The 61,773-nt window shown below is 46.2% G+C and overlaps 3 protein-coding genes and 1 long non-coding RNA gene across 5 annotated transcripts; 2 read left to right on the top strand and 2 right to left on the bottom strand.

Moving 5' to 3' along the window:
* Window positions 1-8,001: 8,001 nt before the first annotated feature.
* On the bottom strand, window positions 8,002-9,629 carry LOC147003813 (uncharacterized). The gene is made up of 2 exons (XR_015047564.1): window positions 9,516-9,629; window positions 8,002-8,269 (listed from the first exon to the last, which is right to left on the bottom strand). It is a non-coding gene; the product is annotated as an uncharacterized LOC147003813 (long non-coding RNA).
* On the top strand, window positions 8,832-26,255 carry C1rl (complement C1r subcomponent like). Its single transcript, XM_085839938.1, has 6 exons — window positions 8,832-8,964; window positions 9,540-9,768; window positions 20,900-21,089; window positions 22,453-22,554; window positions 22,647-22,721; window positions 23,973-26,255. The coding sequence occupies exons 1-6, from the start codon at window positions 8,885-8,887 to the stop codon at window positions 24,743-24,745; spliced, it is 1,449 nt and encodes a 482-aa protein (XP_085696064.1). The 5' UTR covers window positions 8,832-8,884; the 3' UTR covers window positions 24,746-26,255.
* A 1,895-nt stretch (window positions 26,256-28,150) lies between these two features.
* On the top strand, window positions 28,151-37,964 carry LOC147003812 (complement C1r-A subcomponent). The gene is made up of 11 exons (XM_085839937.1): window positions 28,151-28,335; window positions 29,114-29,339; window positions 30,562-30,754; window positions 31,608-31,754; window positions 31,852-32,048; window positions 32,266-32,413; window positions 32,597-32,718; window positions 34,282-34,360; window positions 34,648-34,803; window positions 36,476-36,550; window positions 37,043-37,964. Coding segments are annotated over exons 1-11 (2,124 nt in total). The 5' UTR covers window positions 28,151-28,333; the 3' UTR covers window positions 37,822-37,964.
* Window positions 37,965-44,676: 6,712 nt separating this feature from the next.
* On the bottom strand, window positions 44,677-56,747 carry LOC147003811 (complement C1s-1 subcomponent). 2 transcript variants are annotated; one of them, XM_085839935.1, is made up of 12 exons: window positions 56,652-56,747; window positions 55,723-55,870; window positions 55,179-55,386; window positions 54,713-54,890; window positions 52,777-52,902; window positions 51,735-51,934; window positions 49,708-49,861; window positions 48,856-48,971; window positions 48,217-48,295; window positions 47,595-47,723; window positions 46,870-46,944; window positions 44,677-46,068 (listed from the first exon to the last, which is right to left on the bottom strand). In XM_085839935.1, the coding sequence occupies exons 2-12, from the start codon at window positions 55,743-55,745 to the stop codon at window positions 45,272-45,274; spliced, it is 2,085 nt and encodes a 694-aa protein (XP_085696061.1). In that variant the 5' UTR covers window positions 55,746-55,870; window positions 56,652-56,747; the 3' UTR covers window positions 44,677-45,271. The 2 variants fall into 2 exon arrangements, with proteins under 2 accessions (XP_085696061.1, XP_085696062.1); XM_085839936.1 differs by having other exon boundaries at window positions 56,576-56,658.
* Window positions 56,748-61,773: the final 5,026 nt, after the last annotated feature.

The raw sequence follows: 61,773 nt of genomic DNA, 5'->3' as shown, positions 1-61,773 counted from the left end.
TAGTTCCGCCATGGGCTTGAAGTCCCTGGTCAGGGTCTCAATCTAATCTCAGGTGCTAGTGAGGACCTTGTATTGGGTGGAAGAGGACTGCCCCTTGCAGGCATCCTTAGACACTGGAACAAGATAATAATCCCTTACAGAAATGCCCATGTTTCTTAGGTGACTCTCATGGAGATGTGACTGTGTAATGAAGAGGGAAGACCCACCCTGGACCTGGAAGGCACTTTCCTGAGGACAGGGGTGGGGGTGGGGTCGGGTGGCTGGACAGAGTGAAAGGCATAAAGGTAAAAACCACTGAGTCCTCAAGTTCCCCTGCCATCTTTCTGGTCGCACTACAGACCAGGTCACCCTTGCCTCCCTGCCTGCTCTGCTCTTTCTATAAACCAAACCTTCCTACCTCAAGTTCATTTGTGCCAGGTATTGCTCACCGAGCAAGAGGAATCATATATTCCCTCTGTCAGAAACAAGTCCCTCAGACTCAAACAAGGTTTGGGGTTCAGAAGTCCTCTTTGACCTGTGTATCATCCTTTTAACTTTTTCTTTCCCTCCCCACCCCTCTCCCCGTCCCCTGATGGTATTAGGCAGCTAATTGCACACTTCACACACCTTAAAAATTATTGAGAACCCTAAAGAGCTTTTGCTTATGTAAGTCCTATGCATTCATAGCTACTGGGCTGGAATTTCCAATGTTAGATTTTAATATAAAAAATATGCAACGTGCATTCCTTTGGTTAGCAGGGGTGAGTCAGCACACATCCCGTGGCCTTGGATGCGCTCCACTGCATACTTAGGAGATCAAGAGAGGAAAGCAAATACCGTCTTGAGGTTTTTGTGGAAGTGATTTTGACCCAGAGAAAGATGCTGAAGGACTCCTAAGGCTTCCCCAACTACTCACAGAAAGACATGGCTCTTTGGAGAACTACTGAGTAAGGATTTCAGTACACTCCCTAACTCCCCACATCCAAAGGTTATGTCCACTTAATCATAAACCACACAACATAGTGGCATCACTTTGCTCCGTGTGGTCATATGCATTTTAAAGACATTAAAAAGAAAAGGTTGGGCCTGGAGAGATAGTTAAGAATGCTTGCTGCATTCAGAGGATCCTGTTCGTGTCTAAGCACCAACATCAGGTGGGCCACAACCACCTGGAACTGCCACACAGGGGATCGGATTTTAACTACAAACCCACAACATCTCTCTGCTCTTGGGCAGATCTCTTTGCCCTTCCATCCCGGTGGACATCTCTTGGGCGCTTCTGTGTCACAGGATTTTCCCTGTCCAATTTACATTAGTGCAGAGGAGGTCTGTGATTGGACAGGGAAAAGGGAGGCGGAGCTAAGAGACAGAGAGGGAGCATCTCAGGGTAGGGGGGAGAAGGAAGATGACTGTGGACACAGACACGGACCTGCTTAGCATTTACCAGCCACAAGTAGTTGTGCTATCGTAAGGTTAGATTATTTGGGATAAAGCTTTTATCATTATCAATTGGCTCTGAAATTATTGTATTGGCATCTTGTAAATTGTAATATTATTGATACATAAATCTGATTGGTTAATTAAACTTTAAGAGTCTTGATTTTACCGGGTTACTGGATATTGTAATATGTAACCGCGAGGTTCCATTTAGTTATTGGAATGTGGGATCACTGACTTCATGGGTTTACGCTGAGGAAGTACTAGCGGCTAACGCAGAGAGATGGCAGGCTCTTTTTTTTTTTTTTTTTTTTTTTGTTTTTTTTTTTTTTGTTTTTTTTTTTTTTGTTTATCGAGACAGGGTTTCTCTGTGTAGCCCTGGCTGTCCTGGAATTCACTTTGTAGACCAGGCTGGCCTCGAACTCAGAAATCCACCTGCCTCTGCTTCCCAAGTGCTGGGATTAAAGGCCTGCACCACCACTGCCCGGCGGCGAGCTCATGAGCAACACTTCTGTCTCACGGTGCAGGTCTGCTAATGACAACATTGTCCTAGTTCATCTGAATCCTGGGAGGTTTTTTTTTTTGTTTTTTTTTTTTTTTTTTTCTTTTTTAGATGAGGTCTCAGGATCGACCCAGGCTGGCCTCACACTCAGTGCTACCACAGTCTCCCAAGGGCTTAGGTCATAGGTGCCTTTTACATCACTGGCTCTTCCTATAGCATCGAAAAGACGATGTTCCAGCTCTAGAAGAAAGCATTGACATCGAAAATGCCCTGTGTTTGCAGTGTGCCATTTTTCTCTGGCTGCTTTTTGTTCATTCACTCATCCACTTGTTCATTCATTCATTCGTTCATTTTTGCTCCCAGCATTTAGGGAACTGAGGCAGGAGGATCATGAAGTACATAGTGAGACACTGTCTCAAAAACCAAAATCAAGAAAAATCGTCTTGGTGGCAGAACCCCATGACTATAATTCCAACACTTGGACTCTGAATGCCAGAAGATTAAGAATTCAAGCCTCAAACCAGAACTATATAAGACCCTATCTTTAAAAATAAATAAATAAAAAATAAACCATCAACAACAATCAGGCGAGCTGACTGATGGCACACACTTTAGCTCTAAGTCTTGGGAGGCAGAATCAGGCAGAGCTCTGAGTTTCAGGTTAGCCTGATCTACATACTGGGTTCTAGACAAGTCAGAGCTAAATCTTGAGGCCACGTATGGTGTTTTGAATAGGTATGGCTCCCATAGACACAAGTGTTTGAATGCTTGGCTATAGGGAGTGGCATTATTAGGAAATATGGCCTTGTTGGAAAAAGTGTGTCACTGTGTGGGTAGGCTTTGAGCTCTCCTATGCTCAAGCTACATCCACTGATAGTCTCCTTCGGCTGTCTACTGACCAAAATGTCTGACCTCCTTCTCCAGCGCCATGTCTGCCTGGATGCTACCATGCTTCCCACCATGATGATAATGGACTAGACCTCTGAACCTATAAGCCAGCCCCAACTAAAAGTTTTCCTTTCTAAGATTTGCCTAGAACATACGTGCAGAGGAAAGGGTAGAGAGCTTACTCAGTATGTGGCACTTGTCCGACTCTTATTCTTCCTGTATTTCATTTTTTAGTACTAGAATTTAAATGGGGTTTTCTTTTTCAGAGTGTAAACCTTTATTTCACAGCGCAGCTTTACACAGAACACTAACAGTATGTTTCTTCATATTTTATGGGGTGTGGGGTGGGGGTGAAACACACAGACGTTCTATTAATATTCATCCCATATGTCAACCAACTCCCAAATAGACGCACTGTAGTTTGTTTAGAATTTGAAGGTTTAATAGAAAAATCAGAGGAGGAAAAGGAGTAAGCTTATGTGATATAACTGATGGAAAAAATAAACTCAAGAGACCATTTAATATAGTCTCATGTGACCTGAAGGATATGATTTATTGACTGTGTGCCCCACCCCCCAAAATGATCTCCTTGGAATGTTTATAGCAGCCAGGTCTTCAGTCCTTTCTGACAGGGAGCAGCCAATCTCCTTATCTTGATAGGCAGGTCTTTTAGAAAAAAAAACAACAAAACAAAACAAAACGATGCCTTGGCATTGTGGTCTATGCCTGTAACTGCAGCATTTGGTGAGTGGAGGCAGGAGGATCGTCCTCTTGGGCTACTGTGATAGTTACTCTCAATTGTCAACTTGACCTCTGAAGTCACCCAGGAGACAAGCCTCTAGGCATACCTGTGGTAGATATTTAGCCTCTGGCCATGCCTGTGAGGAATTATGTTATTTAGGTTTATTAAGGTGGGGAGACCTTGCGGGAGTTTGAATGAGAATGATCTGTGTTGACAGATATTTGAATCCTCGGTCCCCAGTTGGTGGAACTGTTTCGGAAGGCCTGGGAGGTGGTCTTGTTGGAAAAGATGTGTCACTGGGGACCAGCTTTGGGATTTTGAAAGCTCATGCTATTCCCAGCTATCTCTCTCTCTGCCTTGAAGTTGCATCTCAGGACAGGAGCTCTCAGCTACTGCTCCAACACCATGCTTGCCTGTCTGCCTGCCTGCCTGCTGCTGTGTTCCCCACCATGGTGGTCATGGACCCAGACCCTCTGAAACTGCAAGCCCCAACTTTCTTCTATAAATTGCCTTGGCCAGTGGTGTCTTATCATAGTAGAAAATTAACTAAGACAGACCCACCCTAAAAATGGACTCTGGTCCTAGACTGTATGAAAAGGAGAAAGTTAGCTGAACACTAGCATTTGATGTTGTCTGCTTCCCAATTGTTTATATGATGTGAACCACTATCTCAGGCATTTGCTGCCTTGACTTTCTTATCATGAGGGTCTGTTTCCTTAAGCCAAAGTAAACCCTTCTCTCCTAAAATGCTTTTGTTGGGGGTATTTTAAAACAGGACAATTAATTAAGGCAGCTATATAGTCAGTTCAAAGCCAGCCTGGGTTATATGAGACCCTGTCTCAAAAACAAACCAAATAAACAAACAACTGCAAAATTGAACTGTGTGCCATTCTTTATAGTATCTGTGGAAACTTGACTTACCAGACAAGTCAATTCTTCTGAGTTAGGTGCATCTAAGTGTCACTGGTTGGTGTGTGTACGCTGGAGAAACTATCCATTTGGTCATGGTGATAGTTATTGGTGGTGAAGACCCCACAGTAGCAGTGGACATGTCTTCTGATCTACTTTTGGTTACTGTTAAAGTTTTAATACTATTCCCACCTTTCCTCCTTATTGTAAATGTATTTTTTCTTGCATCTTTATATGCCATGTTTCCAACATCTGTGTCATTTTGAAAGACTGTCTCTGCGTCTTAGTCAGGTTTCTATCGCTGTGATGAAATACTATGACTGTAAACAACTTAGAGGATAAAGGTTTTATTTTGCTTAGGTTTCCACACCACAGTCCATCATCAAAGGAAGTGAGGGCAGGGAGTCTGAGGCAGAATCTGATGTAGAGGCCATGGAGCCGTGCTGCTTATTGGCTAGCTCAGTCTGACTTTTTTTCTTTTTTTTTTTTTAACAGCACCTAGGACCACCCACTCATTGGTGGCACGGTTAACTGGGCCTGCCCACATCAATCAAGAAAATGTATGAAAATGCCCTGGTGGGGATATTTTCCCAATTGAAGTTCCCTCTTCCGAACCAACTCTAGCTGGTGTCAAGTTGACATAAAACTAGCTCTGCTCTGTAAATTAAGTTTTCTCATAAGCATGGTTTGTGTTTTTCATTCCTTACATTTGAGTAACTTGGGATTATATATTAGTTATTTCCTCTTTGTTCTGCTAGGAGAGCTAGTAAAAGCAACTTAAAGAAGTGTTTGTTTCATCTTGCAATGCAATCAATTGCATTCCATCATGGTGGCATGGTGAGGGGAAAGCCTCAGGTGAGCCAGAGATGTAGCTCAGTGGGTAACGTACCTAAAGCGTACAGAAGGCCATGAGTTCAGTCCCCAGCACAGCATAAACTGAGCATGGGGGTGCACACCAGTTACTACTAGGACTTAGAAAGTAGAGGCCATCCTCAGCTACATACTGGGTTTGGGGCTAACCTGGGCTATGAGAGACAAAAGAAAGTTAAAAGGCTCTAGTGGTGAAGGATAGTAAATTCAGGATGTAACAGGCTACCTCACCTCAGATATGCTCCCACAGCTCCGGAGTCCACACTGACATTCCCTGCTCCCACCCATGGACAGATGTGACCACCCCACAGTGTCAGCTCTGAAGCAGTGATGAAAACAGGCCAGGAACTTGGTCGCCCATCCTCAGACCACAGGGCCTGTGGTCACCAGCTACACACAGCCGTCACGCTCCCTCTCCAGTCCCAAGTCCCTGGAGGCTTCTCCCCTTTACCCAAATGCAAACTTCGGCCTTCACACCAGAGTGGGAGTAAAGTGGACCCTCCTACTCAAGTTTGATTCCCACCATGGGGACCAGCATACGCCAGCCCTGGACTTTCCGTCTCTTTCTCCTCTGTCTCCCCGTGTCTTTTTAACCAGCGGTCCTGAGTTCAATTCCCAGCAACCACATGGTGATTCACAGTTATCTGTAATGGGGATCTGATGCCCTCTTCTGGTGTGTCTGAAGAGAGTGACAGTGTACTCACATGTATAAAATAAATAAATAAACCTTTAAAAGCAAACAAACAAAATCAAAAGCTCTCCTGTCCCAGGACACTCCTCAGTTCAGTTTAAGCCAGAACAGTGTCCTAAATACCTGCTAGTCCCATGCAGGACAGAGCTGTGGTCCTGGCCCCTGCCCAGGGGTCTCCTTTTAAAGCCCTTCTTTTTCTCTTCTCCAGAAGATCTCCAGGGACAGTTTGACAGAGGGTCTAGCCTGGACACTCAGGTTCAGGTTTCTGCCTCTGTTAACGAATGACCAGAGCTCAGAAATAGAGTACAGACTGGCCCCTGCAGACTGTCAAGGATAAAAAGACCAGGCCAGCTACTGCAGGATTCCTCACTTTAGCTGAATCATAGCTGCTTCCTTTCTGACAAGTTGGTCATGGACTAAAATGACTGCTCACCCTGTAGATATGAGTGACCTCTGGCTTCCCAGGAACTCTGGGTGACCCTAGTAGGTAGAGGAGGAAACAGGTTTCAGTGGTCCTTGAGAGCTCAGCCAGAGGGGTCCACTCCTCCCACTCATCCCCAGGGTGTGTAGGGTCAGGACATGCCACAAGCGGTAGGTTGTGTCTCAAAATTGTGATTGTGAAACTGTATATGCTCCTCAGTCTCCACTATTCCCTCAAAGGCGTGGACCAGAGCTGCTCTCATTTTGTTGTTTTGTTATGTTTTGTTGTGTTGTGTTTTGGTTTTGTTTGATTTTTTTTTTTTTTTTTTGAGACGCACTCTGTAGACCAGGCTGGCCTTGGACTCAAAGAGATCCACCTGCTGAAATTAAAGGTGTGCACACCACTGCCTGGCTCTCCTAACCTTTTTAAGTCTGCAGAAACCAAATGCATTTGTCTTAGTTGCTGCTCTATTGCTGTGAGGAGGACGCCATGGCCAAAGGAACGGATAGAAGAGAGTATTGAATTGGGGGCTGGCTTACAGTTTCAGAGGGTTAGTCCGTTATCATCATGGAGGGGAGCATGTTGGCATGCAGACGTGGGGCTGGAGAAGTACCTGAGCTCTCATGTGCACCACAAGTGCCAGGCAGAGAGAAATCTAGACTGGGCCTGATGTGGGCTTTTGAAACCCCACAGCCCACTCCCAGTGACACACCTCCTCCAACAAGGCCACAGTCTCTTCCACTATCGGGAACCATCCTCATTCAAACCATAACACCCTGTGTGTAATGAAACCACACAACCACATGCAACACGGAAGAAGCGACTTGCTCTTCTCAGATCGGTGTGTGAGTCTAGAATGCAAATCCTTCTGCACACCTGCCTCCTAAGAACTGGACAAGCCATGTCTGCGCGTGTTCCCTAACACACTCACCTCGGCATGTGTTCCCTAACCCTCGCATACTCACCTCTGCCTATGCTCCCTAACCCTCCCATGCTCACCTCTGCATCCCTAACCTCCTCATGCTCACCTCTGCAGTGCTCCCTAACCCTCTCACACTCACCTCTGTACGTGCTCCCTAACCCTCCCACACTCACCTCTGCCTGTGCTCCCTAACCACCCCCATGCTCACCTCTGCATCCTTAACCTCCCCATGCTCACCTCTGTATGTGCTCCCTAACCCTCCCCACACTCACCTCTGCCTGTGCTCCTTAACCCTCCCACGCTCACCAAGCCACGGGTGTGTGTCTTCCCTTGGCAGGGGGGTGCAGGGAAAAATCCTCTCACTCACGCTGTGACTCCTGATATGATTAACCTTACAGCTTGGGTTGACAGCTGAGGTGAGTCCCGAGGGATTCAGAGATTCCTGGGGATGGAGCACAGCCTGCTATATGAGGAGCCTCCAGATGTTGTGGTAGGGACTCAAAATGGCAAAATGCATGAACTCACCCATTCTTTTTAAAAAAAAAAAAAAGATTTATTATTTATTTTATGTATATGAGTACACAGATGGTTGTGAGCCATCATGAGGTCGCTGGGAATTGAACTCAAGACCTCTGCTCCCTCCGGCCCAAAGATGTATTTATTATTATATGTAAGTACACTGTAGCTGTCTTTAAACACACCAGAAGAGGGCGTCAGATCTCATTACGGATGGTTGTGAGCCACCATGTGGTTGCTGGGATTTGAACTTAGGACCTCCGGAAGAGCAGTCAGTGCTCTTAACGGCCAAGCCATCTCACTAGCCTGAACTCACTGGTTCTTGTCCAAGGAGAGGAAAGAAAGACTCGGGGGTTCTTGAGTCACAAACTTCAAGTTCTCCAAGAGGCAGACTGCTGGGGTAAGTGAGGGGGGAGGAGAGATTAGCTCATTAAAGGCACCCTAGAGTCATAAGAAGCGTCACACAAGCCATGATACAAACATATAGTTAATAATATTCCAGAAGAACTGGGTATGCAAGTCCTTGTGATCCCAGCCCTCTGGAGGCTAAGGAGGCAGGATTGTCATGATTTGGGGCCCAGTCTGGTCTGCAGAGTGAGTTCCAGGACAGCCTGGGCTACAAAGTGAGACCCTGTTTCAAAAACACAACCAAGATCTAGGTGTGGTGTAATTCTAATGCTAGAGAGGAGGCAGAGCCTCCAGTAATAGCAAGCTGGAGGCCAGTCCAGGTTTTGCAAGACTGTATCTCAGCCCCCATCCCCCTAAAAAAAAGCAAAGAGCCAAAGGTCGTGTGTACATATGTGTACATGTACACATACTCTGCTCTCTCACGTGTTTTAAAGGTCTTTCAATTATGGTGAGAGCTATTCCTGAGTCTGTCAGCAGGTGGCAGACCTGCACCCAGAGTCTCAACTCATTTCCAGTAACTTCTGCCTTCTCCCAAAAGGGCCTCCTCTAGCCCCACCTCCTACTCCCTGGCTTGAGCCAAGCACTCTAGCCAGTTCCAGATGTCAGGGTCCAGAGGCCTGGTCCCAGAGCTGGAGAACAGCCTATGGAGTTCTCCCACCACAAGCTGCATGAGCAAGATGTGAGTTTGCACCATAGAGGGCCCTGGAGAAAGAAAGGGGCTGGGAGAAAGGAAGGGAGGAAGGCAGGACACGGGGTTACATAAGTACACACACACACACACACACACACACACACACACACACACACACACACGGCCGGGGGGGGGGGGGAGCAGGGGAGGGGCGGAGGGTAGACAGATGACCCAGAGGGAACTAACTGAATTTGCCTGTTCAGTGCTCTGAGCCAGGAATTATTTAAATGACCCTAACTTGTACTCCAGGAGGGGGTTAGGAAAGGCTGAGGCAGGAAGCCATCTGGGTTAGACTCACAAAGGAAAAGGAGCCATAGCAATGTCTTCATAGGATAGAAACCCCACAGTCTTGGAGATCGGGCTACAGAGGAATCTAGATAGGAACCTACACAGACTCGGTTCAGGAAAGTGGTATCCAGAAGTGCCCAACACCCCGGGGCCATGGACACAACTGCTAGTCCCTAAGCCTCTGGAGCCTTTATCATCTCTGGCCACAACAGAACATACACACAGCCTCTGGTAGAGCCGTATAACCTCACCTTGTCTTCCCTGCTCACTCACAGGTGCTGGTGGCTCCTTTGGGGAATCCTCCATACTTGCCCCACACAGGCCTCTGTGCTTTTGGCCCAGCAGTCACCACAGCAACTGACATCCCCTGGATACCCAGAGCCATATCTCAAAGGCCAGGAGAGCCACACTGACATCGAGGCTCCGGAGGGGTTTGCTGTGAGGCTGACCTTCCAGGACTTTGATCTGGAGCCGTCCCCAGGCTGTGAAGGCGACTCTGTCACAGTGAGCTGGACACGGGGGGGGGGGGGGGGCGGGGGGGCGGGGGGGGGGGAGAGTTGCAGGGGTTCTGGGGAGGGAGCCTCCCATGGGCAGTGGGCTCTGAACCACCCATCTAGAGAAGAGATAAGGTGTCCAAGTCAGAGGATCTAGGGTCTAGCTACAGCCTGATCACTCAGTATACAGCCTCCCACCCATCCCTGGCAACCCACCAAGGCGTCTGCAGGGACCCACCAAGCTCTGAGAGAAGGCCGCTGCAGGGCAGAGCCTGAGTTTTGAGAGCTTACAAAGAGACACATAAATATTGCTGCTCTACAATCTTGTCAAAGGCCCAGGATCTCACCCTCCCTAGCCAGACCTTGTTGAGTGCTTTCTCTACTGAGTTAGGAAACTGGATGTAATTAATGACAAATGTTCACCCTCAGAAGTATCAAGTGAAGACCGATCAAGTTCACCTGGGATGAGAGGCCACAAAATCACAGCAAGGACATTATTCAAAATAAGAGTTCTTTTAAATCATAGTTTGTTATCTTTTGAGTTAAATTTTATTTATATCAAAGTAAGATGTGCATATAATTTTTAAAAATCAGAATCTTAGCCAGATGTGGTCAGTGAGACATGGTATCCCAAACCTTAAAAGGTTAGGTCAGGAAGAGCAGAAGTTCAAGGGCAGCCTGAACTATATAAAACAAGTTCACAGCCAGCTTGAGCTATATTGTCTCAACAAAAAGTTAAGTTACCCAGGCTACCTTTGAACTCACAATCCTCCTGCCTCAACCGTCTGAGAGCTTAGGTTATAAATCGTATTTAAAGACTTTAAAAAAAAATTCTAAAGGGCTAGGAATACAGCTCATTAGTAAAATATGTGCCAAGACCCTAGATCCAATTCCTTTTATGGAGGAAGGTGGGGAAGGAAGAGAAAAAAAAAAAAAAAAGCCAAGCAGTGGTGGTGCACACCTTTAATCCCAGCACTTGGCAGAGGCAGGCAGACTTCTGAGTTCAAGGCAGAAACTACAGAGTGAGTTCCAGGACAGCCAGGGCCACAAAACACAAACAAACAAGCAAACAAAAAAGAGTCCTCCAAAGATTGTAATGGAAAACAGTAGCTCAACCTACTCCAAGGGCAATCATTTACAGCGGAGCTATCTGCAATGGTATTTAGCTCCATATGTACAAATGATATGCTTATTCTACTATGCAGTTTTGAATATTTGTCTCATTTTCCTCTAAACTTCCAGGATAGAGGATAGGTGCTGGCTCCAGCTATAAGACCTTCACTACCCACACAGTTCCCCTCACTCATTCTCCCATTATCAATTCTTTTACAAACCAATATTTATTATTGACAGTTAGGACTTGGAAGCATTCATGTCTGAGCACATGGTATATGTTAATTACATTTACTTTCTTCAGCTTGTTGGCTTGCCAGGAGTCATTCTCCAGTAATGACTCCTTAGAAAGGATATGTTATATTCTAGGCAGCCTAGGTGGATTAATTCATCACTCATTGCCAGTGGACAGTTTATCTGGGTATAATAATCCAGTTTTGAAGTCATTTGCTTCCAGAATGTTGATGACATTGTCTTCTATCTCTAGTGTTGTTTAAAAGTCTGATGCTACTAGCATTTTCATTCTTCTGTTTTCCTACCTAGGGCTTTGTAAATATTTTCCTTATTCCAGTGTTCTAAACTTTCACAGATGGCGTTTTACTCATTGTGTGTGGTCTTTAAATTAAGATACTTTTAACCTAGTCCTTTAATTCTGGGAATGTGTGTGTGTGTGTGTGTGTGTGTGTGTGTGTGTGTGTGTGTTTACATGTGCTGGCAAGTGTCAGTGGAAGCCAGAAGAGGACACGGGATTCCCTGGAGCTGTAATTACAGGTGGTTTGAGCCACTAATCTCTCTTGTGCATTAGCAATCGTACGTAGTGGACTGGTTCTCTAGTTCTTTGTTCTATTCTGGTTATCAACTCCTTGACCCTTTGCTCCACTTTCTAGAATATTTCTTTGCCTTTCTTTCTTTTTTTTTTTTTTTTTTTTTTTTTTTTTGTGATGCCAGGAATTGACCCAGAGCCTCACACATGCTGACACACATTCTTCACTGAACTACACTTCTACCCCCAATTTCTTCGTATTTATATTCAAACTTTTTGCTTGATGATTTCTTCATAAGAACTCATTCTTTCTAAATATGTGGTTCTTACCGTACATGTACAACATCTACTTGTTCCGCTCTCGTGGGGATTAGTCTTGAATGTTTCTTCTGCTTTCTGCACTATTGCTGTTTTATCCAAGGCTATTTCATGTTTGCCTGTCTCCACCTCTGATTTTTATCTGAGACACTTTCTTGCAACATCTCATAATACTTGCCTGAACATTCGTATTTAAGATTAAAACACAAAGCTTCTTATTTAAAGTTCTATATGAATAGCTACAGTCTGACAAATGATGGGTATGAAAACGGTATCTCAGTTCCTTTTCTGCTGCTGTAACACAATGCCATAGGTCGGATAATTTACAAACAATGGAACTTTATTTTGCTCACAGTCTGGAGACTGGGATATCCCAGAGGATAGTGCTGATGAGGAGAGAACGGACTTTATTGTCATAACATGGTGGCAAGCAAGCACACAAGAGCAAGGGGGGAAAATGGCCTAAGTCATCCTTTCCTTTAGAAACTCACTTCTGCAGTAATTAACCCACTCCCAAATTAAAGGCACAAATAAATCAATTACCTCTCCAGAGACCCAGCTCTAAGCACTATCACATAACTTTTTCTCTTTTCTTTCTATCTTTTTTTGTTTTGTTTTTCTTTTTTGTTTGTTTGTTGATTTTTTTCAAGACAGGGTTTCTCTGTATAGCCCTGGTTGTCCTGGAACTCACTTTGTAGATCAGGATGGCCTCCAACTCAGAAATCCACCTACCTCTGCCTCCCAAGTGCTGGGATTAAAGGCGTGTGCCACCACTATCCCACACTGCAACTGAACTTCACAGAGCTTTTAAATAGCCAGATCATAGCACACAGCATTAACAGGGTGACATAGAGGTGTCTTGGGGGCCTCCCAAATGTGAGCATATAGACATCTTTTGTTTTCCCAGCAAGGTCCCCTCCAGTTTCTCCCTCAGGGCTTCCAGCATTCTGGAAACAAGCTGGGACCAGGGATCAAGAAGCAGGATGCTTCTCACTGTTCAGTTGGTAAATGCTCACTTCTCAGTGTTCAGTTGGAAGATGCTCACGTCTCAGTGTTCGGTTGGTAGATGTTCACTTGATTCCTCTGGTTTGGGTGTTGGGCTTTACTGCCTCTGTCACATGTAGCTAGGGACCTCAATCCAGGGTTTCTGGTTTAAGTTCACATCTTCTACCAAAGTGTGTCAGCAAGAGCTGTCTGCTCGTGGAGGGTGGAGACACAGGATTAAGCATCTTGAGGTCTTCCTACCCAGACTTCCTGTCTGTTGGCCTCTGGTCAGCCTTTTCCCCTGAAAGGGTCTTGGTTCTGCCAAACCCTGAAACTTTGCACTGGTCAGTGGTGAGAACCCCACAGGCTGTGTGCTGGTTTGCACCTTTTCAAATTCAGTTCTCCTTGCCACCTGTGCCCTGGCTTCCTCTTGTTCTAAGTCATCATCTCCTCTCACTCTTTCTGCCCTTGGCTGCTCATCTTAGCGGGGATTTGAAGTAGGAAAAGAGATAAGAGCACACTGATGGATGCAAGCACAGTTCTGATGCTAAATCCTTGGGGTGGGGCAGTACTGGGGCTCTAAACCAGGGCCTCGCCCATGCTGGGCAAGCACTCTACCACTGAGCAAAAGCCTCATCCCCTAAAAGTATGTACTTATGGTTTCCAGTTTAACTGACCTTGGCTATATTCAGTTTGGCCTGTGTCAATTGAACACCTGCTATGAGCCCACTTCCTCTTTAGTCATGGATAATTTTAATCCTAGATTAAATTCTCCTGCTACTCTGTTTTATTTTGTTTTGTTTTGTTTTGATTTGATTTGATTTGATTTGATTTGATTTGATTTTTAAGACAGAATTCCTCTGTTTAGCCCTGGCTGTCCCGGAACTGGCTTTGTAGACCAGACTAGCCTCAAATTCACAGAGACCCACCTACCTCTGCTTCCCCAGTGCTGGGACTAAAGGTGTGTGTCACCATGACCCACAACTCTTCCCTTTTCATTGAAGAATTCAAGTTCAAAAGGATATGATTTCTCCTTCCTTTCTCCTTCTAGAGAAAGACACACATGAAAGAAAGAAGGAAAGAGAGAGAGAGATGGAGAGAGAGAGAAAGGAAGAAAGGAAGAAAGGAAGGAAAGGAAAGAAAGGAAAGAAAGGAAGAAAGGAAGAAAAAAAGAAAGGAAGGAAGGAAGGAAGAAAGAAAGAAAGAAAGAAAGAAAGAAAGAAAGAAAGAAAGAAAGAAAGAAAGAAAGAAAGAAAGAGAAAGAAAGAGAAAGAAAGTCAGTCCCAGGTCCCACAGGGACTTGATTAAGAGTAAAATCTAACTTTAATAAGAGTCTATGGCTCTCAGTTATATGTTGACTCTACATTATTAGTTAGAAGCCCGAGTAATCTCATTTATCAGACAGTTCATGAGAAAACATAAAAAGGAAACTGTAGGTTCCTGATGGTGCATTCCTATAATCCCAGAATTTAGAAAATAGAAACAAGACGATCAGGAATTCAAGGCCAGCCTCCGCTATACACCAAAACTAGCCTGAGCTACATAGACACTGACTCAAAACTAACAAAGAAAAATAAAAATGGCTGGGAGACAGCTCAGAGGGTAAAGTGCTTGCTGCACAAGCAAAATGACCTGAGTTTAAATCCCCACAACCCATGCAAAAGCCAGGCATGCCAGTACACCCTTGCAACCTCAGCGCTCCAGGGGTGTGGCAGGGAAACAGGTAGATCCCAGGAGCTCACTGGCCAGCCAACCTCGCTGAAAGGGCAAGTTCCAGGTTCAGTGAAAGACCCTGCTTAAAAAAATAAGGTGAAGAGAAATAAAGGCCATGCTGAGCTGAAATTGGTCCTCAGTGGGCACCTCACATACACACCTACACAGCACACACATGCACCTCACACACACACACACCTACACAGCACACACACGCCCTCACATACACACCTACACAGCACACACACGCACCTCACACACACACCTACACAGCACACACATGCAGACAGAGAGAACATAACATAAAAAATAGGAAGGAAGGGAAGGGGAAGGGGATAGGAAGAGAAGGAAAGATAAAGGAAGGAGGGAAGGGGAGAGAGAGTTTATACTCAAATCAATTGAGATGTTTCCTACATCAAGTGCTTTCTGCCTTTTAAATGCAAGAATTCCATTTGTTAATGTTGAAAGATCAGTATTGAGCATGTCTGAGCAAGAAATTCTCGGTGATGGAGAGATGTTTTCCTGCCAACTTCTCAGTGAATGTGACCATAGAGAGTCAGACTAGATGATGCCATTGTCGTAAAGAAACTTAAGTTGTGTGTAGAGACTGGGAGGATGGAGAACTGGCAAGATGCCAGAATAAGCCCAGTGTGGAAGCCTGGGCTACATACTGAATTCTAGGCTAACCTGGGCTACATCATGAAACTCTGCCTAAAATAAAACAACCAAGATATAAACCAGATATGGTGGTATACATCTGTAATCCCAGCCCTCAGAAGGCAGAGGCAAGAGGACCACAAATCTGAGGCCAGTCTTACAGTGTCAAAGAAGAAAAAGAGGAGGAGGCCAGAAGGGTGTGACTGAAGCAGAAGCATCATCTAAGAAATGTGGGGTAACACAAAAGTTTGAGGCTACCCAAGGCTGGGTAGGGAGGTCCAAAATCCAAGGGCTGGAGTCTAACACTTGCCTGGAATCCACAAGGTCCTGGATTCTGTCATAAGCCCTTTCTGCACAGGGAAAATTTTATTAAGTTAAGTAGGAATATCTAGTCTCCAGTATAACCACGTCATGTGTATTTTGTCCTTGGATTCCCACACACTGAGGACTTCCTGTAGAGTGGATAGAGCGAGGGGAAGGGTACCCCATGTGGAAGGCCATGAAGCTCAGGCTGTCTTCACAGCCGGTCTTATTGCTGCACATATGTTTGGCTGTAGAAAGTTACTCAGGAAAGTGAAAGGTGACAGTTTGGGACTTACTGTGTGTGTTCTCTGATTCAAACCTGGGGCACTAAAGGCACCGTGCTGAGCACTGTTATGGGGTCTCCACCGACAGGTTTAAGCTAATAGAAACTTAGCCAGCTGGCTATTACACCGGGTGTCCAGGATCCCAGTGTAGCCCTGAGCCTTTCTCGGTCGGGATGAGCACACTATATCTCAGGTTGACATATTTCAATTAGCAAGAACAGTTAGCCAGAAGCACAGCTACAGAAGCCGAAAAGCAAAACTTTCCTAGAGACTTTCCCAGAACTGTGGACTTTGATGGATTAGGCCTTTGTTTTTGTTTGGGGGAGGGGTGCTCTCTACATGCTGACTTTTACAGCCTCAATGATACTTTGATCGTGAGTCAGTTACACTAAGGTCTGGGGACCTGGTTTTTGTGAATGAGTCAAATCATGGTCTCACCCTGCCTTAAAGAGGTATAGTTGCTCCTAAGGACCACTGCACTATTTTTACCAAACTGAAACAAAATTGCCTGTGCTGCTGAAGCTGCTGCTGCCCTCCTTGTAATCTAATCAGAATAAGAATGAAAGGCCCAGCCAGTGCTAGTAGCAATGTAGCCAGAAGGACCAAGAGAACAGAGACCGGTACCAATTATTATTATTATTATTTTGTATCTTCGTCTCTTTTTCTTTTCAAAGTTTTCCCCTTCAACATATGCAACATTTTGTTTTGTTTTGTTTTGTTTTGTTTATCTCCCATGATAAAGGCTGATGTGTGTATGCCGCCGGCTCTAACCAGGAGTGCAATGAAGACAGACACTGCTCGATCTCGCTCTTGCTCTCTCTCACTCCCTGACCACCCCCCCCCCCCAAATAGTACGGAGTCCATATCAAAATGCACTTTTTTTTCTGCTTTCCCATTATATGGATAAACTGGAGACAGAATGTGTGCTAAGATGCTTAAAAGGGTTTGGAACGCATTAGAAGCGGCGCACTTAGTCAAACCATTAGTACACACCCACAAAGTAGTCTCGGGGTCATCGTTAAATTGCTGCTGTACAGATGAGTTCACCCGCAAGGCAGAAAACAGCAGGCATCAGAATAAGGGTCAGTACCCAGGTAAAGGGTTTTGGCTATTAGACAAGTTCCAGAATCTGGTGGGTGCTCTGACATCAATTTGGGCTGCCCCCCAGTCACAGTGAGTTTTGTTAGTCCATGGGTTGACGGCAGTCTGGTTAGCTCCTATCCTTATTGGTGTTCAGGGGCCGGGGGGCCTAAGCATAACCAGCAATCCTGGGCGATTTCCGTCTGGGAATGATTAAGTGGTGGACCTTATCAAGAGTGGCAAATAGAGATGGAGATCCCTCGGCTTCCAGGAGGGGGCGGGGGAGGGGGGTGCACCTCTGGCCTTGGGTGTCTTAAATGCTTTAGAGAAGAAAGTTGGTTAGGACCTTGGCATATGTAGGACCCAAAGGCCTGGGAACCTTGAGGGGAAGTTTGAATCGTTGCCTAGCATCCGTTCCTGTGGCATTAAAGTGTGATTCCCCAGGTTTTCCCTGTTTCCCAAAGATCCAGAATCTTAAGGAATTTTCCGGAAGCCTCTACTTCACAACCCCAGTTTTTGCCGTGGAAACCCCCTTGCTCTTGGCAGCTAAGGGGCCCCCACAGGGCGTGCATAAGATTGCAGACTCTGGATCAGAAGGTAAACGCCCAGGTCTTTTTTTTCAATACAGCCTTTAAAGCGGGCATCCATGAGCAAATGTCAGGATGAAGGTGAGATGCTGGTCTGTAGTCCCATTCTGATGCCTCTCCAGTATCTGTCTTCCTCAATTCCCAAGTCCAGGTCTGAGGGCACTGGGAATTGGACCATGACCCCAATACTCATACCAAACATAAGACTCGGGGAGAGGTAAAACGGGCAGGGGGTGGAAGGGGCCTAGACCTGATGAAAACTTAATTTTAATGACTCCATAATTCGATCTTCCCTCTGGAGTCCTCCATCAACCTGTGGGTTCCAGCTGTCCTTTTTTTTTTTTTTTTTTTTTTTTTTGCATCCTCTATGTCCTCTTGGTTGTACCATGGAGTCACTGGCAGTACTGGGTTGAGGTGTGTGTCATCAGAATATCAAGAGGCCCCAATTGTTTAGAGCCACTTGCCTGTCAGGCAACCAGATCAGCAACCTAGTTTCTTTTGCCTCAGGGAAGTTATCTTTCCGATGTCCTGGGCAGTAGAGGATACCAACTCACAGGGGAAGTCAAAGAACCTCCGGGAGGGTCAGGATTTCCTCGTTGTCTTTAATGTCCTTGATCATGCCATGGACATGCATGATACTACAAGTCGACATCAGGCAAGAACGTAGCAGGATGACTAGCGGTGGGTTTCTCAAACTGGACTCGAAAGAGGCCCAGGAATAGGCCTGGGACTGGGTCACACAGGCACCAGCGTTCTGGTGTTCAAGTGCATGGCGTACTGTGAATATAAGATCCTGACCCAGAGTTAACTTTGATGGCTAGTTGGTTGATTGGTTACTTGGTTGGTTGATTGGTTGGTTGGCATTAACCTAGCAGTAGCTACCACAGCTCTTACACAGGTGGGCCATCCCGTGACTACAGGGTCCATTTGTTTGGACAGGTATGAAACAAAACATTTCCATGGTCTCAGAGTTTGGGTTCAAACTATTTTTTTAAAAGATTTATTTATTATTATATGTAAATACACCGTAGCTGTCTTCAGACACACCAGAAGGAGGCATCAGATTTCATTACGGATGGTTGTGAGCCACCATGTGGTTGCTGGAATTTGAACTCAGGACTTTCAGTCTCCAGCCCCCTAAAACTGTTTTGTAATGTCTTTGTTCATAGACAAACAGATGAAAAGGTTTAGAGGCATCTGGGAGTGCTAGGACAGGAATGAAACTCAGGGATTTTTAAAGCCTCAGATGTCTTTTGTTTAGTGTCAGTTCAGATTAAGGACTCCATGCCCCCTCCCCTGCTGGTGCATGGAGGCCTTGCTCTGTCTGCAGACTCCGGTATCCAGAGGTAGCAATACCTAATTGCACCTAGGATCTCTTGAAGCTGACTTTTAGTCTGCGGAGTTGGGAGGTGAAGAATGGCGGCAGTCTACCCTGAAACAGGCTCCTTTTGCCTTCCCTCAGCTGGTAGCCAAGAAAGGTAGGTAGCCTCTGGTGTCCAAAGTTGGGTGTTCTTCGCTGACACTGTGTAGCCCAAGGTCTGTAACTCCTGTTTCATTCATCATTTATTTAGTTTTAGACACTTGAAGGAGGTCATTTACATGTTCTAAGAGTACAGTCCCAGGATCCCTCTGGAGGAAGGACAGAAGGACAGCATTTAGTGTCTCATCAAACAGGATTGGAGAATTTTTAAGTCCTTGGGGCAACCTGGTCCAGATAAGTTGCCCACTCTGGGTTGGCTCAGTTGCAGGGCACCAGACACCTGTTTCTCCAAGCCGGGCAATATGGACTGCAATTTTCCTTAATATTAGCCCCAGACCCCTATCCTGCCCAGGTCACTGGGTATTGTTTAATCTGGCGGTTGGGGCCAGGGAGGAACTGAACTAGTTAGTTGAACAATTATAAGAAGTTGGTGTTGGAAAAAAAAAAAGAAGCTGGTGTTGGGCCAGTTCTGGGGGGTTGATTTCTGCTCATACACCCAGGAATCTTTATTGTAAACCTGGGCAATAGTTCAACTGTATCTTTTGCTTAGGGGAAAAAATTGAAGCCAGGAGATACTCTTCTGACAGAGGGTAAGAGACCAAAATGTTGCTGTATATCAGTAAGTCTAACCACATCTCACCATCAGAGGTGATGGTGGTTTTCAGTTTATTCGGAAGGTCTAGTCTCTCAACCAGTTTTTTGCTGTTAAACACTGTTTTAGTTAATATTTCCATGGCTATGAAAAGACACCATGACCAAGACAACTCATAAAGAAAAACATTTCATTGGAGCTGGCTTACAGGTTCAGAGGTTTAGTCCGTTTTCATCACGGTGGGAACCACAGCAGTGTCCAGGCAGTCATGGTGCTGGGGGAGCCAAGAGTTCTGCATCTTGTTCCAAAGGGAAACAGGATAAAACTATCTTACAGGCAGCTGGGAGGAGGGTCTCAAAGTCCACCCCCGACAGTGACACAGTTCCTTCAACAAGGCCACACCTGCTCCAACAAGTCCATACATCCTAATAGTGTCACTCCCTGGGCCAAGCATATTCAAACCACTACACCCACCAAAAAAGACTAATTCTGGCATGGGTTTAAGCCAATAGAAAATCCTACTTAGCCACCCAGTGACTATCCTGGGTATTCAGAACCCCAGTGTAGCCTTAAGCCTTTCTTGGGGTGAGCTTTTAAGCACACACACACACACACACACACACACACACACACACACACACAGAGAGAGAGAGAGAGAGAGAGAGAGAGAGAGAGAGAGAGAGAGAGAGAGAGAGAGAGAGAGAGAGAGACATATCCTGGGTTGACATACTTCAGCTACCAAGAACAGTTAGCCAGAGCAAAACTATAGAAGGCAAAAAGCAAGGCTTTTTTACATTTAGAGCCGTCGCCAGAACTGTGGACTTAGATGGACGAGTCCTTTACTTTTATTTGGCAGAAGGCACTGACTACATGCTGAATTTGATGGCTTGAGCAGGACTTCCATCATGGCTTCAGTTCCACTAAGGTCTGGTGCCTACCAAGGTCTAGGGGTCTACTGCAAGCATCAGGGACTCGGTTTTGGGCAAAGCAGATATAGTCTTTTCTTAGGATTTATAATCCGGAAAGCAGAGTAAGGTTTACAAGGTAATTATAGCAGGCATAAGAGAAAGCCAGATACATGGTTACTCTGGAAGAAACTTGAGAGTCAATAATGAGACAAAAACTAATTCAGAGGACCCCAACATATGCAACTTCTGAGCTCCACAGAAGTGTATCACTTCCCCTCAGAGCTGGAGCAAGGGCAGACGCGACCTTGCACCCTGTGGCAACTTGCCCCACACTTCCTGTCCTCTCTTTCCTCTTTCAGATTTCAACTGGAGGAACAGATGCAACTCGGCTGTGTGGGCAGCAAGGTTCCCCTCTGGGGAACCCTCCTGGTCACAGGGAGTTTGTATCTTCTGGTAGGAGCCTGCGGCTGACCTTCCAGGCACACTCGTCCTCCAAGAACAAAATCACACACCTCCACAAAGGTTTCCTGGCTCTCTACCAAGCTGTAGGTGAGGGCCCCTCCTGAAGTTAGGAACCTTTGACCCTGACCCCTTGAAGAGCCAAGAGGAAGCATGAGTGATGGGTGGGGATTGGGGATACCTGAACTGACTCTATCCTTGTCCCAGCTGTGACCTTGATAGTGAGCAGCCCAGTTAGGAGGCAGCCATTGCTTGGCTCCTGCCGTTAATTCCAGGTAAGGTTACAGGCCCTATAAAGTAAGACTTCCTCTGATGTCTGACCTTCATCGCTGACCACCCTTCCCAGAAACAGCCCTGCTTTCTGTCTACCAGATAGTCTTCCAAAGACACTTCACACCCTTGGAGCTCCACGGCATCTGCGTGTTGCACTGTGTACAGAATGCTCTGACGTTGCCATTGTTTAAGTTCAAGATGTCTTTTTTAAAATTATATATTATATATATATGAGTACACTGTCACTGTCTTCAGACACACCAGAAGAGGGCACCGGATCCCATTATTACAGATACTCGTGAGCCACCGTGTGGTTGCTGGGAATTGAACTCAGAACCTCTGAAAGAGCAGTCAGTGCGCCTAACCAATGAGCCATCTCTCCAGCCCAAGATGTCTTTTTTAGACTTACTTATTTTTTATTATGTGTATATAAGTGTTTTGCTTGCGTGTATGTCTGTGCACTGTGTGTGTGTGTGTGTGTGTGTGTGTGTGTGTGTGTGTGTGCCTGCCTCGTACCTACAGAGGCAGAGGCATCAGATCACCTAAGCTAAACTGCCATGCGGGTGCTGGGAACTGAACCTGAATCCACTGGAAGAGTAGCCAGTGCTCTTCACTGCTGAGCCATCTCTCCAGCCCCAAATTCAGTATGTCTTTAAGGCGACCTCTCATACATGTGGAGAGCACTGACTCCTTATGTCTTTAATAACACACAATATTCTCTTGATGGCTGTAATGGACATTTAGTGAGTTGGCCGGGGCCCTTTCATGCCACCAACTGTGGCCCTGTATCTCCTTACACGCACATCTCTGAGCACTGGTGTGAGAATTTCTTTAGGGTAAATTCTTAGAAATGTAAATGCTGGGTTTTAACACATTTCCATTTTTAAATTCTAAAGTTGTTTAACTTCTCTCCAAAGAAGTTTTGCTAATTAATACTCCCACCAGCTATGTCTGGAAAGGCCAGCTTCTCTACGGCTCCCTTCTCACGGTTGCTTTCAAGCTCTTGGAGTCTTAAAAAACACAATCAGTGAGAAACAGTTTGGATTTTGCTAAGACTTGTGCATTTGCCGTATAGGCATGGCCAGAGTTAGCCCCCCCACCCCCCACCCCCCACCCCCCACCCCTGAGTTACCACCAGTTTGCAAACTTAGCAGCCCTAAGAACTGATGTTTCCCTACAGCTGTGAACCAACCCAATGGGGATGCCAAAGCTGCCACGACACCCGGAGCTCTCAAGATTCAGAACCACTGCCAAGATCCTTATTATAAGGCAGAACAGACAGGTGAGCCCCCCCCCCCGAGTCCTTCTGAGCACCCATCCTATTGGGGGTCTGGACACCCCCAATCCTTTGCTGCCCCTCCTTCTGCTCTGCAGGGACACTTACCTGCCCATCCTCGTGGAAGTGGAAGGACAGACAGGATGGAGAAGAGGTTCCTGAATGCGTGCCAGGTGAGTAGCTACCTGCTTAGTACTGTTGCAGTGGCCAGATGCCAGCAGGCCTCCGCTGTCACTGGGAGGGCTGGGACACGGGGTGAAAGGAAAACCCTAGAACAGGAAAAGGGGGGGGTGAAGGCAAAAGGCTTGTAAGAAACCGATGTCAGAGGGCCCAGAAAATAGGAGCTCACCCCTCATTCTCCAAAAGTCTCAGAGGGATCACTGGGGGAAGCTCTGTGGTAGACCACCTGCCTGAGATACGTAAGTTCTTGAGTTCAATCCCCAACAACAACAGCACACACACATACACACACACACACACACACACACACACACACACACACACACCACCTCTCTCTCCCCACCACTAATCTACTTTCTACCTCTGTGGATTTGTTCATTCTGGACGATCTCATACAGTGTAGGACTTCTTATGCCTGACTCCTCCCCATAGAAAATACTTTCAGGGTTATCCACTTTATAACAGCACTTCCTTCCTTTTGTGTGTTGTGTTTTGTTTTGTTTTGTTTTGTTTTGTTTTGTTTTGTTTCTGAGACAGGGTTTCTCTGTGTAGCCCTGGCTGTCCTGGAACTCACTTTGTAGACCAGGCTGGCCTCGAACTCAGAAATCTGCCTGCCTCTGCCTCCCAAATGCTGGGATTAAAGGCGTGTGCCACCACCGCCCGGCTTGTTTTGTTTTGTTTTAAGACACTCTCATACACCCCAAGATGGTCTCAAGCTCCCTGTGCAGCCAGGGGTGATCCTGAACTCCTGATTTTTCAGCCTGTTTCCCAAATTCTAGGATACATTCATACACCAACATGCCTGTCAAAATCCATATTTTCAAATGAGAGCACTGCCCATCCCCAACAAAATCTGACCCATGGAACACTGAAAGGCAGCCTGGGGTTGGGGGGACGATGGCATGGGAGATGTTACAAATGAGGGAGTGACATGGAAAACAGAGACAAAAGGCACTCAAGACATACCGCGGACCAGAGAGAGCCCCATCAGTGTTAAGAAATGGCTCAAAACTGTCTGAAGCAGCCGTTGGGAAGGCCCCAGTATCCTTGCAGGATTTATGCCCCGACAGTGTCAGGATTGATTCTCTGCTCACATCAGTACTTGTGGTATACCTGCTTGAAAGGCCCTGGCCCTCTGCAGAGTCAGGCCTGGGAGCCTCCTCACGGGGACCACAGCACCTCGCAGGTCTCTAATCTAATCTCCCGAGGTTGTTAATCGCTTTTCTCACTCTCCTCACTTGCAGTCTGTGGAAGACCAGTCGTCCCCCTTGCTGAGAACCCAAACACTTTTGGTTCTTCCCGAGCTAAACTGGGCAACTTCCCCTGGCAAGCCTTCACCAGCATCTATGGTCGTGGGGGCGGAGCCCTGCTGGGTGACAGATGGATCCTGACTGCTGCCCATACCATCTACCCCAAGGATAGCATCTATCTCAGAAGGAACCAGAGTGTGGAAGTGTTTCTGGGTCACACAGACATAGACGAGCTACTGAAACTCGGGAACCATCCTGTCCGTAGGGTCGTGGTTCACCCAGACTACCGCCAACATGAGTCCCACAACTTCAATGGAGATATTGCTCTCCTGGAACTTGAGCAGAGAGTCCCTCTGGGGCCCAATCTCCTCCCAGTCTGTCTGCCGGACAATGAGACCCTCTACCACAGCGGCCTGTGGGGTTACGTCAGTGGGTTTGGTGTGGAGATGGGCTGGTTAACGACAAAGTTGAAATACTCAAAACTGCCTGTAGCTCCCAGGGAGGCCTGTGAAGCCTGGCTCCGCCAGAGGCAGCGAACTGAGGTGTTTTCCGACAATATGTTCTGTGTCGGGGAAGAGTTGCAGATGAACAGTGTCTGCCAGGGAGACAGCGGCAGCGTCTATGTGGTGTGGGACGATCTTGCTCTCCACTGGGTGGCCACGGGCATTGTATCCTGGGGCATCGGGTGTGGCAAGGGGTACGGTTTCTACACCAAAGTGCTCAGCTACATGGATTGGATAAAGAGGGTGATTGAAGGTAAAGACTGATGCCAGGGACCTGAGGAGTGGCCAGCCAGTGCTGTGGAGGTCCCAGCTAAGAACGGGCAGGAGTGAGGATCCACATGAAGCCGGGAGACCCTGTTTCAGCAGGACAGTGGTGGCCCATGCCTTTAATCCCAGCACTTGGAAGGCAGAGACGGGCGGATTTCTGAGTTCCAGGTCAGCCTGTTCTACAGAGTGAGTTTCAGGACAGCTAGGGCTACACAGAGAAACCCTGTATCAAAAAACAACAACAACAACAAAAAAAAACAAAACAAACAAAAAAAAAATCCACTGATTCAGCAACCCACTGCCAAGAGAAAGCCCCGCCTCCCCAGACCACGCTGTCCCAAGTCAGAAACAGAACCTTGTGCTCTCCTGGGTTTTATACCAAGCAGCCTTTGCTCAGAATGTCTTTTTGTTTGTTCAAGGCAGGATTTCACTCTGTAGCCAGGCTGGCCTTGAACTCACGGCAATGCTCCCACTTCAGCCTCCCAAACACTGGGATTACAAGCATGTACACCTGCATCATCACCGTGCGTGTCTTTTCTTAATTCCCCGACCTCAGCTATGGACAGTTTCTTCTGTATTTACTCATGGCCTCTTGTGTTTCTGAAATATTCTGAAAACCCTTACAATGAGCTTCAAATATGCCTCCTGTCCCAGCTTCTCCAGACAATCGTGGCAATTCTCCGTTTCCATTTTACATCTACTGTAAGCCAGGAGCATCGCCTGTTGTCTCATCCAATCCTCCCTCCCTGTTGGCAGAGGGTGTGTTTTCTGTCATTCATGCCTCACAAAGAAGAAACGGAAGCTCCCACAGATCCGGTGGCTTGTGGAAGTTCCAAAGATGGCTCTCCATTGAGGCTTCATTCATCCCAGCATGTTTGCCCAGCATGCTCTGTCTCCGGGATTCCTCCCAGTTGCCCCACAGACCTGCCTGAGCACCCATTTCCCCTTCCGGACTCCACCGCTGTACAGACTCCATCCCTGGGAAGGCCTGTTTCTATGAAGATTGTACCTCCAGCTCTCACTTTCCTGCCGGCCCTCATCCCCCAGGGCATTGCAAGCCTGAGACGATGAACTCTTTCAGTTGTAGGGAAGATCTGGAGTGATCTATACTAAAAGACAAAAATAAAACACACGAGTTCAGTGATAATAGAAAGTGAATACCATAAAGGAGAGGGGAGAAAAGGAAGTGCGTTAGTGTTGAGATGAACGTGCTCTAAAGTCAGAGGTTAAATTTATCTTTGCAATAATAGCAGCATCCAAGCTAAGCCATATTAAACACTAAAATCCCAGCCACGTGGGAGGCTGAGGCAGAAGGATCATAAGTTCAGGGCCAGCTTTGATCTCATTTCAAAGTTAACACAAAATTAAAACATAGTAGTGGTGCCTCATGCCCTTAATCCTAGCACTGGGGGAAGTTCAAGGACAGCCTGGTCTACAAAGTCAGTTCCAGGATAGCCAAGACCAATAAATAAACAAATTAATTAATAAATAGTTGGCAGGATATAAATATGACTGATTCTACATTTTAAACCCTACGCACAATTCAAAAGACTATTAAAAATAGTCTAGGGGTTTGGAGGGATGGCTCAGAGGTTAAGAGGTCCCTGGAATGGAACCACACACACACACACACACACACACACACACACATATAGCTCACATGTGTCTATAACTCCAGGTCTGGAGTTTCCAACACCCACTCTGCCCTCCACAGACACTGCGTGCACAGTTGCGCATGCATACACCCAGGCAAACAATTCTGCACATAAACTACAAATAAGTAAATTATTTTAAAAAATAAGAATACTAAGCAGAAGTTATTTTGGGTGGAGCGATTTTGACTGATTTTTTTTCTCTTATTTTCTACTGACTAAATTTTAAGTAGTAAGTATATGTCATTATTGAACTTTTTATTTTGATAAAAAATTACATATTTTCTTATAGACAAAGCAAAATACATATATTTGTCTATATCTATGTAATATTTTTATCTCTAGATGTAGATTTAAACTTTATTTGGAGTTTAAACAGAGTGGAAGTGGGACAGGACCTGAGGTGGTAAGGTCCAGGTTTGGCATTATTTTGGACAAGTCACATGACATCAGAACAGAACTCAGAATCCCTAGAAGCAATGTAGATGAGATTTTTCAATTGACTTACTTTCTTGGACCACACCCTTCCATCTGATCCTTCTGCCACGGTTATGAACAAGCCCCACACACACACACACACCTACTTCTTAGGATAACAACATGCAATTCACTAGGCAAAATTTCCTCTTCCTTCTGTCTTCTGATCTAGTCCATTTCCTATCCCTCATCATTGCTCTTTCCCGACCTTATCTTACCCTGATAAAATCTTGGAAACCCACCTCACCCCCTCCCTCTCCCCTAGCCACTACCTTCATTCAGACTTCTGGTCGAACGCTGGAAAAATCTTCCAAACCTCCGTGTGTTTCACATCTTGTGTGTGCCTGCTCTCCAGCCTCATTCCAAGGTCACTGTCAAGGGGAGACTGCCTCCATCGTTGTGGATCCTTTAAGATCACAGGCTGACCCCTAATACAAATTATCCCATACGTGGACAAGTCGGGAGAGAGGAGCGAGTAGAGGGAGGAACATTTCCTCTAATCGGGAAAACGTTACAAGAACTGGCAGGCCTGCTCTGCAGTCCAAACCTCCACAGAACAAAGTGCCATAAATTTTTTGGTGGACATAGGAGCAAAATTTTTAAACAGGACACAATGTCCTTGTGGACAGCACAGCTGTCTCGGGAACCTGGTTTCCTTTCTAAGATGATAGAGTCACTCTCCCTCTGCGGCCACAGCCTTTGCTTGAAGCGCTAATTGAATCCCTGAAGACTCGAGCTGACCATATGTCCAGGAAGAGATGTTTCTTCCACTTTGCAGCTGCCCTATCTTCAACAAGATCTAAGTTCACTGGGAAGCCAGAGTTCAGGGATGGAGGCAGGAGCTCAGAGCGTAGCCTTGCTTTAGTGTCCTGCGATCTTGCAACTCCATCACACTCATATACACACCTGTACACCCCGGTGCCCTCCTCAACCCAGTTCTTCTGTCACCTCACCCTGTGCATTGAAACCCCAGCCCCTTGGCTTCCAGGTGAATAAGAATTGCAAGAAAGGGGCCAATAGGAAAGCAGAGCCTTTAAGTGCCTCCGCAGTCTGCGATGCCTGTGGCGAGGATCCCGGAATAAAGGGCAACTAGCAGCCCCCGGGAAAGTCTCCCAGAAAATGTTAATCCGATTTAGAGACCCCAGAGTCTGGCCCTCCAAACCAAATGTTTCCAGGTCCCTAAAACTTCAGATCCCATCGCCTCAGCCATTCCCCAAATGGACCACCAGATGGCGCCAGCAAGCAACGAGGATTTCAAAACCAAAACTAAACTGGGAACTCAGATTTTTTTGCTGTTTATGCAAATGCTTCATTCCCTGAAACATTCCTCCGGGAATGGTCACCCCCTCCACTGCCACAATCCTTCCCTCCCCTGTATGCCTACTCCCTCCTTCAACTTACAGTGCCTGAAGACTGTCAGGAGAGCTGAGGACCCAAAACAAACTGGCCTTGAGACATGTGAGTAAGACTGATGGGTACCAAGGGAGGAGAGAGGAGTTGGGCATAGGAAGCAAACATGCGCCCATATTACTTTAAAGAAAAAAAAAGAATACGAAAAGAAAAGGAAAGAAAATGGAAGGGAAAAAAAGAGCAGGAACACAATACCCTTCTTCCCATACTCCCAGCTCCAGAGCACATACTTCTCAGGGTCACTCCTCAGCCCTCCTCCCGGGGTCCAGACCCTTAGACATGAGCTGGGCGAGCGTCTCCTTTCTTGACTCTGGGTTCATAGCAGGGTAACAGTGAGGGGAGGGAACTCTCTGAGTGAGGAGAGAATCCCCCCCCCAGACCCCACATGTGTTTCTCATCCCCCCACCCCCCACGTGTGTTTCTCAGACATGATGAAGGGTTTCTCCCAGGGGTCTTTGCTGAAGCCTTGGGAAACTTTGCAGAGCCATCACTGGAAAACTTCACCCTCAGATTGCTTCTACTCCAGGATGAAAAGGAGGCAAAAGAAAAGAGCAGAGAAGGCAGTTCAGAGGCTGGGGGTGGGGAGTGTGATAGAGCCCGGTGACCCCTGGACTGGGCAATGACCTACGAGGAACTCAGCTGCAGCAAATGCAGAGGCTGCTTATGCCCCCACTCACAGAACCTCTATGAAGTCTACAATGGGCATGGGGGAAGAACCAGGCAGTTTAGTCATCCTATTCCTGCCTAAGGCACCTCAAACGGCAACGGTGCTACACAACACCCTTGGTCCTCCAGCCCCACAAACACTCGCCTCTCTCTTCGACAGGCTGCTCTTTGCCCTCCTGGTGACCCTGTTCTATGGGGTGGAGGGCTCCATCTACCTCCCTCAGAAGCTCTATGGAGAGGTGACCTCCCCTCTGTATCCCAAGCCTTACCCCAGTGACTTGGAGACAACCACTGTGATCACTGTCCCCATGGGGTACAGGGTGAAGCTGGTCTTCTGGCATTTTGACGTGGAGCCTTCTGAAGGCTGCTTCTATGACTATGTTAAGGTAGGCGTCAGATTGGGAGGGAGGGGAGACAAAGCTGGAAGTTTGTGCTCTGAATACTCTGGACAATATGCCTGCACCCCATTACTGTACAGCTCTGTAGAAATGCTGGCCTTGGGTCTCTGGTGCCATAGAGGAGGTATCCGTGGACTTTTGAGGCCTTTGGTGAGATTCATGAGGAAAAGGGGCAGGCATGGGGGAGTTTGTTCCAGTAGATTTCACTATGTATTGGAGTTAGGACACAGCTAACCATAGACCTTGAGAAACACCCATGCCTCAGTTTCCCTGTATGGCAACCTACTGCATCCAAAACAAGAGGAAATGAAACATAATACAAGTGTCACGTGTCCTTCAGGGAGGACAAGGACCTTGGTCACCCCTGTATGTACCTTTCAAAGAGTTTTTTCTTAGCCTCATCTTTCTACATCCAGTAAAAATAAAAGGCAGGATTCAAGCAGAGCCTATGCCCTTCCTCACACTATGAGGCTCAGGCAACAGCCAGGAGGCTAAGAAAATAATGAGAAAACTGCACACTTCCCCAACAAAGGGGACTCAACAAGTCTGCAGTGTTGAGGGAGGGGTGCATCCCACAGCAATGCTAGCAAGGAGAATGTCTTCTGCTTTGGAAAATGTAAGGAATCTGTGAGACAAAGCAGTCAAGACTTTAGGTGATGCTGTCCAGTGCGGAGACCTCTGGGTACCATTTGTACTATCATGTTTGTCTGGGCCAATCAGGAAGCTGAGTTGAGTGCGGCATTTAAAACAAGAATTGGGATGAAGGCAGAAGAACTACAGTCCAGAGCTGGCGAGATGGGTCAGTGGGTAAAGGCCCTTGCCTCCAAGTCTGACAACCTGAGTTCAATCCCAAGGATGTCCATGAAGGAGGGAAAGACCTGTTTTGCAAGTCATCCTCTGGCCTCCCCATGTATGCCCCTATAAGATGCCCCTGTAACATGCCCCTGTAACATGCCCCTCGACACAGACAGAGGTCATAATAATAGCCATCAAGGCAAGCCTGGGCTACATAGTAATATCTAACCTTAAGAAAACAAAATTAATGAAAGACTGAGATGGACCCATAAGCATCACTTGAGGGTGTGCACAGCAGCCAGATCTGACAGATAGTAATTTTAGATCAGGATACAATCCAGGGAGGGCCTCTCTAGCTGCCACTCAGGAACAGACTCCTTAGCAGGGCATCTCTCCATTGTCCTCCCTCCAACAGATTTCTGCTGATAAGCAAACACTGGGGAGGTTCTGTGGGCAGCTGGATTCTCCCCTGGGCAACCCCCCAGGAAGCAAGGAACTCATGTCCCAAGGAAACAAGATGCTGCTGACCTTCCACACAGACTTCTCCAATGAGGAGAATGGGACCATCATGTTCTACAAGGGCTTCCTGGCCTACTACCAGGCTGTAGGTGAGTGCTCCCCACAGCCAGCCCTTCACTCTGGCCTCAGCCATGGGAGTGTGGCTGGGGCATGTTTAAGCTCTGTTGTAGTAATTTCTTAATCTCCATCGGGGATTTCTACCCTTTGATCATTCAGTTCCCAGATAAAACTTTTATATTTATAATAAGCCTTCATTCAGTGATAGAGCTGGGCAGATATCAACTCTCTATGCTCTTACGTCTACCTCCCTGTTAACAACCCTGAGATGTGATTGGCTGTATTCCATCCAGGTAGCTCTTACTCAGACTGGGCAGCTCTCATGGGCAATTCTCATGATCGCTCTCCTCTTCTCTCCACCTTCTCTCTCGTTCATCATGGACCTCCTTGGACCCCAAGCTTGGGAACCAAAACTTTACCTACCTCTCTTCTGCCCAGCTATAGGTTGCCGGTATCTTGATTCAACCAACAGTTCTAAATTAAAGAGCAAGTTACACAGTATCACTTGGTGGATGTGAGGATTCTCTTGCCCCTAAGGACAACCAGACCTCAGGGACCAGTATTTAGCATTGCAATACAAAGCAACAGACCAAACCTCAACAGGACCCAAAGAAGCCAGAAGCCTGGCTTTCCTTATTTCTCTCTCAAGATGGGGTCTGACCATCTGGCCTCTTCTACCACCAAGCAGATCCCAGAGAACTTTAGAGAGGCAAAGGGACCAGAAGTAAACTTGTCTCCAGGCTTCTGGTACATGACTCTTTGAGGGGGAAAAAAAAAACCACACAAAAGTCTCTGAACAGAGGAAGAGATAGCACAACAGTAGCACACCTCGCCCCAGAACTCTGTGGAGAGGAACATAACCCTTCCTTCTGGAATCCCTTCCAGACCTTGATGAATGTGCATCGCAGCCCAACTCAGTGGAAGAGGGTTTGCAGCCCCGATGCCAACACCTGTGTCACAACTATGTTGGAGGCTACTTCTGTTCCTGCCATCCTGGCTACGAGCTTCAGAAAGATGGGCAATCCTGCCAGGGTGAGGCCGAGTGGGAAGGGTGGGTAGGCAAAGGCAGAGCAGAGGCTTGCTGGGCCAGCCTAACACCCTAACAGCCCCTCTGATTCTGCTTTTACAGCTGAGTGCAGCAGTGAGCTCTACACGGAGCCCTCAGGCTATGTCTCCAGCCTTGAATACCCTCAGCCCTATCCACCGGATCTACGCTGCAACTACAGCATCCGGGTGGAGAGGGGCCTCACTGTGCACCTCAAGTTCCTGGATCCTTTTGAAATTGATGACCACCAGCAAGTGCACTGCCCCTATGACCAGCTCCAGGTAGAGCTAGACTTCAAACTTTCTTTCCCTTACTCACATGTCTCCCCAGGTCCCTGCTCCTTCCTGGGACCTTGAACTGAGTGGAACAAGGATACATTGTTCACCAGCATCATAGAGGTCTAGAGTAGTTTCTCTACCCTTGTCCACCCGAGGGGACTTGTGTAAAAAATGTCCCCACTGGAGAACTAGCCATGATCTCCTCCCCTCTTGCCATCAGATCTACGCTAATGGGAAGAACTTGGGTGAATTCTGTGGAAACCAAAGGCCTCCAGACCTTGACACCAGCAGCAATGCAGTGGATCTGCTGTTCTTCACAGATGAGTCAGGGGACAGCCGAGGCTGGAAGCTGCACTACACCACTGAAAGTGAGAGGGTTAGGGTGGAGCATGGCTTCCTGGGAAACTTGTGTCGAACATGCATGAGACCTGGGGTATTGTCTCTAGACCCCTAAACTAAAATAAGATATGTAGGTGCATGCCTCGCCTTCCCGTAATAAAGGAAACGGGAGGGGACTAATGGCTCTGACAATCCCATGCCCTCACCAACAGCCATCAAGTGCCCCCAGCCCAAGGCTCTGGACGAGTTCACCATCATCCAGGATCCCCAGCCTCAGTACCAGTTCCGGGATTACTTCATTGTCACCTGCAAGCAAGGCTACCAGCTCATGGAGGTAAGAGGCTGAGGCTCATGGGACAGATCCTCTGGGTGTCCCAGGAGGAGGAGATGGGCAGATCTCAAATGGAGCCATGGAGGTTGGGGCTGGAAGAATCAATCTGTCTGCACTCAGATCTGAGTAAACATCAAAGAGACTGAAGATCAAGGTCCACTCAGGCTATAAAGCAAGTTCAAGGCCAACCGGGGTGACTCGGTGAGATCTCATCTCAAATTAAAAAGTGAAAAAAGGGCTGAGGATATAGCTAAGAAGGAGAGGGCTTGCAAAGGATGCTGGTGGTCCTAGGTTTAAGGCCAGGTACAGACGGGAAAGAAGAACAAAAAGAATATACTTTGTCTGCATACAGGAAACACTCAGAGGGTTCATTTTTGGTTTGTTTGTTTTGTTTTGTTTTGTTTTGTTTTGTTTTGTTAAGAACCTGATGTCTCTGCCAGGTGGTGGTGGCTCATGACTTTAATCCTAGCTCTTAAGGACACAGAAGCCAGTAAAGTCAGGTAGATCACTGTGAGTTCATAGGCCAGACTGGTCTACAGAGAGAATTCTAGAACAGCCAGTGCTACACAGAAAAATCCTGTCTCAAAAGAAAAAAAGAGAGAGAGAGAGAGAAGAAAAAAAAACGGAGGGGAGAGAGAGTGCGAGAGCAAGAGAGAGACAGAGACAGAGAGAGAGAGAGAGGAGTTAAAAAGGCAGAGAGAAGGGATGGTTGGCAGGCTGGTGACAATCAGTGTCACTGTATAGCCCAGGCTAGATTTAAACTCTTTATCCTCCTGCCTCTACCTCCTGAGTGCTGGGATTACAAGTGCCCTTAGACCCATCTGATGCTTGTTCTTAATAAGTTATTTATAACCAGGGGCAGTGGCACCTACACCTGTAATTCATGGGGAAACTCATGAGAGAAAGATCATGAATTTGAGGCCAGCCTGGGCTACATAGCTAATCTAGGACAGCCTAGGCTATATAACAAAGCCTTGTCTCAAAAAATATCATATTTTCCAATATTATCAGGTGAGTACCAGCCACTCTTTGACCTTGTGCTAACTGACGACTCACCTGACATGTCACCGTGTTAAACACCTATGAAAGCAGTCAGGTAGCACTAGTAGTTTAAGGAAAGCCCTGGGCTTTAAGAAAACTGCAGTGTGGGAGGAAGTGTGATCGAGATCTTGGCTGGTAGAATGTTTCAGGAATAGGGAAAAGCCTGGGTCTGCTCTAGAAAATGGTCTTTGTTTTGATACAAAAGTACAATCCTGACTTGTCTTTATTACACTTTGGGGGGGAGCAGGGGGTCTATGGAAACAGTCCAGGGTCTAAAAACAAAGTTATTGAACCTACCAATTAACCTTGCTGTGAGTTTCTGCTTTGGAATTCAACATCCCATCTGCAGCCTTGGATTGAGAGCACTAGCTAGGGAGAATGGGGAGGAGGGAGGAGGAAGCACATCTGTGAGGGAGCTGAGGTCTAAGAGATGGACACAGCTGCCTTCACATTCCCACAGTTGTTGTGCACCTTCGAAGTGGGGAGCCTGAGTTCTGACAGCATGTCTAACTTTGGCTTAAACAGGGAAATCAGGCGATACTCTCCTTCACAGCTGTTTGCCAGCATGATGGCACGTGGAATCGTGCCATGCCCAGGTGCAAGAGTAAGTCACAAACTGGATGTCTGCCATCTCTTAATCTTGAGACTTGAGCTGGGAGGGAGAAAGACCCCTCATCTCCAAGGGTCCTGCCTCCTAGCTTGTTCCTTAGAAACTATTTAGGCTTCATCTCAGGCCTGATGGACTCTGCCAGATCTGAATTTTACCCTATCTAGTGCAAGTGTGCACTCTACTGACCATTCTTCTCTGAGGTCCCCGAAACCCCCATTGCCCATACTGAAGTTTCTGCACAGGTGTCCTCCACTTCCTTACAACCCTGTATTCTCTCTAAGTCAAGAACTGTGGGCAGCCCCGAAGCCTGTCTAATGGGGACTTCCGCTACATCACCACAAAAGGCGTGACCACCTATGAAGCCAGTATCCAGTATCACTGCCATGAACCATATTACAAGATGCTGACGAGAGCTGGCAGAAGCGAGTCCATGCGAGGTAGGAATTGAGTTGCATCATGGTCCTTATTCCCCTTTCGGCTCTGAGGGACACTTGACATTTTTTCAGTGGAGTTCTGGATACCAAATGAAGGATTCAACATCACAATGCCCAAAACGACGACGACAACAACAACAACATAAAACCCTAATAGTTTAAAGAAAGAGCACCAAGCCAATGGAAAGCAAAGATTCAAATCTCTTAAGCCACTACTTCCCTCTCACCACCACACCTATTACCAACACTACCACGACCAGTAACAATGCACTAATCACCGATAGCACACAACCAGCACAAACCCACCATAGCCACCACTGACACACTACCAATACCAACATCATCACCATCATCACTTCCAACACCAACGATTGCCACCACCAAACCAACAGCAGCAACAGCAAAGCCATAGGCAACACCAACATCACCACCATACTGATATTACCACCACCAACATTGGCAATCTCCAGTTACCATCCATTCTACCATCACTAAGAACTAGGCACCACCATCACCACCACCACATGTACAGTGACACTCCCCCTCTAAGCTCCCATTCTCAGGCTGCCACACTGTGATCTTTTGCATTCAGGTTTACTTAATGATTCTCAAACTCATCTGCGGGGGGTGGGGGGTTGTTTACTATAGTCATAGAGATTGGACCTAAGGCCTCTCTCATGAATTCAAAGCATGCACTCTTACCATTGAGCTATAGTCCCAGCATGCCCCACTGGTGTATTTAATATTTTGTTCTCCCCTCCTCTCTCTCTCTCTGTCTCTGTCTCTCACTCTCTCTGTCTCTCTTTCTCACTCTCTGTCTCTGTCTCTGTCTCTGTCTCTCTCTCATTCCCAAAAATCTCTGTATAGATGTGGATGATTTTAAACATCTAATCTTTCTACCTCTATACCCGAGGGATTACAGGTACATACCACCACATCTAACTAAAATTTCTCTTTGAATTATACAAAAAAAAAAAAAAATTCAAGACTGAGGACTTATCTACCATGTGAGAGTCCCGGAGTTACATATTCAACACTGGAAATATGGAAGGAAGGAAGGAAGAACTCAATCTTAGTTTCCTCATTTTAAAAATGAACTTAATACATGCTTGAAAGTGTCACCAAATTTAAACGAGATAATGCAGATAAAACACTCAGTAACCAAGGGGCAGAGTGACAACAATCAGACGATGTAGCTATTGCTGGATGTGGTCCTGCACTCCCAGAATACCAGCATTTGGGTTACTATAGCTGAGGATGGAGAATTCATGGTCAGCTTGGGCTATATAGCAAATTCAAGGTCAGCCTGTTCTTAACAATTAATCCTGGAAAGAGTTATACAGGAAGGAAGACATGGCATTATCATCTGTAATCCTGCTATCAAGATGCAGTCACTGGTAAACTCAGAAGGCTTCCTTCCAAAGTGGGCATCACCTCAAATATATAGCTAAGTATTCTGGGGTTTTTTTTCACTCAACAATAAGACAAAATACATATACATATTCTTTTTAACATTATATATCCATATACATTTGAACCAGTTAATTTTGCTCCTTGAACATGGTGTCTCCTTTCTCCAACTCCCTCTATAACACCTTCAGTGTCCAATGGCCTCTGCTGCCTGCTTTTCTGGCCCACCACCTCCAGCCTTGACACAAACTCTTTTAATCCTCAGGGATATATACCTGCACAGCCCAAGGCATTTGGAAGAATGAAGAGGAAGGAGAGAAAATGCCCCGGTGTCTGCCAGGTAAAGGGTGGATGAGCCAGATGTCATTTGCATTGGGGGGCGGGGCATTCTACAGAGAGAGATCATGTAAGGTGATGCTTCAACTCCAAGGGAAACACCCGGTGTAAGGAAAAGGAGTGAGAGAGTGTGTGCCAGGAAAAAGAGAGAGGTACAGAAAATCTAAACTAGTCCTGATGGTCTAGTGCTCGCATGGACAAGGAATCGGAGAGTAAAGTCAAGAGAAATTCCCAGAAAGAATTAGTAAGAACAGGGAGAGTTAGCCAAGAATGGGTGGAAGAAGGGACTATGGGAACAGGAAGACAAAGAAGAGAGAGACAGAGAGGTATGGGGGGGGGGGAAGGGGAGGAGAGTTAAGATCAGCAGCAGAGGCGGGGGTGGGGGTTGTCGTGAGGGGGTAGAGGGGGAATGTTGTGGGGATGGGGATGATGAACAAAAGAGGGAAGAAAGGGCTTGAACCTGCAGCTGACAGGTTCTCATCCTGTCTCTCTGCAGTGTGTGGGAAACCTATCGACCCTGTGACAGAGAGGCAGCGCATCATTGGAGGGCAGACAGCCAGGCCTGGCAACTTCCCCTGGCAGGCCTTCACCACTATCCACGGGCGAGGGGGTGGGGCCCTGCTTGGAGACCGCTGGATCCTCACAGCAGCCCACACCATCTACCCCAAGCATCACAACAAAGGAAACGACAATGCCAACCCCAAAACACTTGTTTACCTGGGCCACACAAACGTGGAACAGATCCAAAACCTGGGACATCACCCAGTCCGTCGGGTCATCATCCACCCAGACTACCGCCAAGATGAACCTAACAATTTTGAAGGAGATATTGCTCTACTGGAGCTGGAAAACAGTGTCACACTGGGCCCCGAACTCCTCCCCATCTGTCTCCCAGACAATGAGACCTTCTATGGCAAAGGCCTCATGGGTTATGTCAGCGGATTCGGGATAACAGAAGATAAGTTAGCTTTCGATCTCAGGTTTGTCAGACTGCCTGTAGCTGACCGAGAGGCATGCCAGAGATGGCTCCAGACAAAAAAGGAAATTTCTGTATTTTCTCAAAATATGTTCTGTTCTGGGGACCCAGCTATAAAGCAAGACGCCTGCCAGGGGGACAGTGGGGGTGTTTTTGCAGTCAGGGACAGAAATCGTGATATCTGGGTGGCTACGGGTATCATATCCTGGGGCATTGGGTGTGGTGAGGGATATGGCTTCTACACCAAGATACTGAATTATGTTGACTGGATCAAGAAAGAGATGGGAGACGAAAACTGAACCCAGTGTTCACTGGGTCAGAATCCAGGGTATAGTGTATTAAAAAAATGTATCTGACCAATTGTTGATAACCACTATGATTCTCATATAAAAATCACAGATGCTGAACGTGTATAGAATAAACTCTCTTTTCTGTAATCCCATCAATGTTATAGCATTTTGTTGTGTTTTCAACATAGTTTGATTGTGTGGCCCAGGCTGCCCTAAAGTATACAGTCCTCCTGCTGAGGCTCGGGGTTAAAGCTTGCAATGATGAGTTGGAGGGTTGCTCCCCAGTTAAGAGTATAGACTGTTAGAAAGGCAGTGGTGGTGCACACCTTTAATCCCAGCACTCAGGAGGCAGAGACAGGTGGGTCTCTGAGTTTGAGGCCAGCCTGGTCTACAGAGTGAATTCCAGGACAGCCAGGGCTTCACAGAAAAGCCTTGTCTCACAATAGATAGATAGATAGATAGATAGATAGATAGATAGATAGATAGATAGATAGATAGATAGATAGAGTATGAACTGTCCTTGCATAGTTCAAACACCGTTTGATTTCCAGCACCCATGATTCACCATGGCTCACAACTCCCTCTAACTCCAGCTTCAGCCTTCCAACACCTGCACATACCCATCTGTATTAGTTAGGGTTTTACTGCTGTGAACAGACACTATGACCAAGGCAAGTCTTATAAAAAAACAACATTTAATTGGGGCTGGCTTACAGGTTCAGAGGTTCAGTCCATTATCATCAAGGTGGGAGCATGGCAGTATCCAGGCAGGCATGGCGCAGGAGGAGCTGAGAGTTCTATGTCTTCATCCAAAGGCTGCTAGTGGAAGACTGACTTCCAGGCAACTAGGGTGAGGATCTTATACCCACACCTACAGTGACACACCCATTCCAACCAGGTCACACCTATTCCAACAAGGCCACACCTTCAGATGGTGCCACTCCCTGGTCCAAGGATATACAAACCATCACACCATCCATACACATATACATAATTAAAATACTATTCTATATTATGTCTTGTGATTGTACAACATAAAGAAAGCCATGATTTTCTTTTTAACATTTTTAAATGCATTCCCTCCTTATTAAATCTTCTGGAAGGGAAGAATATTGTGAATTTATGTCTCTAAGTTCAGTCACTAATCATTTGAGACAGGTTCTTACTGTTAGGACCTAGGTAAAATATTAAGGCCTAGATGGAGTTCTTACTGTTAAGGCCTAGGTAGCTGCTCCTGGACAGCCTGCCATTATAAGGAAACTTTCTCATATGTTTCTGCTTTTACTAGGAAACTTTCTAATGACAAGATCGGTTACACATTCTTTTATATCCTCTGCCCTTGGAAACCAATCACGATAGGTAGTAAGTAAGTTAGTAAGACTGTTTTGTAGAGTTACCCACAATGAGCTTGGACCCAAACCAACCACCCAACAGCACCTCCTGAAACTGTGTATAAGTTTTGAAGGTATAAGCTGCCCCTGGGATGGACCACAACATAAGAGAGACACCTGTGCCAATATAAGAAACTATTTAGAGTAAGACTCACATTTTGAGTATCGGTTGAGTAAAGTTTAAGTTCCCAAGACCTCCCTGGGAACTGACATCCTACTTGGCAGAAAGAGACATGTGCATGGGTAACTGACATCCTGGTTAGCAAATTAAGACATGAATGTTAGACAAGGCAAGTCCCCTGCCACAGATGAATACCCCAACCAATGGGAACAGGACAAGTGCACAACAAAGACAGGTTTCTAAGGAAATCCCTTATCCCTAAATCCTGATTGCAAAGGTGTTGATGTTTGTGGATTTGGGGCTTAAAAACCCTTTAAGATCTGAACTCAGGGTCATGTTTCAGTTCCCAAATCAGGACCAGGGCCCTGGACAACCAGTTCTGGACACTATGTTCTGTTGTAGTTTGTCAAGAGACCCTCACTCACAGAAAGACCACAGAGACCGCTATCATTGTAAAACGCCTGAGGATTTTACTTATCCAACATGTTGGGGAACCCCTCTCAGCACCCGGGCCAGAGGAGAGACCCAGAACAACGAAAGAATACACTTTGGATACCTTTGTAAGGCCCGGATATAGGCACCAGGGTAGTTTGGCTTATTTTAATTAATAGCCAATAACCTTTTTAGACATCGGTTGGTTTGTATAGGGTGACTCTCAGTTTGTCTGTCCTTGAGGTTTTTAGTGTGAGGTGGGGCAGGGGAATTGTTAGTCTTGTTTTGGAAGCTTAGTAATTTTGACTGTTAAAACTATGTTTCTATATTTGTTTAGTCGGCCAGCTTTTTATCTGACTCTGTATTTTCTTAGTACAATTTCAAAATTCCTTTTGAAAAGGGAAGTTACTGGGTAGTATTGAATTTATTTTGGATATTACATTTCAACAAACTATCCCTGTCTGACTGAGATCAGTGTTCAGGTAGTTGCTAAGGCAATTCCTGGACCCCAACATTTCCTGTGCTGTCCAGGCTGAGCTGAAATTCATACTCCATGGCGTTCTCCCTCCTCAGCATCTTGGGAGCTGAGACTACAGCTATGTGCCACCATGCCCACTTTACCCACAGTATTTTGAAGAAAAAAAAGCAATATACTTTCTTTTAAATTTTTAGTTGTTTTTAATATGTATGGGAAAAATACCTGCATATGCATATGTGTACTGTGTTCGTGCAGTTCCCCCAAGAAACCAGAAAAGGACACTGGATCCTGTGCACATGATTGTGAGCTATGTAGGTGCTTGGAAGCAGCCCTGGTCCTCTGCAAGAGGAGCCGGTGCTCCTAACCCCTGAGCAACCTCTCCAGCCCAGTCCTTCCTCTTGTTAAGGTGATTGTGTCAAGAATTTTGTTATATAATGGAAAGCTGACTAAAGGCTTATTTACTGGTCTATTTCATTCTAACAAAAAAACGATGATTCACCAGATGCTGTGCCTGTCTGTAATGCCAGCATGCAGGAAGTAGAGGCAGGAGGGGCCCGAATTCAAGGTCACTCTGGCTATACAGCTTGTTCAAGTACAGCCCAAAGAGCATAAAGCCTGTTTCTGTGAGGAGACAAGAGGAAAAAGTTCTAAAGAGAGGCTCTGGAGAGGCGCTGAAGAGATGGCTCAGTATTTAAAAGCACTTGATACTCTTGCCTAGGACCTGGGTTCAGTTCTCAACACCCAAATGGTGGCTCACAACCATCTATAACTCCAATCCAGAGGATCTGATGCCCTCTTCTTGCCTCTGTAGGCAGCAGGCATGCATGTGGTGCACAGACATAACGCAAATTCCCATACACATAAAATAAAAGTAAATAAATCTTTTTCAAAATATCATTGTAAAAAGGACAGTATACAGGTGGACAGTATACAAAGGACAGTATACGAAGAACAATTTGGACGAACTTATATTTTTTTACATTTTATTTATTTATTTATTCATTCATTTATTCATTTATTCTGTGTGAGTGTGTGTGTGTGTGTGTGTGTGTGTACCGGGGGAGTGTACCTGTGCAATGGCACCTTTGTGGCATGCAGAGAACAATTTACAGGAGTAAATGATCTTCTAACCTGAGAACTGAACTCATGTCTTCAGACCATCTGGCCACATCTGAGCTTCTCTCTCTCTCTCTCTCTCTCTCTCTCTCTCTCTCTCTCTCTGTCTCTGTCTCTGTCTCTGTCTCTCTCTCTCTCTCTCTCTCTCTCTGTCTGTCTGTCTCTCTCTCTCTCCTTTATTTAGTGTTTATTTTAAGATATGGTTCCACTATGTGGCTGGGCTGGCCTTGAACTTAGGATCCTTCTACCCTCAGCCTCCTGAGTGTCTGGGGTGATACTCCTGGACCACCACCCTTGCCAGTAAGGAGGGAATTTCCTCAGGCACTTGATTTCATGAGCTAAAAGTCCAAGCAGACTGGAACTTCTCACTGGAAACATGTCAACGTTTTCTATAAACCTGTCAGTCTCTAAGCTTGAAGCACAACTCCTGGGAGACAGAGGTAAGAGGACCAGAAACTCACATCCTTATCTAGACAGGAAGATGGAGGCCATCCTGGACTTCATGAGACCCTGTCTTAAACAAAAAAGGTATTATAGTTTTAGCTCATTTTTCACTTTTTGCTATTATCTCAAATGTCAAAAGAAAGGAAACACTCTATCACAGGTCATGGTTCTCAATGGGTTTCTTTCCTTTTTTCTGGAGTAGAATTCACTATTTTTTATATTTTAATTTTATTTATTTTACGCCTGTGAATATTTTGTCTGGACGTAAGACTGTGCATCATGTGTGCCTGAGGAGGACCGAAGGGTAGTCAGATTCCTGGGACAGAAGTTACAGACAGCTGGAGCCACCATGAAAGTGCTGGGAATTGAACCCTGTGAAAGAGCAGCCAGTGCTCTTAACTGCTGGGCCATCTCTCCAGCCCTGTTTCTCCAGGATTGTTGTTGTTGTTGTTGTTGTTGTTGTTGTTGTTGTTGTTGTTGCTGTTGTTGTTGTTGCTGTTGTTGTTGATGATGATGATGATGATAATGATGGTGATATTGTTTGTTTGCTATGTTGTGTTTTGTTTTGCTTTGTGAGACAGGGTCTAGATTCCATCTCTGTAGCCCAAACTGATTTTGAACTTATTCTATAAGCCTGCCTGGATTTGCATGCAAAATCCTCCTGCTTCAGCTCCCTAAGCAGCTGGTGTTAACAGGACCCGGGGCCCAGCAGGCTGGTTTCCCATTCTGGTTACCAATGATGTGTTTACCCTGCAGTATAAATGAACTTTTGAACTGAACTATTTAGCTCTGTGCAAGATCAGAGTCCTTTCTTGATAAGCTCCAAACATGCCTGTTCACTCTGGCTAAAAAAGAGGTCCTGAAAGCCACCTCTCACAGCAGACTAGCCAGAACCCCGTACCCGAACCAGAACCCCCTACCCAATCCAGAGCCCCGCCCCCAGCCCAGATTCTTATTCTGTTTTTCTGTGTCTGTTTTTTGTGGTGCCGGGGATTGAATTCAGAGCCTTGTGCATACTAGACAAGCACTGTATCTTTGAGCTAAACCTCCACCACTGTTATTTTAAATTACGTGTGCATGTACATGCGTGTCTGCTTCCACACATGTGCGCACAAGAGCTCACATGTGGAAGTCAGAGGACAACATATGAGAACTGGTACTCTCCTTCTAACCTGTGGGTCTTGGGGAACAAACCCAGGTTGCCAGGCTTGGCAGCAAGTGTCTTTACTCACCTAGCCATCTCGCAGACTCACTCTTTTTAAAATTTATTATTATTTCTATTTTGTTTTGAGACAGGGTCTCACTATGTAGCTCTGACTGGCCTGGAATTTGCTATGTGAATCAGGCTGTCTTCAAACTCCCAGAGATCAACCTGCCTCTGCCTACCTAAGTGATGGAATATAAGAAACACACTACTACATCCAGCTCCTCCCCCGCCCCATTTAGTAGTTGTTGTTGTAGCCCCATTTAGTAGTTGTTGTAGCAGTAACAGCAGTAATAGTAATGGTAGTGTGCTTGTGCATATGTTTCAAATTGGTCATGCTCATGCCATGGCACACTGTGTGTGGTGGTCAGAGTATACCTTGGGAAGTCAGTACTTTCCTTCCACAGATTTGGGGATAGGACTTAGGATTCATCAAGGTTGTACTCTCCAGTCCTGGGCTCTTCTTCTCAATCCTTAACTCTCATGAAAAGGGATGGATCTCCTGTGTTCAGCTTCTACAAGGCTGTATTTCTGCTGCGGTTTGTAGCTCAGTCAGTAGACAGAGTGTCTGAAACCTTAGAGCTGGGTCGTCAGCACACATAAACCATGCATGGTAGTGCACCAGTAATTGCAGCACTCAGAAAGTAGAGGCAGGAAGATCAGAAGTTCAAGGTCATCCTTCCCTACATAGCTTATTTGAGGCTAGCCTGGGCTATAGATAAGGTTCTCAACCTGTGGGCCCACACCATCCAATGACACGAATTTCTAATGGTCTTAGCAAATGAGATACCACTCAGTAGCAAAATTACACTTATGAAGTATCAACAAAAATAAGTTTATGGTTAGAGGTTCCTAAGATCACTGGAAATATGTGATTTCCAATGGTTGTGACACACAGGTTGAGATCCAATGCTCTTTTTATTTTTTTTTAATTGTGTTTCAGGGTTATAATATATCTCATATCCCAGGGGTAGAACACTTGCTTAGCAAGTGTTCCTTTGGATCCCATGCTCGGCCTAGCCAATGAACTTATATGTATACACTAGATGTGTTGGCACAGACCTGTCGGGGGCAAGGAAACAGTAAATTCCAGGCCACAGCATGAGTTCAAAGCCAATGCCAACTACATAGTGAGATCATGTCACACACAGAATGAATTTACTCTATAGTCTATAGTGAGATCACTTCACACGCAGAATTTCATTAATTCTATAGTCTATAGTGAGAACATGTCACACACAGAATGTCTTTACTCTATAGTCTATAGTGAAATCATGTCATACACAGGATGTTTTTATTCTGTGGTCCTTTGGCACTCTTGGAGAGGAAGGAGATTTTGTTTCATTTTGGTGTTGTTGGGTAGTTTGTTTGTTTGTTTGTTTGTTTGTTTGTTTCAAGACAGGGTTTCTCTGTATAGCCCTGGCTGTCCTGGAGCTCACTCTGTAGACCAGGCTGGACTCCAACTCAGAAATCCTCCTTCCTCTGCCTCCCAAGTGCTGGGATTAAGGGTGTGTGCCACCACTTCCCAACTCATTTTGGTGTTTTGTTTTCAGATTTCTTCCCTAGAGTCAGGGAAGTTATCTCTGAACTTTTGGCTGACACATTTTGTTACAGAGATCACTCCATTTTGTCACCTAACAGACAGACTAAGCAAAACTACCAAAAAAAGCAGACCAGCAATGTTCAATTTCTCTTTTACTAAGGCATTACACTGTATGATACAAAGGAGGATTACAAGAAAATTAATTTCTAGGAAACATATTGAAGCAACTCACAGAGGAAAACTAAGGTAGTCATTTCTAACTTCCAGTATTCGGTAAGTCTCACTAGTAAGAAAAAAAGGCTATGTTCCCTGTCTGCATCTTGTTAAAGATGCAGAATTCCATGCTGTTGATGCCTGAATTCCATGATGCTATGCCCCAAATCTCCCTCTCCTCCTGTGGCTCTCCATACAGCCAGAACCAGATTGGAAGCATGCTTTGCTGTAAGTAATTCAGGAATTTCAAGCAGGTTAAATGAGGGAAGATCGGATAAGATATCCCTGTGGAATAGCACAAGATAGAAGGGCTTCTGCCATGTTGTTAGCAATAGTAACTGAATAACCAACACGGCCCAGTGATCAACCCTGCCTCCATGCAGACATTTTGACAATCAAGTTCAGCATTAACCATACTACCACATCTTCTCTCCATCGTTGTGAAATAAGGGGACCACCATAGGATCTGAGAACAGTGAGCTTGCTATGCCCTGGAGGGGTGTTGTCGCCCTACGGATTAGTCCTTCCTGGGCCCACTATTCTCCTGCATAGTTTTCAGGATCCAGTCCACGTAATTCTTTACCTTTGTGTAGACCCCATAAGTCCCACACCTTTTCCCCCAAGACACCAAGCCAGCTACATAGAATTTGGGGACCTTGACATTGGGGACCTGGAAAGCAAAAGCTCCTCCGCTGTCCCCGTTACAGCTGTCAACACCCTTCTCGCCTGCACAGATCATGTTGTCACTGAAAACATAGTCCTCTGGCCTTACTGTGGGGTTCTCCTCTTTCACCTGTTTGCAGGTTTCTAAAGAGGTTACCGGTATCTTTGCCCCTTTGAGGTTGATAACAAAGAATCTCTTTTCTGTTCGGCCCCACCCTGAGATCAGCCCCATGTCACCCAGTGAGACGTTGTACTCTGAGGAGGTGCCTGGTAAGCAGATGGGGGAGACATTGGGTCCCATTTTCACGGGGTCTTTCAGCTGCACCAGGGCAATGTCATTGTCAAAATTTGTCCGTAAATTTGGGTCATCTTCTTCCTTCCAGCTGGGATGAATAAAGACACGCTCACTGTAGAGTCTCTGGGCATTTTCCAAGAGAGTCGTCCTCACAGACATGGTCCCGACGTACATTGAAGGGTTGGAGATTTTCTCCACAACGTGAGCAGCCGTCAGCACCCAGTACTCATTAATAAGAGCCCCACCAGCTCTGGGGTGACTAAAGAAGACTTGCCAGGGAAAATTTTCAATCTTTGCAGGTTGTCCTCCGAATATCCTCTGCTGGACTTGAAAGGGCTCGGTGGGTACTCCACAGGCTAGGAAGGAATAAGAGCCAGATAGAGAGATGCATCGAATGATGCTGACCTCTGAAAAGTTCAGCCACTCAAGTGTTCTACCCAATGGGTGGCAGAGTTCTTCCGCATGTCTTAATCAATTTTTGTCAACTACCTCCGTATCTGACTTTTCCGCGTCTCACCAAAACACCTCCTTTGCCAATGCCAAGCAGACTTATGGAGGAGACTGGCTCAACAGGAGGGTTACATGAATGACTAAACCAAATGAGCTAGTATTTTACAGTTCACTGCTTGACCCACAGCCCCTCTGAGGCATACTTCATGCTTAACCTCTAAGGTCAAAAACCCAACTAGAGCCAATGCTGAGAGACTCTTCACTGGACACAGGTAACGGCAGCAGGCTTTCTGCCTTCGACTGCCTCTCAGATGAAGTCCTTATCTTGTGTGTGTGTGGTGCAGGGGTGTGGGGTCTCACTATGTAGTCCAGATTGGTCTCACAACTCACAATCCTTCTTCAGAATCCAGAGTGCTAGGATTACAAGTGTACACCCAGCTAGCTCTCTTAGCATGGTTTGATCTGCACTTCCTTAATGACTAATGTGACAGCAACTGTTGATGATGGCAAACTTTTCTATTTCCCTTCAAGTTGACCTAAGTTGATGCCATTGAAGAAATTCCAGGCCAGAGTTCCTATCACTTCACTGTGCTGAGCTCCCGGAGACAGGGCTAAGCCCTTTCTGGGAGGGTTACAGCCCATTTCTTGCAATGCTTACTCCATGCGTGTATAGGTACAGTTTCTACCCATGCCACAACCCAGATTACCTGGAATACATCTTGGAAGCTCGATACCCAGCTGGTCATTCACCCAGCTCCCATTTGCAGCACATCGATACTCCCCTAGAATAATACAAGGAAGATGTCACATTCTGCACATCTCTCCTCCCTCCCCCTTTATTCAAAGCTCCAGCTCCTCTGAACATTGAACAGGTAAGCAGATCAAATGAGCTAGAAAAGAACCTTCAGCTAGGAATGATGGCACTGTCATGTAAGCCCAACACTTGGCAGGTGGATGCAGAAAGATCCAGGCCAGCCTCTGTAGAAAAGGCTGCCCTAAACCTTGTGAATCCATCTCAAAAAGACTAGAGAGAGATGGGGAGGAGAGGACAGAGAAAGAAGAAGAGGGGGATAGCTCAAGCTCACCTTCAACAATTCCGACCCTATCTTTCAAGGGCTAGGATTTCAAACCTCCACCACCATGCCTGTCCTCCTGTGGATTTTATCTGAAATAACTGCTGTGGAGTCAGATAACTACATGAAATCAACACTATGAAGGAACTCCTGTTGCACGCTGACACTAAGCTGATGTCTTCTATGACATCCTGAATGATCCTGAGTACAAACCCCATCCCACAAGACAACTGTGTCCTCAGACTAAGCCAAAAGGATGACAATATCTTCTCTGTCTCTCCAACCAGAGAGAAAAAGCAGTAACCACCTCCAAATCACCCACACTCCTTCCCTCTCTCTTCTCTGGTAGAAGAACTTACCACCTTGTTCATGTTCCATGTAGTAATATGGCTCTTCACACGTGTAGTGAACGACAGTACCAAACACACTATTCTCTGGCTCTTCAACTTTACCATTCGCAATGGGATCTGGATTTCCACAATTCACAGCTACAAGAAGAATCGGGGAAATAGACAGTCACTCCCTCCCAGAAAGAGTTAGGGACCCATTCCATCTTAGCCCCTCCCGTAGCCACATTCATAATCACCCCCCTGATGAATCTCTCCAAGCCAGCCTTCTTGCAGCACCTTCTCTAACCCAATTCTCTAGCCCACTGAGAGCTGCCAATGCAGATGGCTCTTGAAAGAGACCAGGAGAAACCTAGTTTTCTGGTTGGCAGAGCCTCCTGTGCGAGCCCAGAATGTACTCCCTTAGAGCTATTGACAACATATCCCATTGCCCCTTTCTTTAGAAAAAACATGGTAGTCAAATTGTCCTAAGACTAGGAGAGGGCTAGACAGTTCTCTATAACAAACTCCTTCAAAAACGCAAGTCATTTTCCTGAGAGCCTAGAGGAAAACCATGCATTTGAATTTTGATGTGTTGATTATTCCATCCCCCTTGGGAGGGGAAAGAGGAGTTCTGCTTTGAAGAGACACCTACGTTGACATTTTAGCCCGGAGTTGCTCCACTGGCCGTTGCTTTGACAAGTGGAATAGAATGAACTCGAGCCAACACGTCCCTTGAGGAAAACAGATATCAATATTAATTTAAAAAAAACATACAAGCCAGGTGTGGTGGTGCACACCTTTATTCCCAGCACTAGGGAGGCAGAGTCAGGCAGATTTCTGAGTCCGAGGCCACCCTGGTCTACAAAGTGTGTTCCTGGACAGCTAGGAATACACAGAGAAACCCTGTCTTGAAAAATAAAAAAAAAAAAAAAGAAAGAAAGAAAGAAAAGAAAACCAAATCCAATAATGAAATTGAATCTCTGGTCTTGGATCAATGACAAGTCCTCTTCAAAAGACACTTGGAACATCTTTAGAAGAATAACCCAATGTACCCAGGAGCTACAGTGAGAAGACAACTCTGTCCCAGCATTTCAGCTCCCCGACCACGGTAGGACCGAGGGCAGAGAGGGCAAGCTGGACCAGGAGCTCCAGACCTCACATGAACGACTGACAACCTTGAGCCAGCCCATTCTTGGGAGGGGTTAATACCTTGATCAGGCAGCAACAATCTCTTGTGCTCACAATACCGATCCAAGCCTGAAATTAAAAAGATGCCTGTGTGGTACTTTACCTCCACAACTTCAAATCCATCCACACAGGTTATCTTCACCACATCTTTAAACACGTATTTTGCCTTATCGGGCTCCCAATTAGAATTGGCAGTGATTTCTTTGGGACAGGAGATGGCTTGGAGACAACAGAAATGAGATTTTACTAAAGAGCTGGAAATCGTATGCTATTTTACATCATTACCACCACCACCACCACCCCTGTTTTGAGACAGGATCTCTCTGTGTACCCTAGGATAGATTGGAGCTTGCCCAAGCTAGTCTATCTTGCAGTAATTCTCCTGCCTCCACTTCTCCAGGACTGAAATTATATCTGTGTAATAGCATCTTCAGACATTCTCACATTTTCTGTGTATGAGGGAGGGGGGTTAGTGTACCAACCCACAGGCTGAAGAAGGGCACTGGGTGCCTGCTCTGTCACTCTGTGCCTTACCCTCTTGAGACAGGGTATCTCACTATACCTGGAGCTTGCCATGTTTGCCCAGGCTAGCTGACCACCAAGACCCCGTGATGTCCCTTTCTCTGCCCACCACTCCAAGACATAGGACTTACAAACATACTTGGCTATGGCTAGATTTTTGCTATAAATACAAACTCAGATCCTCATGCTTGCCTAGCACACTATCCCTGTTCCCACAAACTTTCCAAAGTTTCCCGTTGTCCTCAGTTCTAATATCTAACATTCCAACTTGTAAAAGGATATGATGTCACACAGTGGCTTCCCCTCCTCCCCCTTGTTGTATTTTTGTGACTAGTTAAAAAAATATTAGCTGAAGAACAGTCTCTGTGTTTTGAGTCTACATGTCTAAATAATTTTGTATCCCCAGTCAAAGAGGAGCTTTAAGGGTACTCACGATCTCCATGGTAACGAAGCTTCCAACCCTTTTTTTGCCCCATTAGGTCAGTTTGAAAGACAATGTCGAGAGTATTGCTCTGGGTTTTAATAGTTAGCGGTCCAGGGAACCCATCGCCACAGTAAGGACCAAACTGTTGTTTTTTTGAAGCAAACTGGAAGGAAACAATGTTACAAAATCACAGGAGAGAAAAATGAATAGGAAAGAATTAAAGGATGTGGTATGAAGTGAGAGTGTCCCAGTGGAACAGAGAGAAAGAAGAAAGAAAGGAAGGAAGGAAGGAAGGAAGGAAGGAAGGAAGGAAGGAAGAAAGAAAGAAAGAAAGAAAGAAAGAAAGAAAGAAAGAAAGAAAGAAAGAAAGAAAGAAAGAAAGAAAGAAAGAAGGCAGGGAGGGAGGGAGGGAGGAAGGGAGCGAGGGAGGAAGGAGAGAGAGGGGGAGGGAGAGAGGGAGGGATGGAGGGATGGAGGGGGAAGGAAGGAAGGAAGGAAGGAAAGGAAAGGAAAGGAAAGGAAAGGAAAGGAAAGGAAAGGAAAGGAAAGGAAAGGAAAGGAAAGGAAAGGAAAGGAAAGGAAAGGAAAAGGGGAAGGAAGGGAAGGGAAGGGAAGGGAAGGGAAGGGAAGGGAAGGGAAGGGAAGGGAAGGGAAGGGAAGGGAAGGGAAGGGAAGGGAAGGGAAGGGAAGGGAAGGGAAGGGAAGGGAAGGGAAGGGAAGGGAAGGAAAGGAAAAAGGGAAGGGAAGGAAAAAGGGAAGGGAAGGAAAAAGGGAAGGGAAGGGAAAAGGGAAGGGAAGGAAAAAGGGAAGGGAAGGGGAAGGGGAAGAAGGGGAAGGGGAAGGGGAAGAAGGGGAAGGGGAAGGGGAAGAAGGGGAAGGGGAAGGGGAAGAAGGGGAAGGGGAAGGGGAAGAAGGGGAAGGGGAAGAAGGGAAGGGGAAGAAGGGGAAGGGGAAGAAGGGGAAGGGGAAGAAGGGGAAGGGGAAGAAGGGGAAGGGGAAGGGGAAGGGGAAGGGGAAGGGGAAGGGGAAGGGGAAGGGGAAGGGGAAGGGGAAGGGGAAGGGGAAGGGGAAGGGGAAGGGGAAGGGGAAGGGGAAGGGGAAGGGGAAGGGGAAGGGGAAGGGGAAGGGGAAGGGGAAGGGGAAGGGGAAGGGGAAGGGGAAGGGGAAGGGGAAGGGGAAGGGGAAGGGGAAGGGGAAGGGGAAGGGGAAGGGGAAGGGGAAGGGGAAGGGGAAGGGGAAGGGGAAGGGGAAGGGAAGGGAAGGGAAGGGAAGGGAAGGGAAGGGAAGGAAGAAAGAAAGAAAGAAAGAAAGAAAGAAAGAAAGAAAGAAAGAAAGAAAGAAAGAAAGAAAGAAAGAAAGAAAGACAGGAAGGAAGGAGAGAGAGAGAGAGAAAGAGAGAAAGAGAGAGAGAAAGAAAGGGTAGGAGGAAAGATCACTGTAATTACAGACAATGGGTCTGTTGGTACAGGCCTTTAATCACAGCTACTAGGAAGACCAAGACAGGAGGATTCCAAATTAAAGTCAGCTTGGGCAATTCAAGGAAAAATTGTGCTGAAATACAAAAATAGAAAGGGCTGCAAATGTAGCTCAGTGGTAGAGCTCTTGCCTACCATGCATGGGGCCAAAGGTTCAATCCAATTCAGGAAGGAAGAAATAAAGTCATGGAGGGAGGGAGGGAGAGGAGAGGGAGATTAAAGGAGGAAGGAGGATGCTCTCACCAGGAGTGGAGACTAACATCTGTAATCTTAGCACTCAAGAGGCTGGGATAAGAAGGCATTTTGAGTTTTGAGTCCAGCCTGGGCTACATAGCAAAGCCCTGGCTTAAGGAAACAGCAGGATAAAGATGAAGACAGAGAGAGCCAGAGAAAGAGAGGAAAGAGACAGAGAGAATCAAAGAGTAAAACTAGTCTCCGAGCAGAGGATGTAGCTATGCAGTGGAGTCTTTGCCCAAAACCACAGAGAAGGAGGCTGCCAGAGAAGCCTCAGCAATCTAAATGAGTTGTGGGTCAGAACCAAGCTCATTATCTACAACGCACAGTTAAACTGTCAGGGCAGTTCCCCTCTGAGTCAGCGGGCTCCACATCAAAATCTTCTCTCCGCATCGTCACCACCACTTGGAAGCCCTCCTCCAGCTGAATCTGGTATTCACACCTTGAGTTCTCCGGGTATGGATTGGGATAATTGGGACTTGAGATCTCCCCAATCAGGGCAGTGAACACATTTCCACTACAGTTGACTAGAGGAGAGAAAAAGATAAAGGACCAATCAGATACAGATACAAGAAGTTCTGCCCTCTCTGTTCCTTTCCTCATAACCTCAGAGTTCTCCATTCAGACTAGCCCACCATCTGTTCCCAAATGAAGCCTCCAGGAAGCAATTACCCACAATGCTATGAGGCGAGCTAGCCAATGCCTTTTCAGGGTCTCTCTGTTTGCTATGGTTATATATGAAAATTTCTATGTGGAACTTTCCGTAGTTGTGAACAGCCTCGGGCAGTCTCTTCACAGGCATCTATCCCTCTTTTCCATTAACCAACTTTACCTCGAAGCCTCCTGTTGTGGTTTGGATCTTAATCATCTCCAAAAGTGACATATGCTAAGGGCTTGGTCACTGGCCTGTGACACTCTTAGGTGGGTGGTGGAATCTTCATCTAGCCTGATAGCTGAAAGTTAGGTCATCGAAGTATGACCTTGAAAAGGACGTTGGTACCCCTGCCCTCCCTCTCTGCCTCCCTTCTGCCCTGTGATGACAACTTGCTCTACCGTCTGACTCCCTTATATGATGATCCACCTGGCCACAGACCCCAAAACAATGGATCTGCACACCTGACACTGAAATTGCCAGAACCATGAACCAAAATAAACATTGTATCCTTTTAACTGGTGAAGTCACCGTTCACAGCAATGTAAAGCTGATGCACCTTATCTTCCTCCCTTCCTGAAGATCCTATTCACTTTGTGAACAGCTAAAAGCAGGTGCCATTTGGAGGGAAAGCCTAATCAAACTTGGAACGATAGACTAAGCCCTCAATCCATCCCAAATCCAGGGAACATGAAGACCTCTGGATGCTAAACTCACCTCCACAATTCCTCATGTCATCGTGGAGGAAGAATTCTGGGGGACAGGAGCAGAAGTATCCACCAATGAAGTTATTGCAGAAGTGGCTACAGGGGACATCTGCAAAATCTGTGCATTCATTTACATCTGCAAAAAGCAGAGAAAACTCAAGGTGGAGAACAAAGACCAAGAAGGAAGAAGGATGGAAGCCAAATCTATAAGGATAAAGCACAAACAAACTAAACCAGAAAAGGTTTGTTGCATAAATGTTCTCAAAGCCAGGCATAATGGCTCATGCCAGTAATCCCAGTATTCAGGTAGATGAAGCAGAAAGACAGGAGTTCAGGGCCAGCCTGGGCTTCAACCCAAAACCATTTCTCCAAGAAAGTAAGGAAGACAGACAGACAGGGTCAGAGACAGACAAGACAGAGAGACAGAGACAAAGGGACAGCTGGAAGGAAGGAGGAAGGGAGGGAGGAAGGGAGGGAGGAAGAGTAGGAGACAGCAAAGGAGGCAGGAAGGAAGACTCTACGGCCCCAAGAACATCATGAAAGAGGAGGACATACACAAAAGAATGTAGGAGCCAGAGGAACAGAAGGAAGATTCGCGGATGCTGTCTTCCAGGCATGACTGGCCACGGCACTCTTAGGCTCACCATGGCTGTTATTATCTGTACAAGACTGTGCCTTTCGATATCCTGTCGTGGTGTGGGGAAGGACTCAGGAGGACTCCACCCCACCCCGAGGAGCTCTAGGCAACTAATTTATTACTGGAGGATCTGCTTTATAGGATATTGGTCTTTCTGTAAAACTGGATGACATTTGGACCTTACGAGCAGGCCTAACTTCATTTAATCTGGAGATGGATGTAGAAGGACATAGTACCACATAGTCCTTCTTATACAATCCTTGGAAAATTATTAATGTTCTCAGTTTTCAGTTTTTCCCTAGCCTTGAGGTTTCTGAGAGCCTTTCAGACACAAAGGAAGCATTTTGTCTCTAAGCTGGAGTGATTATCTTTTAATACAGAATCTTCTGTAACCCAGGCTGCCCTTGAATTCCTGATTCTCCTGCCTCTGCTTAGGACTGGAATTACAGGTGTGTGCACCGTGCCAGAATTCCCAGCCCTCCTTTTAAATTTTTTCTTTGAAACAGGATCTCTATCTATATACCCCTGGCTGTCCCAGAACTCACTCTAGAGACCAGGCTAGCCTCAAATTCACAGAGATATGCCTGCCTCTGCTTCCTGAGTGATGGGATTAAATTAGCATTTATTATTACTATCCATGCACGTTTATGTGCATGATGGAGGCATGCCAGGGCACACACATGAAGGTCAGAGGATAAGCGTATAGAGTTCGTTATTCCTTCTACCTTCTCATGGATCCTGAACTCTAATGGGTGGTTGTATAACAACCATTTCACTGACTAAACTGTCTCAACAGCCCTCTCTTTACTTCTGATAGGAAGACAGGTTCTTACTAAGTTGCCCCTGTTGACCTAGAGTTGACAGTTCTTCTCCTTCAGCCTTCAGAGTGTATGGGATTACAGTCCTGCATCAATGAGACCAGATCCGTATCTTCATAGGAAGACCATGGTGCCCACACTGCAAGTTTGAGCTGAATGTTGGATTCATGTAAGCAAGCCGCCTGATAGAGGACCATTTCTCAGTGGTTCTCAGTCTAATTATCTGCTTTACCACAAATAACATGTGATAAAGTCACACAAAGGCAAGGCAATTCCTAAGCAGACCCAGGGCAAGTCAACATTCATTAAAGATGTAAGCAGCCCAGGGGCAGGCACAAAGCTGGAGTCTTGGAGTGTCCAGCCATGGCTGCATATCGAGACCATGACTCAAAGTGAGACAACAGAATCCTCATCTCATGCACTGTGTGGTCCTTTACCTGCCTCCCATCTTTTAGTTGAATACAGATGTCACATACAGAGGGACGCCTTACCTATGGCAGTGTAGTATGCTGCAAAGCCGGTAAACCGTTCTTCGTTGGAGAAGTCTGAGGTAAAGACCACCTGAAGTTTATTGTATGGGAACTGAAACTCTTCTATAATGGGGGAGTTGGGGCTCTTGCTGGTCCTCTGGCCACAGAGTCTCCCTTCCTCGATGTCTCCTGAGATTATCTAAGAGACGAAGGAAGTGTAAAACTGAGAATGGGCAAAGAGAGCAGAACCTTTACTCCCAATCTCCAGCTCCGTCTGTCTGGCCTGTCTGCCTCCCCAACTCCCACCACATTTTCCCCCAGTGCTGGGGACCAAACTCAGGGACTTGTCCTTGCATGGCAAGTACCCTGCCATTGAGCCATGCCCCTACCCCATAGGACAGCTTGACAACACACAGCCCTCTAATCCTCCCATTCCTCTATCCCTCCGCCCTCCTCCCATCCCTCTCCCTCCTGTGCTGTAATATACCTGCACTGAGTCGTATCCACAGTTCTCTGACGGCTCTATGTCCAGATGGGTAAAATAAAGGTGAATCCCAAACCCCTCTGGGACTTCAATGTCCCAAGATTTCACGACCTCATTTGGGTACGCCTGGGGATAATTAGGGGACAAGATCTCCCCATGCATGGTGGGCTCAGCAGAAAATGATGCCAAAAGAGAAAACAGGACCAAACACCTGGAAGAGAAAAAAAAAGTCACACAGAGGTGGGAAGCTAGGAACCGATGGCTTCATGCAGAACTCTGACCGTTAGGCAGCCAACATGCCATGGAATAAACAAATATATACAGAATAAATAGATAAAAAATTAAAAGTCAAGGTTCAGATCTGAGCTCTTTAGGGAGAAATGGGAAATCACATACAACAGGCCTGTGTCTAAGTCCAGCACTCTGGGGACAGAGGAAGGGTGATGTCACACCACCTTGGGCTGCATAGTGACACCCTGTCTCAAAACTGTGAAAGAGAGAAGGAAGGTGAAGATGGATTCATTTCTGTAGATACCTAATCACTTACCACATCCCTGGCGATTTGCCCATGGCTCTCTGGCTCTCTGGCTTTCTGACTTTGGAGGTAAAAGGCAGTCAGCGGTCCTGGTTGTCTTTATCTGACAAATACAGGTGCCTGCTTTGGTAGTGAGGGACCACCCAGGGCTCAGTGTCACCTTTGAAAGAATACCATAGAAATAGGTACCCGTCAGGAATGGTCATCACATGATACCATGACAGCCTCCCAAGTGAGATTTAGACTAACTTCCCAGACCAGCCCTGAATTAACCCTGTCCCCAAACATCTTCCAATATTCTCACAATTGAGTGAGGAGTTTCTCCCTGTCTTTTGTGTCCTCCTCCACCCACTCCTGGCCCCTTGCATTGGTCTCTCCGCATTTCCACACAGGCTGGAGCTTCCAGACCGATCCCCTCCCATTCAAGCCTGCCCCCTTTGATAAGCTATTACAGGTGTTGCTTCTACTGGTGGCCCAATGGCCACTGAAGGAGGAATGACTTTCCTTCCGTAGGGACAGGAAGAGACCTTGGGAGAAGCTAATCAGAAAGAAAGTATGCCCCTGTGGTGACAGGTTGCAGAGTGCTGGAAAAGGGAAAGCTAACTGAGAAAAGTCAGGACACTCGGATATGCCTTCCCTTACTTTTCTCCAGTTGGTTGTTTTGTCCTTTGTTTAAAGAGCAATGTATCTTCCCATAGTTCCCAGAAAAGTCTTTCACAAATTTCCTCTACCCCTGAAACACTGCTGTGTGAAAGGATGAGGATGGGGTGGGGCGGGGCTGGGGTCCTGCATATGAGAATCTGTGTCTGTATTCTGACCTCTCTCTGAGTTCCTTCCAACCCTCCATCTTTGCTCCAAACCTTACTCTACATGGTTCCCTGTCTTTCAGTCTTCCTTCATCAAAGCTTCTCTCTTTAAGGCTTGCTTTTTAAAGTTGTTACCTTCAGGAGCTGATGGGAACAAGTGAGTCAACCTCCTCTCCTGCCTCTGGTCATGCAGTTAAGCCCCTGCAGCTCCAGAGGGAGTGGCCTTTGCAGGAAGCTCCTCCCCACCTCCCTGTTCTGTTTGCTCTAAAGATTCCCTAAGGGAGTGTGTTTTTGCATGTCCAAAATTCCCTGTTCCAAACAGAGGGGGCTGGGAGATCACAATCTAGTTAAGGGTAATCAGCCTTGATCTTAGAGCACCCTCTGCGTTTAAATCAAGAGCCTCACTGGCTTCGCTGGGCTGAGAGGTCCAGAGCAAAAGAGAGGAATGGGGAATTTTGAGATTGCCTAATTCTCTCTTACAGCCAAAGGGTGTGTTTCAGAGCTTTTGAGGAAGTCAGGTGATTTATCTTCTTAAGGAGGGAAGGGTTAACTGGAGGGGGGAAAACTAAACTCAGAAAGTCCAACCCTCTATCTGTGTGAGTCACGAATCAAAGGAAGAGAGTCATCAGAAGTAGAAGCCAGTGTCTGGAGGCTCTAGGAGGCAAGATGGCTCAGCTTAGAAAGGTACCTACCTCCAGGCAGAAAGACATGAACTCTACATGCCCTGGGACCCACATCATAGGAGAACCAACAGTTCCTGCAAGCTGTCTTCTAAGACCATGCCAATGCAATTCTTTCTTTAATTAATACATAAATGCAACTCATCCTGCCTTCGAGACAATTTACACCCAAACTGCGGACAGCAGGTGCTCTCAAGGTTTCTTCATCCCGAAAGTCCCATCTCAAGGCTGGGCAAGGTGGCCAATGCCTGAGTCTAGCCTGGGCTACATAGAGAGTATCAGGCTGGCTAGTTCTGTATAGTACTTTTGTTTCTTGTTTAATTTGATGCACAGCTATGACCCCAGTACTTAGGAAGTGAAGCCTGGAGCTATCAGAAGATCAGGGACAGTCTTTATATAGTCATTTGGAGGTCAACCTGGGCTACCTAAGATCCAAAAGGGCTTGCCTAACGTTGTTTCTCCAACTCTAATACATTTGCCCTCAAGCGTCATTCTAAGTCCATTTGGAAATTATTTATTAACAAAGACATGAAAAGATGGTTCTGAGGTGAAGAGCACTGCTGTTCTTCCAGAGGACCCAGGTTCAAATCCCAGCACTGACATGGTGGCTTACAACATTTTTTTTTTCTTTTTTAAAGATTTGTTTATTATTATTATATGTAAGTACACTGTAGCTGTCTTCAGACACACCAGAAGAGGGCATCAGATCTCATTATGGATGGTTGTGAGCCATCACGTGGTTGCTGGGATTAGAACTCAGGACCTTTGGAAGAACAGTCAGTGTACTTAATCACTGAGCCATCTCAGCGGCTCACAACTTTCTATGCAACTCTGGTTCTAGGGAACCTGACACCTTCTGGTCTCTATGGCCACCAGGCATGCATGTGGAACACATACATATATGCAGGAAAAATTCTCATACAAATAAAATCAAATAATTAAATCTAAAAGAAAATATTTTAAATAGTAATGAACCGTGCTCTCCCTCCTCCTCCTGCGCCTCCTCTTCCTCCCCGTCATACACAGAGAGAGAGACAGAGACAGGGAGAGACAGACAGACAAACAGCAGACAGAGACAGAGAGAGAGAGAGAGAGGGAGGGAGAGACAGAGAGAGACAGAGAGATATGGGGGCATCCCCCCCCATTAGCACACTGTCCTTTGGCTACTGAATATCATTCTTTAAAAGAAGGGTATCCCTGGGAAGAAACATGGAGGGCTCTGTATCTCTAAACCTGCTGCCAAGCCTGCAGTAGGGCCCACTCCAGCCAGCTCCAAGTGTAGAACAGGATGGGGCTCATGGGCCTGCCTGTGGAGTTAAGGTGCTCAAGTCCTGGGAAAACCCAAGATGGTCATGCCTGTGTTCAAGGCGGTGGCCAAGACCAAGCCACAGATAAAAACTGCTAGGAGGTCTTCACACAAGAAGAAGAGCCCACCAGTGAAGTCCTAGTCACAGAGCTCTCATGGTGGGACCACCCTGGGAGACATGACAATGTTAAAAACAGAGGCTCTTCTGACAGATCGCAAGGATAGCAATGGCAGTTTCTACTGTGTGACCTTCCTATGCCTCTAAGCTCCACAGGTAGGCCTTTCAGCCACCACCACCACCACCACCACCACCACTGCCACACGCTTGAGAGGCAAGCGCCCTCTCTCTGAGAGCTGGGAGAACAGGGAAGTCGATTTCCCTGTCCAGTCACTGTTGAAGAGCTGGGGCTTGCACACTTTCATTTTCCCCTCACATATGCAGTAGAGTAGAATCCTCTCCATCACCCACGGCCCCGCCCCCATCCCAGCCCCCGCCCCCAGCTGGAAGCATGTTCCTGCCACAAGGCAGCCATCTAGTGTCGAAAATTAAAACATGTCTTTAAAAAAAAAATGCTTAAAAAGAATCTTGCCTTTCTTGTAACCTAGGTTTTACCTCTCAGCCCTAACCCTATCCAGTGCTAGGAAATGCTCTGTGTCCTCTTTCGGGGTCCTTAGCCACCAAAACCAGAACCCACAGCTGCGACAGACACTCCGATGTGTCTCTTCTAGGAAGCCCACACCTTTGTTCTTGGTGTGTCTTACTTTCTTCCTCACTGCCTCTTGTACTTAAAACATAGGTTTTACAAACTTTTTTACTGTTTTTATTTGTTTATTTGTTTCTTGGTTTTTGTTTGTGTTTTCAAAACAGGATTTCTCTGTGTGGACCAGGCTGGCCTCAAATTTGGAGAAGATCTGCCTGAGTCTGCCTCTCACTTGCTGGAATTAAAGGCTTGTCCCCCACCAACACCACCACCACCAACACAAGGGTTTGTCTTTTGTTCTTTGTTTTGTTTTTTTGTTTTGTTTTATTTTGTGTGTTCTGGATCACTTCCTCCGTCCCTCCCCTCACCATTCTCAACCAGACTGCCCCAAACTCAGAGAACCCTGTGCCTCTGCCTCCCACAAATCTGTTCCAAAGAGCTCCGGTTCTATTTCCTGCTGTCTTGAAATTCTGTTCCTCGGGGGGTTCTGACACCATCCCCACCTCCATGGACACTCTTCGGTGGAACTTTTTGGTTTCTATTTTAACATGGAGCCCAGTCGTCAGAACGCCAGCACTGGTTGGGCAGCTCCACCCCGTAGAGCGTCTTCTACAAAAGAAAACTCACTTTTTTAAACCTTTTTTTAATTTCTTTTTTTTTAATTTTTAATATTTTTATTACATATTTTCCTCAATTACATTTCCAATGCTATCCCAAAAGTCCCCCATGCCCTCCCCCCCACTTCCCTACCCACCCATTCCAATTTTTTTGGCCCTGGCGTTCCCCTGTACTGGGGCATATAAAGTTTGCAAGTCCAGTGGGCCTCTCTTTCCAGTGATGGCCGACTAGGCCATCTTTTGATACATATGCAGCTAGAGTCAAGAGCTCCGGGGTACAGGTTAGTTCATAATGTTGTTCCACCCATAGGGTTGCAGATCCCTTTAGCTCCTTGGGTACATTCTCTAGCTCCTCCATTGGGAGCCCTGTGATCCATCCACTAGCTGACTGTGAGCATCCACTTCTGTGTTTGCTAGGCCCCGGCATAGTCTCACAAGAGACAGCTCTATCTGGGTCCTTTCAGCAAAATCTTGCTAGTGTTTGCAATGGTGTCAGGGTTTGGAAGCTGATTATGGGGTGGATCCCTGGATATGGCAGTCTCTAGATGGTCCATCCTTTCGTCTCAGCTCCAAACTTTGTAACTCCTTCCATGGGTGTTTTGTTCCCAATTCTAAGAAGGGGCACAGTGTCCACACTTTGGTCTTCATTCTTCTTGAGTTTCATGCTTTTAGCAAATTGTATCTTATATCTTGGGTATCCTAAGTTTTGGGCTAATATCCACTTATCAGTGAGTACATATTGTGTGAATTCCTTTGTGATTGTGTTACCTCGCACAGGATGATGCCCTCCAGGCCCATCCATTTGGCTAGGAATTTTATAAATTCATTCTTTTTAATAGCTGAGTAGTACTCCATTGTGTAAATGTACCACATTTTCTGTATCCATTCCTCTGTTGAGGGGCATCTGGGTTCTTTCCAGCTTCTGGCTATAATAAATAAGGCTGCTATGAACATAGTGGAGCATGTGTCCTTCTTACCAGTTGGGACATCTTCTGGATATATGCCCAGGAGAGGTATTTCTGGATCCTCAGGTAGTAGTATGTCCAATTTTCTAAGGAACCGCCAGACTGATTTCCAGAGTGGTTGTACAAGCTTGCAATCCCACCAACAATGGAGGAGTGTTCCTCTTTCTCCACATCCTCACCAGCATCTGCTGTCACCTGAATTTTTTTTTTTTTTTTGAGACAGGGTTTCTCTGTATAGCCCTGGCTGTCCTGGAACTCACTCTGTAGACCAAGCTGGCCTCGAACTCAGAAATCCACCTGCCTCTGCCTCCCAAGTGCTGGGATTAAAGGCATGCGCCACCACTGCACGGCCTGAATTTTTGACTTAGCCATTCTGACTGGTGTGAGGTGGAATCTCAGGGTTGTTTTGATTTGCATTTCCCTGATGATTAAGGATGCTGAACATTTTTTCAGGTGCTTCTCTGCCATTCACTATTCCTCAGATGAGAATTCTTTGTTCAGTTCTGAGCCCCATTTTTAATGGGGTTATTTGATTTTCTGGAGTCCACCTTCTTGAGTTCTTTATATATATTGGATATTAGTTCCCTATCTGATTTAGGATAGGTAAAGATCCTTTCCCAATCTTTTGGTGGTCTTTTTGTCTTATTGACAGTGTCTTTTGCCTTGCAGAAGCTTTGCAGTTTCATGAGGTCCCATTTGTCAATTCTCGATCTTACAGCGCAAGCCATTGCTGTTCTATTCAGGAATTTTTCCCCTGTGCCCATATCTTCAAGGCTTTTCCCCACTTTCTCCTCTATAAGTTTCAGTGTCTCTGGTATTATGTGAAGTTCCTTGATCCACTTAGATTTGACCTTAGTACAAGGAGATAGGAATGGATCGATTCGCATTCTTCTACATAATAACAACCAGTTGTGCCAGCACCATTTGTTGAAAATGCTGGTTTTTTCCACTGGATGGTTTTAGCTCCCTTGTCAAAGATCAAGTGACC

This window comes from Mus caroli, unplaced genomic scaffold (genome assembly GCF_978045245.1).
Source record: "Mus caroli unplaced genomic scaffold, Mus_caroli_1 scaffold_7, whole genome shotgun sequence".
Taxonomy (NCBI): domain Eukaryota; kingdom Metazoa; phylum Chordata; class Mammalia; order Rodentia; family Muridae; genus Mus; species Mus caroli.
The sequence above is the reverse complement of the archived record's forward strand: the minus strand, read 5'-3'. Positions and strand labels throughout refer to the sequence as shown.

Excerpts from the sequence above, each read along its gene's own strand:
- C1rl (XM_085839938.1), top strand. The coding sequence starts at position 8,885 with ATGTCAGGGTCCAGAGGCCTGGTCCCAGAGCTGGAGAACAGCCTATGG. Across the intron at positions 8,965-9,539 it reads ACAAGCTGCATGAGCAAGAT|GTGCTGGTGGCTCCTTTGGG; the intron begins GTGAGTTTGCAC and ends GCTCACTCACAG. Across the intron at positions 9,769-20,899 it reads GTGAAGGCGACTCTGTCACA|ATTTCAACTGGAGGAACAGA; the intron begins GTGAGCTGGACA and ends TTCCTCTTTCAG.
- LOC147003812 (XM_085839937.1), top strand. Across the intron at positions 30,755-31,607 it reads GGCCTACTACCAGGCTGTAG|ACCTTGATGAATGTGCATCG; the intron begins GTGAGTGCTCCC and ends AATCCCTTCCAG. Across the intron at positions 34,804-36,475 it reads CAGAAGCGAGTCCATGCGAG|GGATATATACCTGCACAGCC; the intron begins GTAGGAATTGAG and ends TTTAATCCTCAG.
- LOC147003811 (XM_085839935.1), bottom strand. The coding sequence starts at position 55,745 with ATGGGCAAATCGCCAGGGATGTG. Across the intron at positions 55,387-55,722 it reads GGCAAATCGCCAGGGATGTG|GTGTTTGGTCCTGTTTTCTC; the intron begins GTAAGTGATTAG and ends TTTCTCTTCCAG. Across the intron at positions 46,945-47,594 it reads CATGGAACATGAACAAGGTG|GGGAGTATCGATGTGCTGCA; the intron begins GTAAGTTCTTCT and ends GTATTATTCTAG.